The sequence below is a fragment of the Phoenix dactylifera genome, unplaced genomic scaffold (assembly GCF_009389715.1).
Source record: "Phoenix dactylifera cultivar Barhee BC4 unplaced genomic scaffold, palm_55x_up_171113_PBpolish2nd_filt_p 000046F, whole genome shotgun sequence".
Lineage (NCBI taxonomy): Eukaryota > Viridiplantae > Streptophyta > Magnoliopsida > Arecales > Arecaceae > Phoenix > Phoenix dactylifera.
This window is the reverse complement of record NW_024067669.1, coordinates 371,592-441,046: the sequence shown is the minus strand read 5'-3', so window position 1 is coordinate 441,046 and position 69,455 is coordinate 371,592. Positions and strand designations below refer to the sequence as shown.

The 69,455-nt window shown below is 41.0% G+C and overlaps 6 protein-coding genes across 10 annotated transcripts; 4 read left to right on the top strand and 2 right to left on the bottom strand.

The window, feature by feature from the left end:
- Positions 1-13,665: 13,665 nt before the first annotated feature.
- LOC120104585 (cellulose synthase A catalytic subunit 5 [UDP-forming]-like) lies at positions 13,666-22,030 on the top strand. The gene is made up of 14 exons (XM_039115945.1): positions 13,666-13,793; positions 14,598-14,790; positions 14,902-15,137; positions 15,216-15,309; positions 15,448-15,631; positions 16,626-16,892; positions 16,985-17,330; positions 17,650-17,787; positions 19,328-19,453; positions 19,587-19,799; positions 19,915-20,194; positions 20,275-20,471; positions 20,559-20,909; positions 21,241-22,030. The coding sequence occupies exons 1-14, from the start codon at positions 13,707-13,709 to the stop codon at positions 21,823-21,825; spliced, it is 3,297 nt and encodes a 1,098-aa protein (XP_038971873.1). The 5' UTR covers positions 13,666-13,706; the 3' UTR covers positions 21,826-22,030.
- Positions 22,031-24,135: 2,105 nt separating this feature from the next.
- On the top strand, positions 24,136-28,711 carry LOC103710094 (protein YIPF6 homolog). The gene is made up of 3 exons (XM_008795709.4): positions 24,136-24,803; positions 27,955-28,029; positions 28,139-28,711. The coding sequence occupies exons 1-3, from the start codon at positions 24,312-24,314 to the stop codon at positions 28,397-28,399; spliced, it is 828 nt and encodes a 275-aa protein (XP_008793931.2). The 5' UTR covers positions 24,136-24,311; the 3' UTR covers positions 28,400-28,711.
- Positions 28,712-34,891: 6,180 nt separating this feature from the next.
- LOC103710092 (L10-interacting MYB domain-containing protein-like) lies at positions 34,892-43,469 on the bottom strand. 3 transcript variants are annotated; one of them, XM_008795707.4, is made up of 4 exons: positions 42,528-43,469; positions 36,164-36,521; positions 35,538-36,084; positions 34,892-35,239 (listed from the first exon to the last, which is right to left on the bottom strand). In XM_008795707.4, exons 1-4 carry the CDS (start codon positions 42,533-42,535, stop codon positions 35,220-35,222), a joined length of 933 nt encoding a protein of 310 aa, XP_008793929.2. In that variant the 5' UTR covers positions 42,536-43,469; the 3' UTR covers positions 34,892-35,219. The 3 variants fall into 3 exon arrangements, with proteins under 3 accessions (XP_008793929.2, XP_008793930.2, XP_008793928.2); XM_008795708.4 differs by having other exon boundaries at positions 34,892-35,233; positions 42,528-43,466; XM_008795706.4 differs by lacking the exon at positions 34,892-35,239 and having other exon boundaries at positions 35,284-36,084; positions 42,528-43,462.
- Positions 43,470-44,079: 610 nt separating this feature from the next.
- Positions 44,080-49,336, top strand: LOC103710091 (60S ribosomal protein L3-2). The gene is made up of 6 exons (XM_008795705.3): positions 44,080-44,233; positions 44,970-45,074; positions 45,709-45,819; positions 46,167-46,471; positions 48,250-48,659; positions 48,857-49,336. The coding sequence occupies exons 2-6, from the start codon at positions 44,990-44,992 to the stop codon at positions 49,113-49,115; spliced, it is 1,170 nt and encodes a 389-aa protein (XP_008793927.2). The 5' UTR covers positions 44,080-44,233; positions 44,970-44,989; the 3' UTR covers positions 49,116-49,336.
- A 783-nt stretch (positions 49,337-50,119) lies between these two features.
- On the top strand, positions 50,120-64,064 carry LOC103710090 (polypyrimidine tract-binding protein homolog 3-like). The gene is made up of 16 exons (XM_008795704.4): positions 50,120-51,238; positions 51,502-51,574; positions 51,675-51,746; positions 51,843-51,919; positions 55,424-55,508; positions 57,274-57,406; positions 57,626-57,690; positions 57,783-57,832; positions 57,927-57,968; positions 61,239-61,290; positions 61,486-61,537; positions 61,625-61,638; positions 61,808-61,915; positions 62,014-62,157; positions 63,229-63,646; positions 63,743-64,064. Exons 2-15 carry the CDS (start codon positions 51,518-51,520, stop codon positions 63,616-63,618), a joined length of 1,341 nt encoding a protein of 446 aa, XP_008793926.1. The 5' UTR covers positions 50,120-51,238; positions 51,502-51,517; the 3' UTR covers positions 63,619-63,646; positions 63,743-64,064.
- LOC103710089 (ethylene-responsive transcription factor ERF115-like) lies at positions 63,963-69,094 on the bottom strand. Of its 3 annotated transcripts, XM_026805816.2 has the most exons (3): positions 68,530-69,094; positions 66,598-67,293; positions 63,963-64,616 (listed from the first exon to the last, which is right to left on the bottom strand). In XM_026805816.2, exons 1-2 carry the CDS (start codon positions 68,942-68,944, stop codon positions 66,599-66,601), a joined length of 1,110 nt encoding a protein of 369 aa, XP_026661617.2. In that variant the 5' UTR covers positions 68,945-69,094; the 3' UTR covers positions 63,963-64,616; position 66,598. The 3 variants fall into 3 exon arrangements, with proteins under 3 accessions (XP_026661617.2, XP_008793924.2, XP_008793923.2); XM_008795702.4 differs by having other exon boundaries at positions 63,963-67,287; XM_008795701.4 differs by lacking the exon at positions 63,963-64,616 and having other exon boundaries at positions 66,489-67,293.
- Between the last annotated feature and the right edge of the window lie 361 nt (positions 69,095-69,455).

Sequence of the window (69,455 nt, the reverse complement as noted above, 5' to 3'; positions counted from 1 at the left end):
CGATATTAATATTTCTTCAAGTATGGTTCGCTGTAATATCGATATTTTCGATACCTCTAGGATCAATTAACCTTGTCTGAGCTATCTATAGAGGCGGCTGGTTAATTGATCGCTAATCCTAAAACCAACGGGCAGAACATGTATACATTCAAATTTGGTACCATCTTATTGGAGGAAAAATGGATTGACCCGAAGCACGTGGATGCATCGCCGGCACGTGATGACGGGTGCCACGACAACAACCTTCAAGGCGCCCGACCTTAGGGCTCACAGTTGTGCGGCCTTGATCGACCTTAGGTCCGAAGAAGATTCAGTCAAAGAATGAAGCAAATCTCTCCACTTCACCGGGAATCAAGCTCCTCTCCTTCTCTCCCAGGATCTAATCCTGCGATCTCCGCCTGAGCGACTGTCAACAATTAAATGCGCACGATCTCCACGGACCTCCAGCTTACTCAAAATCTCAGGCCATCCATGGCAACTAGTTGACTCACTCAACTCCGTCCAGTCACCCACAGCAACTCATTAATTAACACAATCACGCCTAATCATGACGGTAACTCATTAATTTGCCCAGTCACATTACAGGTAACCCTGTATCCCTCCTATAAAAGGAAAACTTCTTCCTCTTTAAGGGAGACTCTCAGACTTTGCATGCAACCTCTCTCTCTTTCTCCACGAAAGCCCCTCTCTGACTTAAGCATCGGAGGGCCGGCGTCGGAAATCCCGGCCACCGGCTTTTTGCAGGTCTCCCGGAGGACGCAGCCCGCCGACGCGCCACCCACTGGAGCTCCTCCTTCTCAGCCAGTGGTCACCCATGGGTCCAATTTCCAGCAACAGTTGGCGCTAGAGGAAGGGCCCGAGTCATGGCCATGAAGCTAAGGAGCAAAGGAGCTTCTAAGGCCTCCCGCCACCACGCACCAAGTCCTGGACGCTTAGTCCAGAACTCGCCACCAAGGCCTCCGACGGATCCAGTCCCTCAAGTCCAATCGGAGCAGTTCAATATCCTGGTGCAACAAGTTCAAGCCTTGGCTGCCACCGTGGCAGTTCCTCAGGGTGGAGAACTCAACAGGAAGGTCGAGAAGCTTGAGCGGTAGATTGAGGCGCTCCACAGCCAGAAGGCAAAACGCGAGGGTGACTTTGAGTTCTCCACCAATTCACCCTTCTCCCACCAGATCGAGGATGAACCGGTCCCACCAAGGTTCAAAATGCCTCAGGTAGAGCCCTACAATGGGACTACTGACCTCCTTGACCACCTGGAAAGCTATCGGGCCCTCATGGCACTGCAAGGGTCCTCGGAGGCCGTGCTCTGCAAGACCTTCTCTGCAATACTCTGAGGAACAGCTCGGCTTTGGTTATCCGGACTGAAACCAAGCACCGTGTCATCCTTCGAGCAGCTCGGCAGACAGTTCGCCACCAACTTTGCTGCCAGCCAACGCCAGCGGCGAACATCAGACTTCCTCCTCGATATCAAGCAAAAGGAGGAAGAGTCCCTCAAAGACTACCTCGACCGCTTCACCGCTGCAACTTGGGAGGTCCACGAGCTCGATCAGTCGATAGCTATGTCAGCGTTAAAGACAGGAGCTCGGTCCTACATGTTCCTCTTCTCCATTGAAAAGAATGTCCCCACCGACTTCACCGAGATGCTAGCCCGAGCTCGGAAGTATGCGAAGGCTGAGGAAGCCATCGCCTCCAGGCAGGGCACGATCGAGCTAGCCTCGAAAAAGCAGAAGAGGCGTCGCGAGCAGCGCGGCCGCCCAAGAAGTTGGTCTCCCCGTCTAGAGAAAAACCTGCCTCGATTGAGGAGTCCGCCTCGACAGCGGGCGCAGCCTCGACCGAGATCCCCACCTCGACAGTGGATGCCCCTGGGAAGGTACAAGAACTACACTCTACTCAATACGCCCCGGGCAGAGATCCTCATTGAGATAGAAGGCTGAGACTATCTTCAACCTCCACCCCCGATGCGGGAGTCAGAACTCCGACGCCACTTCAGAAAGTACTGCTGCTTCCGCCGAGACCACAACCACGACACAGATGAGTATTTTCGACTCCGGAATGAGATCGAGGCACTCATTCGCCCTCGGTCTACAACGCCATCCTTGGATGACCAGGGCTCAACGCTCTTCGAGTCGTGGTCTCGACGTATCACCTGCTCATGTGGTTCCCTACCGAGCAAGAAGTAGGCGAGGTTCGTGGGGACCAGATGACAGCCAAACAATGCTATATGGCGACCCTCAAAGCAAAGCAACCGGCCAAAGTACCGAGCTGAGTAGAATAATCAATTGAGGCGCCAGCCCAAGCATCGGACCAGGTCCTGCCCATTGAAACCTTGGAAGTGCGAGACGAGCCTCAAAGAGAACGGGTAGAACCTGGTGAGCTCCTCATCCAAATTCCCTTGAGAAGAGACTGCCTAGAGCTAACCATGCAGATTGGCTCCGGCCTAAGTTCTTGCGAACGGGATCGCCTGATCAAGTTCCTCCAGTCCAACATGGATGTCTTCACCTGGTCGCCTACGGATATGCCGGGAATAGATCCCGAGGTCATGGTTCACCGACTTCAGGTGAAACCGACCTGCAAGCCCGTAAGGCAGAAGAAGCAGAGTTCCGCGCCGGAACGACAACGAGCAATGGACAAACTCCTCGAGGCCGGCTTCATCCGAGAGGTCTCCTACCCCGACTGGCTTACCAATGTAGTCCTCGTGAAAAAAAAAACTAATGGAAAATGGTGCATGTGCGTGGACTACACCGACCTGAACAAAGCCAGTCCAAAAAACAGCTTTTCCCTCCCTAGGATCGACCAGCTCGTCGACTCTACCTCGGGACACCAGCTGCTGACCTTCATTGACGCCTTCTCGAGGTACAATCAGATCCGAATGGCGCCTGAGGACGAGGAGAAGACAGCCTTCCATCACCGACAATGGTCTCTACTGCTACAAAGTAATACTATTCGGGTTGAAGAACGCCGGAGCGACATATCAAAGGCTGGTCAGCCATATCTTTAAAGACCAAATAGGCCGATATATGGAGGTCTATGTAGACAACATGCTGGTGAAGAGCCAGACGGCGGAGCATCACATCTCCGATCTCAATGAAGCATTCTCCACCCTCAGAAAGTACCAAATGAAGTTCAACCCCACCAAGTGCGCCTTCGGAGTTACCTCGGGCAAGTTTCTCGATTTCGTGGTAACCTAGCGCGGAATCGAAGCGAACCCCAAGAAGATCCGAGCACTACAGGAGATGGTGCCACCAAAAACAGTCAAGAAGGTACAACGGCTCACCGGACGAGTTGCGGCCCTGGAAAGGTTCGTCTCGAAGTCGGCAGAACGGTGCCTCCCATTCTTCAAGATTCTCAAGCGGCCGAAGAACTTCTTATGGTCGGAGGAATGCTAACAAGCCTTTAAAGAGCTCAGACGCTATCTCGTCTCCCCTTCATTACTCATGAAGCCTCAGTAGGGCGAGCTCCTTTATCTATACCTGGTCGTCTCCCCGGTAGCGATGAACTCGGTTCTAGTCCGAGAAGAGGACAAGTCTCAAAGGCCAGTATATTACACCAGCCGGGTCTTGAGGGATGCCGAGACTCGATACTCCAAGCTGGAAAAGACGATCTATGCACTGGTCACCTCAGCTCGAAGGCTCCGACCCTACTTCCAGGCCCACACTGTGGCCATATTGACCGACCAGCCTATAAACCAAGTTCTGCAACGGTCGGATCGTGCGGGAAGGATTGCAAAGTAGGTGGTCGAGCTCGGAGAGTTCGACCTTGAATATCGCCTGAGACCGGCAGTCAAGGCCCAAGTGCTCGCTGATTTTATTGTAGAATGCACTCTGCCAGACGATCCCGAGCCCGAGCTCACACCAACAGAAGAGACCCCGGGGCAGCCATGGGTTCTACATGTAGACGGCTCCTCGACCTCGGGGGGTAGCGGAGCGAGCCTCATCCTTACCAGCCCAGACGGGGTAGTTGCAGAGCAGGCCCTACGCTTCGAATTTTCCGCCTCGAACAATGAGGCAGAGTATGAGGCGCTTATCGCCGAGCTAAAACTGGCAAAGAAGCTGAAGGTCGGAAACTTAAAGGTCTTCAGCGACTTCCCAACTGATCGTGAGCCAGATTTCGGAAGATTTTGAAGCAAGAAAGCTGTCAATGCAGAACTACCTCCAAAAGGTGCGGGACATTACCTCCTCACTGAGCACCCTCGACATTCAGCATATCCCCAGAGCGGAGAACACGAGGGCGGACCAATTATCAAAACTAGCGACTTCCTGCATGAGCGAGCTTCCGAAGACCACAGTGCTCGAGTACCTCCAAGCACCTAGCACCGAGGAGCCTAAACCAGCTCTCTGTATCGAGATCAAGCCGAGCTGGATGGACGCGTTCGTCACTTACCTGCAGAGCGAAGTCCTCCCCAATGACGAGCTCGAAGCCCGCCGGATTAAGCGTCAAGCTTCCCAATACCTCATGTACGAAGGCAAGCTCTACCGCAGGTCATGCACTTCTCCTCTTCTCAGATGTCTCTGCCCCTCAGAGGCGAATTATGCCATACGAGAGGTTCCCGAAGGAATCTGCGGGAACCACTTAGGAGGTCGGGCCCTAGCCCACAAGATTCTGCGCCAAGGATATTACTGGCTCACGCTCCAAAAAGATGTATTGGACTTTGTCCAAAAGTACGAACGGTGTCAGCGGAACGCCAACATTCAGCGCCGACCCTCGGTTCCACTGACCTCGATCAGCGCCCCCTGGCCATTTGCCCAATGGGAGATCGACATCTTGGGACCATTTTTTCAAGCCACCGGACAGAGAAAGTTCCTTATTGTCTCCATCGACTACTTCACCAAGTGGGTTGAAGCTGAACCGGTGGTCCGGATATCTGAGCCAAAGATACGAAACTTTATCTGGAAGTCGATAATCTGCAGATTTGGACTTCCCCACATCCTCATATCCGACAACGACCGCCAGTTCGACAATGCTCACTTCAGAGAGTTCTGCTCCGAGCTCGGCATCGACCATCGTTTCACCTCGGTCGCTCATCCACAGACGAATGGAGAAACCGAGGTGACGAACCGCACCATCCTCCAAGGACTCAAAGCTAGACTCGACCGAGCCAAAGGGCAATGGGTCGAAGATCTTTATAATGTCCTCTGGGCCTACAGGACTACATTTTGACTCTCCACTGGCGAGACTCCCTTTAATTTGGCCTACGGAACGGAAGCCGTCATCTTCTTGGAAATCGGGCTTCCATCGCTAAGGGTGGAGAACTATGATGAAGCCTCCAACTTATCTCAACTCGGAAACAATTTGGATCTCGTCGAGGAAACAAGGGAGGTTGCCCGAGTCCGCATGGCAAGATACCAGCGGAAAGCAGCACAGTACTACAACTCCAGGGTGAAGGTCAAACTCTTCAAGGTGGGGGATCTCGTCCTGAGGAAAACTGAAGCTTCTCAACCTACCGAATAAGAAAAGCTTGCCCCAAATTAGAGGGGGCCATACCGAGTTGCTCGAGTCCAGCGGTCCGGAGTACAAGTTGGAGTCCCTTGAGGGAACCCCCATTTTTCGAAGTTGGAACTCTGAAAATCTCCGAATGTATTATCAGTAGAGCCTCCAGGGGTCTCCGATGTTTGAGAATATAACTAACACTTCTCCTCATGTTAATCTACTTACGGCTCTTCTTTAATTATTCAATACTTCTCCTGATATTAATCCACTTGTGAACTTTAGTATGCCCGGCCAAGTCCGGATGCCCCAATTAAGCTCGGGACGCTTCGTCGCGACAATTCCAAGTTCGGTCCTCATCTCCGACAAGTCCTCGACTATGCTCGGCATGCCCCACTGAGTCAACTGCAGGCCCAAGCCCCCTCGACCTCATGCATGATCCCCCGACTAAGGTCGGGATGCCTTGCTGCATCGACCGCGAGCCAAATCTTCCTCGACCTTAGGAAGCATTGTAGAGTCGACCGTGAGCCCAGGCTCCCTCGACCTCGCACATGATCCCCGACTAAGGTCGGAAAGCCCCACTGCATCGACCGCGAGCCAAGTCTCCCTCAACCTCGGAAAGCATCGCAGAGTCAACCGCGAGCCCCCGGCTCCCTCGACCTCGCGCATGATCCCTCGACTAAGGTCGGGATGCCCCGCTGCGTCGACCGCGAGCCAAGTCTCCCTCGACCTTAGGAAGCATCGTAGAGTCGACCGCGAGCCCAGGCTTCCTCGACCTCGCGCATGATCCCCCGACTAAGGTCGGGATGCTCCGCTGCATCGACCGCGAGCTAAGTCTCCCTCGACCTCGGGATGCCCCGCTGAGTTGACCGCGAGCCAAGTCTCCCTCGATCTCGGGAAGCACTGCTGGGCGCTGCTGAGTCAACCGCGAGCCAAATCTCCCTCGACCTCAGGGCAACATCTCCATGACTTTTCGACGACATTCAGCGCCCCCCGACTCCTCCTACGACAATGCACCTCGATTTGATTAGAGGCACCTTGCTGAGTCGACCACAGGCCGCTGAAGTCGACCTCGGAGCAGAGTCGCTTAGCTCGGCTCAGACAGCTCGACCTGAGACACTTAGCTCCAGCTACACGAGAGGTATACCCTACTCGGCACATACATCTCTCTATATTTACTTGGTTATATTACAGAACGATCAACGGACGAGGCCCACCTCCTATGTGTATCCCCGATAAAGCCTCGACCAGGCTCGGGATGCCCCACTGAATCGACCGTGAGTTGAGTCTCCCTCGACCTCGGGAAGCATCGCAGAGTCGCCCACGTCAAGCTCCCTCGACCTCACGCACGATCCCCCGACCAAGTTCGGGATGCCCCGACCAAGCTCTGAATGCTCCACACCGCCAATCTCCAGCTCGATCTCCACCAACTTCAAATTCTCCAAACAAAGGCCCAGCCTAAAGACTTAGCGAATTCTACCAGAAACTGAGCCTAAAGATTTAGCGTATTCAACCGGAAGTTGAGTCTAAAAACTTAGCGGGATTTCCCGGAGTCTGAGCCCAAGGCTTTAACAAGATTTTTCCGAAAACCGAGCTCGAAGACTTGGTGAAATTTGCCAAACAAGAGTTAAATTCAAGCAGCAAAGATAACATTTTATTGACTGCACAAATAAAAACAAATACGCAATAGAATTTGAAAAAGAAGATTTTTCATTGATCAAAAGCCCGAAGGCTAAGTACAAAGTTAGATCTCGAGGCCGACCCATCTGGCCGTACAGTGGCTACAGAAGCCAACCTCATTTACAAAAAGGAGGAGAAAAAAACTTAGTCCTAAGGAGCAGCAGTAGCTTCGACGCCGACCTTGAGGTTGTCCACGACGATCACCTCGGAATTTTCAGCGAGAGTCGCCTCTGGGTCCTCCACTGGTCCGCGCGCGTCCACAGTGGCCTCAGCCGGGACTTCGTTAGCAACCTCGAAAGCAGCCTCGGGCACTCCTTCAGGGGCGTCTTCAGTAACTTTTCCAAGGAGAACTTCCCGAGTTGTCTGCTCGGCCGCCTCAGCCTCAGCCTCGACGGTCTCCCGTTCGGCCTCAGGGCTCGTAGGCGCGCCGCTGGTCGCACCGTCGTCCGCCGGACTCCCGGGCTCGCCCTCGTCCTCGGCGATCCCCATGCCGGGCTGAAGACCACTGAGATCGAACTGGGGCAGATCCGCTGCATCTGCCTTCAGAAGTCCTCGAAACCGCGGATGAGCCCGTCCACGGCCTCCTCTTCCATTAAGTCACGAAACTCTTCCGACTCATGGAAGAGTTGCACCGCATTTTGGGCTTGCTCCAAAGCCCTCTTCTCTCGAGCCTCAAGTTGCTCGATCTTCAGCAGGGGGACCCCCGCCTCGTACCGATGGCTGGCGATCGAGGAGTGGGCTTCGACCAGACGCGCCTCCGTGGCGCGCAGCTCCGACCTGGCCAAGGCATGCGAGGCCTTCTCTTCCTCGAGCTGCTCAACCGCCGATCGCCGCTCGGCCTCGGCAGCCTCCATCCTCGTGATGGCCTCCCTCCGCAAGGCCTCGGCTTTGCCGAGCCTCCTCTCAACCTCTTGCGCCCTTTGGCTCCTCCGAGCCTTAACCTGATAATCGGCCGCCACGGAGATCAACATGTCGACCTCGTAAAGATGCTGTTAAAAAAAAAGAAAAAAAAAGAGAGGAAGAAAGGAGTAAGCAAAGGTCGAGAGTCCAAAAGAATATGAAAGTTAAGGCAAGAAGATAACTTACCCGGATGGCGGAGCAGTAGGTTTGATCGACAAAGCTACCAAAGTTAGAAGCCGCGAACTCGGCCGGTGAACCGGAAGCAGCGCGCAACGGAACACTTGGCGCGCGATTTGGGCGTCATGGAGGGCCGAGTCGTTCTCGTAGACCACCCACTCCGGGCAGAAGGGCCTCCTCTCCAGACGGGCCTTGGCCCTCGAAGAGCTCGGGAGGTTGGATCTCGCCGAGCTCGGCAGAGATAAGCTCGGGACCCTGAGACCGCTGCCTGGCTCGGGGCCCGAGCGCCGCAGACGAATGACCTGGCGAATCAGCCGCTGGAAAACGGGGTCGGGGCAAGCAGGAGTCATGGAGCTCGAGCCCGCGCGCTCGATGGAGGGAACCTCCTTCCGGACAAAGTCAGAAGCCCCGGCCTCAGGGCCCCTCACCTCGGTAGGAGCAGAAGTCGAGGCCGACCTAGCCTTCTTCCTAGGCTCGTGTGGAGCCCCACCGGCCTCGGCTGCCCTCCTCTTGTACCGGGCAAAAGGAGATGTATTGCTGGTCACCATCCTTGAAATGTCTGAAAAGGAAAAAGCGCCCAAGTGTCAGGTCGTCACCAAAGAATGATAATAAAAAGAAGAAGAAAACAAGTAAGACGAAAGACAACAAAATAGAGGAGCAGTGCAACCGTACTTCCTCTGGGGGCGCGCCAAGCTCAGGCCGACGTTCACCAAAGCCTCCTTGCTCAGAAGGTCGTTTAGAAGAATATTCTCTTCAAGGCCATAAAGAGCATCGAGAGTCTTCTGCTCGCTCTCTGAAAATCTAGGGAGCTTGTTGACGGCCTTGAGCCGGGGCTGCCCCCATCTCGGGTCGAATCCCCACGTGCGCTCAGAGAAAAGAAAGAAAAATTTCTCCTTCCACCCACGAATAGAGGAAGGAACACCTTTGAAGAATGGCCTACCGTCCCAAAGGGCGAGGTAGAGCCATTCCCCGTCCGCCGGGTTGGACTTCAACATGAAGCACCGGCGAAAGACGTTTACCGAGGTCGGTATCCCGTGCGCAACGCAAAGGGATAAGAAACCGACGATGGTCCTCCGAGAGTTCGGAGCGAGCTGCACTGGGACGAGCTGGTACGCCACCAGGAGCTCGTTCACAAACCCGTGTAGGGGGAATTGCAGGCCGGCCTAGAGTGTCTCTACGTACACCCAGATCCGACCTGGAGGAGGTCTCGTCACCCGATCCTCCGACCCTGCGGGCTCAAGGCGAAACCCGCGTTGAGGAAAAAAACCGGGCGTGGATCAACTCCAACTCTTCCTCGGCCAATCTGGACACGACTTCGTCCGGACCGTGATCCATCTCCGAGAGAAAGACAAAGAAGGAGAAAAGAAAAAAGGGAGCAAAAAAACAAAAACCCTCCGAGCAAACGTGGGTAGAAGACCTACTGCAGATTTCGCTGGGAACGTCAACGGCCGAAAGCAAAGGATCAAGACGGTCACCGGAAATTGCCTTGGAGCACCGCCGGGAAAAACTGAGCAACAATCGGAAGAGAAAGAGAGAAGAAAATGGAAGGGGAAAGCAACAACAGCGGTGGTGAAATAAGAGCTTTTAGGGCCAGACCGGAGTTTATATAGACCCCCCGACGGCCCAGATTGACAGAGCCAGATCCCGCCTTCCGTCTAGATGATGCCACGTGTCGACCCTGAAAACCAAAGCGACGTATCAACCTGGATTGACGCTTTAAAAACGGAATCGAAGCGGCATTCCGTCGGATCCCGGAGCCTCATCATGAGCCGCGGCTCAAAACCGCCTCGAAAAGCAAAAGGGTGTCGCCTTATGCCCTCGAGCCCTCATTAAAGACGCCCCGAAGCGCGCGGAACGGCGGAGCAATTTAAAGCTATCTGGTCCCACCAGCATGATAAAGACAATTACTTCTTTCGCACGAGCTCGCGAGCGTTTCGGACTCGGAAGTCGGGAGGTAGTGTTGGAGGAAAAATGGATTGCCTCGAAGCACGTGGATGCATCGCCGGCACGTGATGACGGCCGCCACGGCAGCAACCCTCAAGGCGCCCGACCTCAGGGCTCACAGCTGTGCGGCCTTGATCGACCTTAAGTCCGAAGAAGATTCAGTCAAAGAATGAAGTAGATTTCTCCACTCTACCGGGAATCAAGCTCCTCTCCTTCTCTCCTAGGATCTAATCCCGCGATCTCCACCTGAGCGACTGTCAACAATTAAATGCGCACGATCTCCACGGACCTCCAGCTTACTTAAAATCTCAGGCCATCCACAACAACTAGTTAACTCACTCAACTCCATCCAGTCACCCACGACAACTCATTAATTCACACGATCACACCCAATCATGACGATAACTCATTAATTCGCCCAGTCACATCACAGGTAACCCTATATCCCTCTTATAAAAGGGGAACTTCTTCCTCTTTAAGGGGACTCTCAGACTTTGCATGCAACCTCTCTCTCTTTCTCTACGGAAGCTCCCCTCTGACTTAAGCATCGGAGGGTCGGCGCCGGCCACCGGCTTTTTGCAGGTCCTCCGGAGGACGCAGCCCGCCGACGCGTCACCCGCCGGAGCTCCTCCTTCTCAGCCGGTGGTCTCCCCCGGGTCCAATTTCCAGCAGCACATCTTGACCTATTTGACTGTATTTTTACTATTTGAACTCCTAGACATTTTAAAAATATTAATCACCTTGGATAGAGAGAGAAAAAATAGAAAATGATAAAAATTGAAATGATATGTTTGAATTGATATTCAAATAAATGTAACGGTATCTTAGCCGTTGTGTGCGTTGTTTTATAGCTGACGTTAGGAGGAGAGTTAGTCAATGAAAGGTTTGATTTTTTTAAAACGTCCCTTTTAAAATATACGTTAGAATGGCAACCTCTTCTTGTCGGATGGTTTGTTTCTTGTGAGCTTTCTTAAACAAAGCTATCTCAGTGAGAAAAGAGAGCTCATCCCGGATTGGTTGACTTCCAAGAATAATATACTTAACCCAAAAGCTACCAACATATTGGATTTCATAATGAGCTTATAATTTTGTTCATGTCCCAAATTAGAACATATCATGATGGAGCTAGTATATTTTTTCAACACCCAAATTTTGATGCCTTATTTGCCATTTTAAATAGCATACAAATTTTCATAATTATGATGCAACAACATTTTGTTTACAATAAAGAAATTAAGGAAGGCAGGACATCTATCAACTTGTATAACTATGAGATGTCCTTAATTTGGACTCGTTGATTTTTTCGTGCAAATCTTGGAATGCCAGGACTTGGCATCCGCATGCCATTGCAAGGAAGCGTGGGACCAGCGGCTGATGCAAGCAATCATTACCTAATTAAGACTGTTAAGTATATATATTTTGTAAGATAAACACTCATTCATAAAATAACCATTCTGTACCAACCATGTACAAATCCCCTAGAAATTTATTTGATTTGGATGATGCCAGATTAATCTGATAATTTTTAAAAATTGTTTATCTACAAAAATAATTACCAGGGAAAATAAATTTTATTGCATTTGGTTAGTAAAAAAATTACTACTTAAAAGGATAATAAGAAAAAATTATTATGTTTGTTTGAAAATAATCTTGTAAAAAATATTACCAAATTTTCAATAATGCCTTAGATAAACAATTCAAATAATAATTTTTTTATACTCAGTCCATATGTATATATGACCCACTTGTCTAAAGATGGTTAATATTGGCCATTTCGAATATTAAAATATATTTATATAAGTTAATAAATATCTTTAAAGTAATACGTATATTAAAAAATAAATTTCTTATAATAAATAAAATTTAATATTAAATATTTTGAAATATATTTACATGAGATTCATCAAAAAATGATTAGCAAGTTTTATGTTTCGAGTTGAGACTGTTGTGGAGTTGACAATAGTGAAAAGAAATAGTTGTGGGCTTCAATAAAAAAAAAAAGGGAGCATTTCGTTGAGCAATAACAATTACATATTGTCGCCACTGGATAATTAAGCGTAAGAATAAAATACCATCTTTTTGGCATATTTATTTTACCTTCGCTCAATAAAATAGATGTGGGATCCATCATTTATTTTGGTATTTCCATCGTTCTTTTTTTATACCAAAAATAATAATCTATATATAGAATTTATTTTTTCATGCTAGAATAGTTGGCTGCAACCTCGTAACAAGGGTCCAAATTTTTATTCTTAGGTCGCTGGACATGCTATTGTGTACCCAGGACAAGGGATATATCATTGGACAACAAAGGGCAGAGAGATCTCCCATGGTGGTCCTATTATCAGTACCATGCATTGCATGTTGCTAGGTTTATTGGGCTTGCAATGGAGCAGAGTTGTTAATCAAGGGATCTCACTATACTTCATCCTTGTGCATGACAACTAGCAAATAAGAAGATCCAACTATTTTTCATATAAGAAAGAACTGAGATTTCAAAAGTTTTAGCCACCGATTGACCGGCACAATCCCTTCGACTCACTTATACATAAAAGCATCTTAAGCAGAGAAATAGCAATAGAAGATTGCAGCACCTAAAATGCTTCTAATTTTTATTGAGAGTACTGGTCAAATTGATAGAAAATCTTTTCTTATAACAATATAAATTAAAAAAGAATAAATATGGTAAAATGTAATGAAAATTTTTATTCTTATCCTGCTTTATCAAATTCACTAGTTTGTTATCATGGGGTAATCGGATTGGTATCAAAATCATGCAAACCATCCAACATGACATTCTTTGATGGTCATGTATACAATGGATGTGCTAAATATATATACATCCTGTTCAATCCCTTACACATCCAAAGTATGATAATAATAATAAAAAAAACACTTATTGTCTTAATTACAACCCGATCATAAAATTACTATGATTAGTCTAGAACCTATTTCCAATGAACACATACTTTACAATTTTTTTTTTTTAATGCACATCTTAACATGGTAATTGAAAACAGTAATCCTCCTACGGGGAGAGAGATGTAATTTCCGAAAAGCAACCATCAACAAATAAAACATGTGAAGATAACATTTGGTAATTTTTCTCTGCTTTCTCTCTCCTACACTGCCCAGATCCCTTTCACCGTACTCATATCCACAAGAAGAAAAAAAAAAGAAAAAGAGAAGACTGAGGCAACTTCAAAAATCAAAAAAAAAAAAAAAACTACTTTCTCTGTTACTCTGCCTTCGAGAAGGAAAGGAACGGGCTGAGAGATACTCTGGGCCCCGCGGCCCACGGCCACTCTTTACCAGGCCCCACCTCCCCCTTGCTCGAAGTCGGGTAGATTCTCTCTACTGCTCTCGGCTTGTCGGATCTCCCTTGACGCGTTGAAATACTGATCTCTTTTCCTCTCTCTCTCTCTCCTTGCTCCGGTTTTTTACTGTCCTGTTTCTTTACCGCGTCTGTTTCTTTAAATTGGTTGGCGCTGCCCTCCCCGCTCCACGAGCTCGGTTTCCAGAAGCTACTCTACTTGGAGCCCGGGCGGAGGAGGAAGGTGTTTGATCGGCCGAGGCGGGTGATGGATACGGGAGGGTGGCTTGTCGCGGGCTCTCGGAACCGGAACGAGTTCGTGGTCATCAATGCAGATGATTTCGGTCGCGTAAGTGTGATCAAAATCTCATCTTTGTTCGATTTAAGTACGGGTTTCTGTTGATTTGGGGGATGAATATTTGGTATTGAATGGACTGGAAGTGTCGGAAATTTGTGGGTTTTTTTGCGCGAATTTCTGTTAAAAATCTCATCTTTTGTATGTTTCTCATGTTTTCTGTTCTTCTTCTCTTATGTTCGAGGTGCGCATTTCTGCATTTCGACTCCACTAGTTGATTCTGGGGAGTCTGCAATGGAGAAATTCACCTGCTTTCCCCCCTTTCTTTTTGATTTCATAGGGAACACTTATATTTCGAATATTCCTGCGACTGTTTTTTCACCTTAAGTTTTCTGTTAATATTTTCAGTGCCTCTTCTAACCGTTCATCTTAGTACTGGTGATAAGAAGGATGAATATAAGTACTATTAGTAGTTTTTAACCTTTTTGTTCCTTATCTTAGTACTTCAGTAGTATTTTTTCTGAAATGATAGTATTCCAGTACTATGAGTATAAGTTTCTTGCTACTTCTTATAACGAGTTACATTAGTTTTTAAACCTTGGGGATCCTTATCTTAGTACTCCAGTAGTTTGACTATAAGTTCCTGCTACTTCTTACAGCGGGTTATGCTTTTATATGCTTTCGCACTTATGTTCTCTCTACTTTTTTTTTTTAACAAAAAAGTTGAGTAGATTATGCAGTCGATCATACTAATGCAAATTTTAAGTTAGCAGCTGTTATTTCTTTATCCTACCAATTCTTCTGGTTTTCGCAACCTGTGCCTCATGGATCATTACTGCCTATTCTGGAACTTTGCAGGCCAAGTCTGTCCAAGATTCCAATGGGCAGAACTGCCAGATATGTGGAGATGATATCGAGATATTAGAGGAAGAAAAGGAGCCCTTTGTCGCCTGCAATGAGTGTGCCTTCCCTGTGTGCAGGACTTGCTATGAGTATGAGAGACGTGAGGGCAGTCAGTCCTGTCCCCAGTGCAAGACCCGATACAAGCGCCGCAAAGGTTTAATCTTTTTGCTCTCAATGAACCTCCTGAACTGATTATGAAACTTTATCGAATTTGTTTAGGGTGCATTGGCTGGTAAATTATCCTATCAAGTTGATACTTCTGCAGGTAGTGCAAGAGTAGAGGGTGACGAGGAAGAAGATGGTGATGATGATATTGAGAAAGAATTCAGTTTTGGTAATTTTGATACAAAGGAAACACCGAGCGTATCTTTGTCAAAGCTTCACAGCCAGCTTAGGATTGGACAGGGCTCTTTCACTGGGTCAGGGATTGGCACCTCCAGTGTCCACAATCCTAGTTTCTATACTGACACCAATATCCCACTTCTAACATATGGTGAAGAGGTAAGTTCTAAAATGCAAATTTAGAAATTCTATTAACTTCTATTTTCTGTAGGCAGTAACTGTAATTGATCTTTTTAGGCTGGTGGAATTTCTTCTGATCACCATGCTTTTGTTATTCATCCATATGTGACACAAATTCATTCAAGGCCTACTGCAGGATCATCTGTCTCTAGTAAGTTGATTGGTTATGGTTGGATACTTTCTGTATCTCTTGCTGTGGATTTTGGTAACCTGTTGGCTTGGTTAGATTTCTCTGGTTTCTCTTACCAAGTTTAACAAAGTGATACTTCCTTGCTTAATACTTTTGCAGCGCAATCTAGGCCTATAAACCCTGATAAAGACATAGCAGTGTATGGCTATGGAACTGTCGCATGGAAGGATAGAATTGATGACTGGAAGAAAAAGCAGCTTACTAAACTGCAAAGGCCTCAGCTTGAAGGTGGGGATGGTGGTGGCCTTGATGGAGATGGGCTAGATAACCCTGATTTGCCAAAGTAAGCTAACATCTTGCTCACCTTTATACTATATTATTTAGATTTATATGCTAGGAAAAGGACTAATTTTCTCCTTTATATGTATTATGTTTGAAAAGTTCTCTCCATTCATCAATACATTTTCTTTCATGCCACATATTTCTATGTTTCCACACTAACATTTTTTGATTATTTACTAGAATGATGCCAAATTATGGATTTACTACCGTGGACGAGTTTATTTTAATTTCAGCTTGCAATTTTTGGATGACTTATCATTCAATGAATGAATGAAGAACTCATTTGATCTCCTGATATTAATCAAATCAGAATCTTTCTTCGTATATAAAGAAAACATTTTCAATCTTACTTAATTCTTTATACTTCTAGTTCTTAGTATCGACTGATTGATGTAAGCGCCCAACAGAAAGAGAAAATCATTGGGAAGAAGTCTTAGAAGGCATGAAAGAGCTAAATTAGATATGTTCTTTTGTTACATATGTTGATAAAACACTTTCCTAAGTTTCCATTTTTCCAGATACAACAGTGACGGTAAGAAAAAACCAATTGACAGGATTAGTTTAGTTCAATTGAAAGTTCGTATTTTACTCCACGAGAAATTGAACAAAAAGCTGCCGAATTGGCCTATTTCTTGCGCATACCAATTGAAGTATTTTGAAATGAACTGAAGAAAAAATTGAAAAAGCTCAAAGACCTAGAATTCCAGTTTCTCCACCGCTCCACGGTTTCGAAGCTTCGGCTTGACCGCCTGCTCAATCAAAACCGGGGCTTTCTGCAGTCAGTTCCCATTCACCTATGTATATTGTTTTTGTTCTTTGTCCTCAAAAATCATCATGGTTTGTAATTGTCATTGTGGGCATAAAAGACCCTTGCTCTAAACTGAGACCTGATAACTTTAATTCAGCATATGTTCTTCTGATATCATTTATCAGTTATTAGATTGTCTACTTTTGTCATATTTTATTTATCCAGTGCTACTTATTTATGTTTCTAGGTCGGATGAAAGCAGACAACCATTGTCAAGGAAGCTACCCATTGCTTCCAGCAAGATAAACCCATACAGGATTATAATTTTGCTGAGGCTTGTCATACTTGGCTTCTTTTTCCATTATAGACTTCGGCATCCAGTTCCAGATGCTTATGGATTGTGGCTGACATCAGTTATATGTGAAATATGGTTCGCAATTTCATGGATTTTGGATCAATTCCCGAAATGGTATCCTGTAGAACGAGAGACATATTTGGATCGCCTATCGCTGAGGTATCATATATTTCATTCAACTGCATGTTGTCATGTGTTTTATTCATTATATAGTGCTGTATTATCATCTTTGTTTGTAACTCTGTACTCAGGTATGAGAAAGAAGGAAAACCATCTGAGTTAGCAGATATTGACATATTTGTAAGCACAGTTGATCCTATGAAAGAACCTCCACTTATCACTGCAAATACAGTTTTATCCATTCTGGCTGTGGATTATCCTGTTGATAAAGTTTCGTGCTACGTCTCGGATGATGGTGCTGCCATGCTTACCTTTGAAGCACTTTCTGAAACTTCTGAATTTGCCAGGAGATGGGTCCCATTCTGCAAAAAGTTCAACATTGAGCCTCGTGCTCCTGAATGGTACTTTGCTCGGAAAATTGACTATCTAAAAGATAAAGTTCATCCAGATTTCGTGAGGGAGCGGCGTGCAATGAAGGTTTGTAATTACAAAAACACTTGGTCGTTATTTTGCTTTTTCTAACACTGAATAATTGCAGCTTGTCATATATTTTAAATGCAATCTGACTGAATATACCTGGTTGTAAGCTTTCATCCCTTTTGTACAAATGTAATTGTTACTATTTATCACAGCTTTCCCTTTTATACAAATATAATTGTTACTGAGTGTTTTATTATATTAACACTGTTTGCTAGCCAAATTCACACACTAGCTATTCATATATGCTCTACATTATTCATTAATACCTTATATGCTGATGTGCAAGTTAACCAATCTCTTTGTTTTGTGCATGCAGAGAGAATATGAGGAATTTAAGGTTCGTATCAATGTATTAGTGGCCATGGCACAAAAAGTTCCTGAAGAAGGCTGGATAATGCAGGATGGAACTCCATGGCCTGGAAACAGTGTACGGGACCATCCAGGAATTATCCAGGTAATTCTTTACTGTTGTTGATTCTTATTAACTTGAATAATCTTCTTCTGATACTGTGGAGAAGCTGTCAATCTTCCTGATAATTAGATCCTAAAGGGATCACGGTTTAATGATCTGTCCTTCAGAGAAGAAGTTAAGTCGCAGATGTGAAAGAAAAGTAAGGATAGTACAATATACTTTGAAGAAACTGGTGGATAAAATAGATTGCTTTCTTGTTCATTGCTTGTGAATTCCCAAATATTGCTAGAAGTCTAGAGCCATTTCTGACCTTCCATTATCATGCTTAGATGCAGACTTGTGAATGGTCTGATCAGGTGATTTCTGTGAAGGCAGAATGGTTATATTTCGAGTTTGTAATTGTGATTTACAGATTAAATGAACAATACTGAACATGCAAAACCCATTATTCATTGTCAGGAACTTGTGGTGGTATATGAGCCCTTAAATAACCTCAAATCATTGAGGCATACATTGATAACTATCACTATGCCTGTCTGTTTGAGGTGGCTTGTCGATTCCCTTTGAGGACCTGTTTCTAGTCTACAAATTTTGGCTGCTTTACTCATCTAGCTTTTGTTAGATATGAGCTTGCCATTCAGTTGGCTTTTTTATTACTTTAGCATCAACCTGTGTGAGGTTGAATTGTTGATAAAAGTTACTCTTTTATAACATATGCCTTTACTATGTTTACATTTCTCCACTTAAATACTCTCAACTTGTTTCATAAAATGTTTTTGAGCACCAACATATGTTGGCCTTGGTAATTACTGGAATTCATTTTTCATTACATTTTTTTTCTCCTTTTGAATTCATCTGCATATTTCAATGTTATGATACTCTAACAGTTCATATCGACCGCTGTGGCCCTACTCTAATTTTATTGGAATTGCTTAAACTGGATAATGAAAAGCTAATCCTGACAGCAGACTACCATCCAAAATCTGATCAGTACTGAAGATGGAGATGACTTGGGGAAACAGACTTGATTACTTTTGGGGCTTTGCTTACTACATCAATTGAGCATCTACCACAGTGTTTTTTAGTTACATGCAATCCCTGGTCTGCCTAAATTGATTTCATTGAACTGATTTCTTACTACACTTGGTTACCTTGGTGCGGCGTCTATCTGACATCACTCTGATATGGGCATCTAATATTTAGGTTTATATTTGCTCCATGTTGTAATTGGTCATAGATGGACCTGCTGGGTCCATTGCTTCTTTTCTAAGATGTTTTATATTTGTGAGTGTGTGTGTGTGTATTGTGACAATATTCGGACAACTCAGTAAGAGGCACCTGCTTCAACATTCATAAGTATGAAACTTAGGAAAGCAAATGATACATAAACACCCTGAATTGTTCATGTTAATAAGAGTTGTTTAGATCAATATCTTGGTAAGGTCATACAGTAACATAATTCGGTTCATCAACTGCATACATTTCTGAACTCTAACCTGATGAAAAACTTTTATATGATATGGTAAATATCATTCTCCTATATCATTTTAATCTTTGATATCTTGATGGGATGCTGTAACAGGTCTTTCTAGGTCATAATGGTGTGCTTGATGAGGCGGGAAATGAGCTCCCGTGTTTGGTCTATGTCTCTCGTGAGAAAAGACCAGGATATAATCACCACAAAAAAGCTGGTGCCATGAATGCTTTGGTAATACAAGTTGTTTCACAAAAAATTTCTGCTTAGTTTTGTTTATATTATTACGGAAGATCAAACTTTTTGAATGTCATCTTCTACTTTTTTTTCAAATTTTCATTTTATTAATCTGTTAATATAATTCTAGGTGCGAGTGTCCGCTGTTCTCTCAAATGCCCCTTACATTTTGAATGTTGACTGTGACCATTATATAAACAATAGCAAGGCCCTGCGAGAAGCCATGTGCTTTATGATGGATCCCATATCAGGAAAGAAAGTTTGCTACGTGCAATTTCCTCAGAGATTTGATGGAATTGATAGGCATGACAGATATTCAAATCGAAATGTTGTGTTTTTTGATGTATGTATTTGTGTTTCTGGACTTGCCAGATAATATTCTGTTGGATTTTTAATTTATTGTCTATCTACGCTCTGTCAAGTTAAATAATCGATCTTGTTTCTCCTCTGGAAATCAGATCAACATGAAAGGCCTTGATGGGATCCAGGGACCAATCTATGTTGGGACAGGATGCGTTTTCAGAAGGCAAGCTCTATATGGATTTGATGCTCCTATTAAGGAGAAGCCCCCAGGAAAAACCTGCAATTGTTGGCCGAAATGGTGCTGCTGTTGCTGTGGATCTAAAAGGAAGAATAGGAGAGGGAAACAAAAGCAGGAGAGGAAGAAGACAAAGACAGAGCATAGAGAGTCATCTACTCAAGTACATGCACTTGAGATAAGTAAAGAGGAAGCTAAAGGCGAGTTGAATACTTGGCTTGCTTACTGAATTTGCGCCATCCATCCCTAGCAGTCATTAAACCTATTATAATTTATACAGGACAAGAAAGCGAGAACTCAGCCTTGGTGCCTCGGGAAAAGCTTGAGAAAAGATTTGGGCAATCATCTGTGTTCATAGCTTCCACACTTGGGGAAAATGGTGGAATTGCAGAGGGTGTCAGTTTTGCTTCGTGTCTAAGTGAGGCCTTGCATGTAATTAGCTGTGGTTATGAAGATAAAACTGAATGGGGAAAGGAGGTATACATGGCATATCCTGAGTGCCAATGCCTGTCTGATTGCACATAATTAGTTGCCTACTTCTAATTCTTTTCTGTGTTTGTGCAGGTTGGCTGGATATATGGATCTGTTACAGAGGATATTCTTACAGGTTTCAAGATGCATTGCCATGGCTGGCGCTCTGTTTACTGCATTCCTAAGAGAGCAGCATTTAAAGGGTCTGGTCCAATTAACCTCTCCGACCGTCTTCATCAAGTCTTGCAGTGGGCCCTTGGATCCGTTGAGATTTTTCTGAGCAAGCACTGCCCTATATGGTATGGCTATAGAGGTGGTTTGAAGTGGTTGGCGCGGTTTTCCTATGTAAACTCAGTTGTCTATCCTTGGACATCGATTCCCTTGGTCGCGTACTGTACCTTGCCAGCAATCTGTCTTCTCACCGGGAAGTTTATTGTACCCGAGGTGCCATTCCAAAACCAATATTTCTTCAACATTTTTCCTTTTAGAAACACTATCAAGTCATGGCCCCTTTTTGGTAGCTACGGTCCGATGATTCTTCCCACATGTTCTGGAATTTTTCTTGGATGTCTGCGATAATTTTATCGTACATTTACTTGACGTGTTCGAGTGCCAAGCTGGCAAGAACAGTTAAAAGACGTTTTGGAGCAACAACCGGCCGGGGCAATATACAAGACAATACCGGACATGCCGGTCTTGATTTGATCCTCTTCAACATTTCTTGCTATACTCCTCCACACTAACTGAAACTTGTGCATGGCTCCTTTGTTTACAGATCAGCATCTATGCCAGCTTAGTATTCATAGCTCTCTTTGTCTCCATTGCTGCAACTGGTATCCTTGAGATGCAATGGGGAAAAGCGAGTGTTGACGACTGGTGGAGGAACGAGCAATTCTGGGTGATCGGTGGCGTCTCATCACATCTCTTCGCTCTCTTCCGGGGTCTCCTAAAGGTTCTAGCCGGAGTTGACACCAACTTCACTGTCACATCCAAAGGAGGAGATGACGAAGAATTTGCAGAGCTTTATCTCTTCAAGTGGACCTCCTTACTGATCCCTCCCTTGACGCTGCTTATACTCAATTGCATCGGGGTTGTGGCTGGGATCTCCAACGCTATTACCCGTGGGTATGAATCATGGGGTCCACTCTTTGGTAGACTCTTCTTTGCCATCTGGGTCATCATGCATCTGTATCCATTCCTGAGAGGAATCACTGGGAAGCAGGATAGACTGCCCACCATCATCATTGTTTGGTCTACGTTACTTGCTTCGATTTGTTCGCTGCTATGGGTTCGGGTGAACCCATTCACCAGTAAATATGATGGGCCTGTATTAGAAGTTTGCGGGCTAGATTGTGATTGAAACCTGTGTATGTGTGGGAATTTTAGATGTTTTTTTTTTTTGTAGCTGGGAGTTGCAGAAGGGTGCTCTACTTTCAGCTGTGTTGAAAAATTCCATCTTTCCATGGTGACGGAGAGAGGTGGAAAGCGTAAAGGAAAGAGAAAAGAAACAGAAAAAAAGGTTGCATGCCTCTGTAGATGGAAGCTGACGCATTGTTTTTGTTGTTGATAATGCTTTATTTATTGATTCATTATTGATACTGTACACCTTCTTTTGGTTGTTTTGAGGGGATGACAAGCTTAGGTGCGCAATCTTTTAGTTTTTATACTCGATATAATTGATCTTGACCTATATTTATTCTGCAGCAAGTATCGGCTTCACTGTTGGATGATGCCCGTCTTCTGGAAAGCTTGGATGCGGTAAGGATTTTGTTTTTCACGTTTCTAGTAAACTTCTAAGCTGAATCACCTCCAAGAGCCTATCAGCTGTGCCAGGAGCAGTTGCTATATATACTACAGTGGCAGGAATCCTTCGGGTGCACGGAAGCTAATACTAGCTGCTGCATGGTGTTGGAGTATTTCAAAATTATAAAATTTTAAAAAAAAAATAGATTGCGTGATTAAGTTGGAAAAAAATTATAAATACAAATAAATTGTGTAATTAATACAAAATGATAATTTGTACCTCATTTTATTATTTACTATCAAAGTAAATTTTAATAATACAACTAGATAACATTATAAAAATAATAATAAGTTACATTACATATATTTGGAACTAATTTATTTTATTATAAATGGAAAAAAAAAGAAAAATTGGGCTTGAACTTAATTAAAATTAAGCTGCCTACGTATCCTCTTGGGGTTTAGAGGAATCAAAGCCCTCGTAGTTCACTTACCTTCATGGTTGAGCAATTAACCCCCTTATCTCAATGATCAATCACTATCATTGCTTGACAAATATGTCGGATTTTGGAGCCCTTCCTTTTGATTGTGGATTTGATGGCGGAACTGTAGAATAACTTTCTTGAGTAGCTGCATTTGGATGCAATTCTTGTGGAGATTGAGTTAAATCAAACTCATCAATAGAGGGGGGTCGGTAATTTGGATCGAAAGTATTGGACATATTACAGCACTCAACATTAAAGGGAAGATCTGATTCGAAAATTGATGGAGGAATGTAATTTGGATCCCAAAAATTTGGGTTTGGAACATATTTTTCCTTGCCTTTATTTGAGCAGGAGGAAGACATTTTTGATAATTGGATTGGAAAAAATAAAAATATGACAAAATTATGTGGAATGTAATTATTTTTTTCTCAAAATTTGATGAAATTTTGAGAGAAAAATAATTAAGTTATGAAATGTGTAGAGAATTGGAATAGATTAAATAATTGAGAGAGTGAAAATTTGAGAGAGAGAGATTGGAAGATTGAGTGGTGTGGTGAAAAAATTGATTTGGAGAGGTATATATAGTGTTGGGGGTAATTTTCGTTTCCCAAAATGCCCTCAAACTAGCTATTTTTTAGTTGTTAGGAAGGGTAAAATTGTCTTTTGGATGAAAAAGTAAAAAAAAAAATTTTAAGAAATTCAAACGGTCATTTCCATATGGCCGTTGGCCATTTGGAAATTCAAATGGTCATCATGACCGGGTCATGTGACCGTTTGAATTCAAATGGTCTTTTCATTTTTTTTTTTTTTTTGGTGTTCGAACCGGAACCGAACCGCCGGTTCCGGTTCGGTTCCATCAAACCTGCAACCTTAACCGAACCGTATTCCTTAAGGTTCCGGTTCAGTTAAGAACCGTGAGACACGGTTCCGGTTCCGGTTCTTTCCGATTCGGTTCCGATCCAGTTCTTCGGTTAGAACCGGACCATGGTCAGGTCTAGCTCAACTGCTTTGGCTTGTGCATGCAAAAGAAGTGCTATATATATATATATATTCCACCTACTCAATAAAATCGATAAAAGTATGTTTAAATTAGTTTAGCCCTTTCTCAAGAGGGACAAACGGAAAAAAAATGAAGTGCATTGTGATCATAGCTCACTAATTATCTGCACATCAATCTATGTTCCTGTATTCTCTTGCAGTGCTATGTAAACAATGCTCCATGAAAGAGTAGATGAGATGGTTCTCAATGGACAAACTCGAGTGCCAATTACGAGTCCCTTGGAGACATTTCTTCATTACATGCTGTGGCCCAATAAGTTTTTGGGTCTTACCCAAACCCAAATCAACCCAAACCTGACGGTCCAAACGAGCGAGACAAACAGACGAACACTTCGATACAAATCCACCACACCATGTGTTTTCTGCCCCGATCTTGACTTGAGTTACCTCCTAGCCTGTTTCACGCTTGGGAACAAGCAGCTACTGTAGAACCCAAGAAAAGAAAGCGCCCAGCCCCGGCGTCTTTCTCTCTAAGCCCCAATCCCTCTCCCCTTGTGCTCTCGTCTCGTCCTCGCCGGATCCGGCGGTTGCGCCACGATCGCCGCCGCGGACTGCGAAGATGTCCCACGGCGACACCATCCCCCTCCACCCCTCCTCCCAGTCCGACATAGACGAGATAGAGAATCTCATCAACGCCGGCCCCGCCACCGTCCTTCCCGCCCACCCTCCCAGCCCCCAACGGGCCTCCATCCCGGTCTCCTCCTCCCCCTTCATCCCCTCCAACCTCCCCCCTCCTCCCCCCTCGGCGCCAGCAGCCGCCTTCCAGAAGGCCCCCACTTCCACGCCGCCGAGCGTCCCCGCCGCCGAGAGCTCCCGCCGCGGCATCGCTGCCGACGGCTTCGGGTCGCCGCCCAACACGCTGACGGAGCCCGTCTGGGACACCGTCCGGCGGGATCTGTCGCGGATCGTGAGCAATCTGAAGCTGGTCGTCTTCCCCAACCCTTTCCGGGAGGATCCGGGCAAGGCGCTCCGGGATTGGGACCTCTGGGGCCCCTTTTTTTTCATCGTCTTCCTTGGACTCACTCTTTCTTGGTCGGCGTCTGTGAAGAAGGTTAGATCTCGGATCCATCTTCTCGATTGTTTCGTCCTATGGTGCTTGTCTGCTTAGATCTTCTTCTTGAAACATATAGGACGCCTAAGTAATGAGTTAGATTCGATGCCAGTAGAAATCTGTGGGACTTTAGTTCCTTATAGATCTATAGCTAATGGAAGGAACTTTGGCAGGGGGAATCATGGAAGAAGATTTAGGTTCAAACTAGTACTGATGGGATCACAATTGAATAATAGCGCAGTTATTTTTGTCCTTGAAAAGATAAGACTAACATATTTTGGAAGTTAACTGATGGCTGGAAGTCAACTAATTGTTGTTCGAGGGGAAACAATAAATTATCCATATTGAATAGGTGTTGCGAGATGGACCAAGTGAAAGAACTATGAACAAATACTTGATCAATCATTTCATCTTCCAAGGGATAAAGGGTATCTCTCTTTTTAATGATGCTACATCAATGTTGCTTAGATTAGGTGAAACTTTGGTTTACATTTTAATTTAGGGATTTTGCAAGGAATGCCACTTTTCTTTCTCACAAAGTAGGTCCCCCTTATTTGCCTTCCCTTCCCTCATCACTATTTTGAGAATATTTGGCATTTGCCTTGACCTATATTATGTGTGCATTTGTGCATCTATGAGCTATAGTGTGTATTTATTTGGGAATAGAGGCATAGTGGTCTGATAAATCCCAAAATCGACCATTTTGCACAAAAAAAAAAGGTACATAGAATAAAGATGATGATTTTTTTTTTCAAAATTGAGACAGCAAATTTCTGCAAAATCTAATTATTAATATGATTTTTTTTACAAATATAATTAAAACATTAACTTTTTGGGCTGTGATTTTACTCTGATTCATATATATTACATATTATTTTTGAGTGCCTTGAAGTGACACATTTCTTGGATATTGTTTTGCTCAATGAGATATGGCTTTAAAGTGCCCTGGGAAGATTATGGATGCGTAGTCCACCTTTTTTGTGCTTTCAGTAGTTGTAAATATGATTTTAGGAGTCAAGATTAGCCGAATCAGTGGCTTAGGTTAGATATAGGTTTCTCAGGATTCAGGTTAATATCGTCTATATACTAGGATCAGTTCATCCATCAAACTTTTGATTAGGGATTAATAAAATTTTTATATGTAGTATGTTTGGTTTCTTTCCTTTTCCGTTATGGATTTTATGTTAGATCTAGCTTTCCTCGAGCTTGAGGAATCACCCATTAGATGGAAGATTCTATCAAATCATCCCCCCTCTCTTTTCTAAAATGTGATCTTGTATTCATATCCAATTATTCATACTTTTTTAAAATCCAATCATAAAGGATTCATCTAGATTACATTGTTAGCAAGGTTAACCGATAAGAATTTTCGTTAGATGATTATCTTAAAAAAGGCTTGGATCTAATTATAATTTTGCTATTGCATTTGCCATTTCATAATTATATGGCATTCCTCCTAAAGTGAGAAAGACATGAATCTTGCAGAAATTGGTTAGTTGTATGGTAAACATATTCTTGTGATTCTTAAAGATACCTACTTGATGCTACCAAACTTCATTGTGGAGCCTGATATCAGGATTTCAAGAGTAGTTATGGAGTAGTGTATTTGGCAGAATTGATGATCAAACAAAGAAAGGGGATTTATTGTCCTCAACATGCGTTGCGATAAATCTTGGAATTCACAGTGGGATAGGAAATATTAGAACAAAGAAAGGGGATTTATTGTCCTCAATGTGCATTATGATAAATCTTGGAATTTGAGAGGGCTAGAAAGTATTTTAGGAGAATGTTATTTGACAAATGATCAGGTTTAGAGTCAAGAGAAAATAACATAAAACTTGTCATTGTGATTGAGACAAAATGACTCTATGTAAGATTTATTATGAACTGGATCAGTTAGAAAAGGGCGAGAAGGAAAAAGTTAAATATCGATGGATATGCTGGATTTTGCATGAATGTATGGATCAACATGCCAGGAATGTTTTTATAGCTAACTAGTTTCTCAAAAAAATTCTTTTTAGGGTGTCTTTTGGTGACTGGATAAAATTTGACAGGACTAGCTGTACATTATCATCAAACCCAAAGATAGTATTCTGTGTACTACTGAATAAATTAATCTTTCAACTTCACGGATTTATTTCTTGTGCTGGGTTTTGACTCAATATTCTTTAGCTTGCCATATTTGACGTATTTACATGTTTTCTACATCATTAACCATGCAGCAGTTCCTCTCGTTTAGTTTCTTGCTCCATATTCTTGATATACATCCTAATTCATAGGAAAGTGCTATGGTGTTCATTTTTTTTATGATTTCTAAATATTACATATCTTTTGTATCAAGTGCCTTTCCATGCGCAATCTCGCATTCTTTCTTGTCTCAGCTTCATGCGCATAGGGAAAATCAAATTGCACTTGAATGGCAGATCATCTGTGGCTGCTCTTTTGTTTATTTTATACCCCTCACTATGTAAAATAATTTATTCTTTCTCAGGAAACTTATATCCTTAATAATTAAAAAAATGTCGAGGGTAGCCAGACATTTGGATAAAGTAGCTGATTCAATTTTTCAAGTAGTGGATAAGTAGGCTGCCAAACTCATTTGGACTATCTTGCCTCTCAAGAGGGTGATATGGAGGCTCTAGATTTTTCCTGTGCATGTGAAGGTTGCATAGGGTTTGGGCATTCTCAGTTAGTGGTTTCATCAATGAGGCTTTATCACGATCATCTTAGAAGAAATAGTAAGTAATTTTTGGCATCAAAAAATGAATCTGTTCTCAATTCTTGGACTGTTTTGGGCTTTTCTTTTGATGAAACTATCATCCTTATTTTTCTCATTTGTGCTACTGTTTGCATTCTTCTTTTTGGCTTTTTAGGCTTATGGATCAGCAACTTCTTCCTTAGTACTTTTCCATTCCTGTTATTGTTACATTCCCCTTGGCCAATTGGAAGTTACTATACTATGTCTAAGAAAATGAAACTATATGATTGCCGTTCTGGATTTAGCTATCGGTAATGCACATTTTCACAGGATTAAACGTTAAAACTCCTGGGTTTTGAAGGTTTGATCGCTTTCTTTGAACAAGTTGTTATATGATTTGATAATTTCATTCAATGACTTTTGTGTAAAAATCCTTTTCTTTTATTGCTGCAGTCTGAAGTGTTTGCTGTTGCATTTGCGGTACTTGCAGCTGGTGCCATTATTCTCACTTTAAATGTTCTACTTCTGGTAAGCAGCTTTATCATAGTCAACTCATTTATACTATTGTGCAGCCTAATTTTTTATGGAACCTCTTCATATTTTTCTTTTCCTTTTTTTTTTTTTGTTGTGATTACAGGGTGGGCACATTATATTCTTCCAGAGTCTGAGTCTTCTTGGATACTGCCTTTTTCCTCTGGATCTTGGAGCTCTAATTTGCATGCTGAAGGACAATGTCATAATCAAGATAATTGTAGTGTCAATAACATTAGCATGGAGCTCATGGGCAGCATATCCATTCATGAGTGCAGCTGTTAATCCGAAGCGGAAGGCCTTAGCCCTGTATCCTGTTTTCCTCATGTACATCTCTGTTGGCTTTTTAATCATTGCAATAGATTAAGGAAGCAATGGGTAGTCTCTTTGTGATTTTACAGTTTGTGGGTTATCAACCTCTGTTTCTTTGAATTGCCAAGACATATAGAAGTTTACTTACATATTTACCTGTCGCAGGCTTCTTCTGTCTCATCTTATAGTTTGACTTTGTTGTTTAGAGACTCATACAGTACATTTGTCTTAAAGTTGTAAAACGTTGGTTGCTGCTAGCTTCATATCTTAGAAGGTTCCATATTGTATGGAGCGGGCCTAACACCTGACCACCAGAATCAAGACGGCTGTAAGTTTTCACCTATGAAATGAGATTGAAAGGTGTCTTTGAAACTGAAATGCAATAATGTTTTTTCTTTGGAAAATATATGATCTTCTCTTTCCAGATTTGTTCTATCACTTGTCCGCGCATGTCCATGGTAATGTTTTCTAGTTGTATGAATGTCAGTTTTTTGCATGTGCGGTTATTATACTGTCCATCAATTTATCTGCCTCAACATCCTATTGCTTATGATGTCAAATCTGTCATATGCTTGATACCTCGAACATGCTGGCTCTTCGGAGTGGGCTAGGAACATTTGGGGCTCCTATTTCGTTACTATAGCGCTCTAAGTTACTCTTGTTTTTTGGAAGCCCTCACCTTCTGGTCACCTCAAGATGAATTTTGACGGTAGCACCTTGGCGAGTAGAGACAGGAGAGTTATCGGGGTTGTAATCCAGGATCACAATTCTAGGTTGATTGTGGCAGGTGGGAGGTGCACCTAGGATATGACCGCTATTGGAGCGGAGCTCAGAGTAGTGTGGGAGGGAGTCACTTATGCGAGGAGGATTTTAGGGGCAGATTGTATCATTCTGGAGGGAGACTCGACTATGGTGAATAAGTGGATCCAAGACGTTGGGCGATAGAGCGATGGTCACCCCTTACTTAGTGATATCTAAAGCTTAGTGGCTGATTGCAGCTCGTTTCAGGTGGCTTATATATTTAGAGAGGCGAACACGATAGTAGACTGAGTTGCCTCCTTCGCTGTCACCACTTGAAGGAGGTTTTGTGGGCAAAGACAAATTCTGCTTTTTTACCTTTACGTATTTTTATTTTCTCTAACACTATTGGTAGAACTCATGCACGGTTGACGTGAGCTACCATAATACTAAAAAAATAAAAATAATAATAATAAAAAAGCATGCTTGCTCTATAACAAACTTTTCTTCCCCAGCTGCAGTACCAGCTCTCGTATACTTCCCCATTTTCCGTTCTCAATGATGCAAACTTTCTAAATGCTTCGTAGCTTCCTTTCAGGTGATATTAGGCCGTAGGATAAATCCTTTCTAGGTCTATGCATGTTTTATAATTTAAAGAGCAAACAAAGGATACTTCTATTCCATATTAGTTGGTGTAAATTCGTCTGTCTTCTCAACCATGCTTCGAGAGTAAAAAACGGAATTAATGCGACAATTTCTTTTTTCTTTTTCTTTTTTATTTTGGTTTTTGGGTGGGTTGGCTGGGGGTTTAGGTGTCATGAAGCCTCTACCCGCAATATAGAGTAAAATTAATTGTATTGTTACAGAATCAGCTTCCAAGGCAAAATCAACGTGCAAAGTATAAGCTTGTTGAAATAATTTGGCGAATGTGCAACTGATAGCAGAGGCAATTTGGTGAGCTGGTTTCAATACTTTTTGAATGTTGAATACTGCCTCCTTGATTAGGAATTTGCTTTGCTGCTTCTCAAAAGTTATCGTGTCTTGCACTCTCTCCTTTTTCTTTCAATATTTTTTCTCATTGTATATGATTACACATAACCAAATTATGTAAAATATATTTTCCGCTAACTTGATAGAATTAGTTACAAGCATGTCAACCATATTTTCTCATCACAACAGATTGTAATTTGCCTGGTTTTGAATTGCAAGGTAGATCTTTAAATCGACAACCCAGGACAGTTCGCCATATCATCTCTTTTAAGGATATGAATAAAATCTAGATGGTTTTCTTGTCCCTTGCTTGCTCTTACGTTACCTCTTCCAAGTCTTGCTGCTTTACTACTTTTGCGTGCATGACGCTGGAGCCAGTGGTTGGTTGGTAAGAAGCGTGACAGATGTACCAATTGCCCTTGCTATTGACCCATGACCGTTCGCACAGGAAGAATCTGAACGGAGACTTGATTTTCTATTCTTTTTTGTTGAATCAGCTAGCTATCAATTATTTGACCCAGACTGGAAGAGTCCGGCGATTGCAAGTTTTCCCAAGAAGCATCAAGGATCATAATTTTGGTATCTGATCTCATGAAAAAGCTCGAAATATACGGTCATTTTCTCATTTGACTCGGTTAGCCTCTTTGATTACAATGGTCAATGGTCGACATTGGAAGAAGCTGCTCGTTAATCTCTCTCTGCAACGGAAAATAGGAATGCTGCAGTGCTATGACCACAGCTGAAACAACCCCAAAGCGGGTGCTTTTTGGTTGCAATTGCATAGCTTTGTGAAAGAAACCTTGCAACTGGTTAAGCTTAACCATGACCGTCCCAGGTGGCCACTTAAGCTTGCAGATGGCTGCGAGTGGGAATTGAATTTTTAAACTGCAAATCCATCATGAAAATAATAATAAAAAAAAGAAGAATACAAGACCGCTATATATCAAGAAGAACACAATTAAATTGATTAACTGCAAGCTAGCTCTTGACTCAACAATATGCTTCAAGATAAAATGGCATCAAGAGGCCGCAAAGACTATTAGAATGATGTCAAACCAGTCATACTGAATTATTTTTTTCGATCATCATTGCATGAGAGAGAATGATTTATTTTCTCATAATCTTCCTCCTTTCTTGTTTCCCTATCAATTCAACCTTGCTCGCTCTCTGATATCTTTTTCTTTTTCTTTTGTTTTTTAAAGACTTTCCAGCCCCACCCAAAACTCGAACAAGGGATGAAGCATCTCAGATAGCAAGGAAGCTTCCCACACCATGCTCAACGGATAACAAGTTGATCTCAAGCATGTCAAGTGAGATCACGCACACAATTAAACCTTAAACGTGTCAAAAGTGTCAAGAATACCTAAATAAGATTCTAGCCCATGACTTCGTTTAAGGAAGGAGATGTTCCAACTTTCCGGACAAAGCCTACTACATGACATGATTCTATTTTCAAGTTCTCATTGACCTCGAAACTTCGCTTCAGGTAACAATAACACAATGAACGTTAAACAAAGAGATCTATTTTCCTAAAAAAGCACAAAAGGATCTGATATAATCTCCTGTCCCACAGCTTGGCCGGTGATTCAAAAACGAGTCAAAAAGTAGGAATTCTGGGACACCCGTCTTTCTACAGAAGGCAGGCAGGAGCATCCCCGAAGCATCACCGAAGAGATAACATTGAAGCAGATGCGGTTCTGCTCCTGCCGGTCGGAAACCCTTTTGATACGACCAACATTGAAAGCGTCAAAACCCCCGCCAGGCGTCGACATCCTCGGACAATTGCAAAGTACGGGCCTTGAAATTGAAATGGAAAAGCGAAAGCGAGAAAGGTAAGAAGAGGCGGCCGCGGGTGGTGTCTTCGGCACGAAAGAACGATTGACCTTCCTTCGAGCGAACACCCTTGGATCTGGTCGCTTTGAGATATTTGCGACAGGAATTTGGAGCGCTTTGAGAGCTGAAGTGATCCAACGGTGGATTCGCGCGAAAGAAGGTGGATCCTTCTTTTCTTTCGCTCGAAAGGTACAACCCAGTCCGCGGGGTCGTCTTCCTGCCACCTTCATCGCGTCCACTTACCATTCCCTCTCTCTCTCTCTCTCTTTCTCTGTGCGCGCGCGCGCGCGTGTGCAAGCGTGCTCTACCACGCCAAACTCTCCTTTATTTAAACATTAAAGGCATCAAGCTTTCCCTCCCTCCCTCGAACTTGGACATCCAGAAGTAGCCTTACATTCCTTTATGTAAGTAGATGTATAGGAATGATGAAGGAGGGGTTGGCGGAGCCGGACATGGAAGCAGCGCAGCAGCTGGTTCAGCTGAGCGGGGGAGAGGAAGAACATGGCGATAGCCGCAAGAAGAAGAAGGAGAAGAAGAAGAAGAAGAAAGAGCAGGAAGAGGAGGGTAGAGCTCAGATCTCAGGAAGAGGAAAGGAGGAAGAGGTGGACGAGGAGGAGGAAGAGCATCGGCTGAGGAAAAGGCCGCGCTTTCGGTCCTTGGCATCTATTTACAAAGTGAGCAAACCCATAAGCAACGGTCATCGTGGGAGCAGGAAGAAGCGCCTGCAAAGAGGAAAGGAAAAAGGATTAGGAGATTAGAGAGGAGGAGCAGGTAAGGATATGATAGTTTTAGTTATGTTGTAGTTAATCTTTTGATCACGAGGATGATGAAAATAGTTGACGGAAAAGCAAACTTAATTTGTAGCTTCTTGTGGGGCTGATATAGTTGTTGGCTCTGTATCCGAACCAAGTTGGACTGTTGGAGAGTCGAGAAATTTTTAAATTTTTACTCGGCAAAAACTGCAATAGCTGATGCTTCAATATGTTTTTCAGATAAAGCACAATACAAGGAGGTCATGTTTTCATTGATGGTGCATTACAAACACTATTGCATAGCCAATTGCCACAAGCAATATCGAGTATCCCAACAGAATTTAATATCGGATTTAAGTAGATCACAATATTTGTTAGTCGGTAAGACCATCACTCTGCACTGTTGATGACCAGCAAATTGAGAGAGAGAGAGAGATCAGCATAAAAATTGTTTAGCAACAAACAACATAATAACTCCTCAATCGGCCATGTGAAAATAAATAGTTGGCTGCATAGCTACGAATCTTTCAATTGATTGCAAGTTATCAATGATCAGGCTTGAAGGTTGCTTCATCGTGGTGGGAGCAATTTCAAATCTTGCGATTTAGGAAGAATATAGAAGTTACATGGTTGAAGCAAGGAAATCAAAGAATCCACTGCTAGAACAGCATGCAACCACTACTCATGTCCTCTTTGAATGTTTAAGCCTCGTAAAAATTGACTAAGAAAGAAAGAAATTTTGTAAGCAACCAAGAAGGTTCCTGATGTATTTGGTGACAACACATGAATCAAAGCCAACAAGAACAGAAACGTCAACCAGCCAAACCACTCGGAGGAATAGATATTTTCTCCGATCCTGCTCGAGCAGTGAAAGCTGTCTATTTCTCATTAGTAAATTATTCTCTGCAGGTATGGAATAAACATTGATGAAAAAGGTTGATCACAGCAGATATGGCTTCAAGACAGGTCTCTGTGTTGCTGGCTCTCTAACGAACCAAGGCAGAAAGCAGGCTAGGAACAGAACTCCCTTAAGAGCGTCTCACCCTGAATTTGTATTAATAACATTCTCTGAACTTCGAGAAATTCCCAGATCATTCATGAATTTTGATTGGCCAATTGATTCTCCAAATTATTTTCGGGGAACAAGTTAATCAAGAATTATTGTATGATTCATAAACTTCATGATCTATCGACAAAATCAAGGAGCACGTACAGACTATAAATAATGATGCTATTTGTTGAAGCCTTTCCTATTATTTATTGCTGTTTCTCTCTTCTGCTTGTCTTTAAATGAATTAACGTTTACAGATATATCAAGATATATCACTATTATTTACATTCTTTATGCTCTATTTTTTTTTGGATATCTAAATTCTTTCTTTCCAAACTTGTTCCCTCCTTTTGTATTTTTTCCCAGCTGCTGAAGATCCCAAACACCAAACAATTTTCAGATGTATGTTAAATCCTGATCCCTACATTCATGACACTGCCAAAGTCACCACCTTAAGACTTTTCTCCATCATCAGAGACAGCATACCCAAGGGGGAAGGCTGAAGAGATTGTGTCATCCTGAAATTATAATATTTCTAGTTGACAACCTTATAGTCTTCTTTTCATCCTTTTCTCTTTAGATGTACCATACCCCTATTAAGAGTAAAGAGATTGTACCCTCCTCCCAATTCTTAATTTTTCTGGTGACTTACAGGACGAGCTTCAAGATATCAAAAGTAGTTCTGTGGAATAAAATTGAAATCGGCAGCTTTTTGCTTCCCTGTGGGTCCACCTAAGTGTCAAAATCATACCATGAGTGTTTTGACCATAGATGTTGTCAGAAATCCATGCACATATGGCAGGGTTGAACTCATGCAAGGACATTGTAAACCCTTTCCACAGTAAAAAGAGAGCACTATGATTATTCTACACTAATGAAGCTTACGTTTGGATCAATTTGTTTGAAAAATGCTAATAAACGCAGGCATACATTAATGGACTTGAATAACAGTAGCTGACCAAGAACAGAGAGCCCTCCAAGGAGTAACAGAACATCTCGAAGTCGATCAAAATAAGAAAGGCGCAACTGGACAAGGCTAGCATCTCAACAAAAACCATCTCAACAGCCTAGTAATCTAACCAGAGAGGACATGCAATGATTGTTGGTGGATGGGCAAAAAGGTTGCAGTGAAGATTTTTGACTCCATTTGGTAATCATTTGTAATGAAATGGTACTCAATGAATGAAATTAAAGTCCAAAAAGTGCTAGCTTTACTGCAGAATAGGAATTTCAAATTAGTGTCAATAAATATCAAAAGACAACAACTACATACAATGGCACAACATTGCCGAGCCATAAGTGTTGTTTAGCCCTTCAACGAAATGACCGAACTAGCTCAAAATCAAGAACAGTCCAGTTTTGCTCAACCTTTCCGTAGAAGTCGTGCTAATCTCACCATACTCAAGTGGTTGGAGTGTTCATGTCCACGACATGCATGTCTTGCCCTCTTCTTCATTCATTTGAAAATCATGTTTCCAGATCTCAACTAACTAGGAAACCATGTCATGAACTTATCCTTGACCTTCTGTTTCTTGGATTTCCATGCATCATCAAAATTCAAAAAAAGAAACAATATCAGAAAAAACAACTCGCTGAGAGAAACATTATCACATTTACATGAAATTGAGCTTTAACATGAAAAGGTTAGCATGTCTTTACACAACTACCCTCTTAACATATGTAAAGGTTAGCATGTCTTTACACAATTACCCTCTTCACAAATGTAAACTGGTGTTAGTTCCGAGAAGAAAATTAACATCAAGCAATAAAAGATCACTGAAGATTAATATCTTTGGTCGCTGCCCTCAACCACATTATCCTCCTAATACCTGTGGTCTTCAAGAATATGTGTTGATTATACTCCTCCTTGAAGATAAATAGGGCCTTCACGTATAACTCATTATCGATGTCTTTCATGAGATTGAGCTCTTCCAGGCATTCATCAAGTAGACTCAACTTTTCATCTTTTGCCTCTTCAGCCGATATTCGTCTCTTTGAGGCTTCTGCGATTTCCCGCAGGGCTAATAACGCATCATCTGATTGCCGTCGAGACTTTCTACTATTTCCTCTTAAGATATTTAAAGGTGCAGCTCGACGGATGTAAAAATTTTCTGCTTCAGGAACATCCTGTGGCACCTCTGCATGTATGTCAGCAGATGTAGCCATAGGATCGTTAGATGTTTGTGGGGTATCCGCAAAAGAGTTCAATGTCCCATCACCTTCACCTAAATTGCCATTTGTGTCATTTCTTTCACCATAATGAATCCTAGAAGAGGACGCACCGTTGCTTTTTGATGCTGACGATCCAAAAGTAACCTCCAGTTCATTAATAAAAGGTGTTTGCCTCGTCCGGTATAGCTTTGCTTCAGGATTTTTCTGCGCAACATAATAATATAAATAATTCAATCTGGTTATCAGATAAAATATTTCAACTTCAAAAGGTTTAGAATCACACCCTAACATATTCATCCCATTCAGCATCATCTGCAGTCACCATTTGCATTTTATGATCCCAACTAAAACCTGCATGGTTCTTTATAGCACTAACTATCCGATATTCCCGTTTATAAAACCTCAGACGATTTTTCAAATGATCAACATCATAACGCAGCCTCGTACGTTCATTGAACCTATCCACCATGTCAAACCAGGCATCCCTTGTAAAGCCCGCACCCACTCTAGCACCAGCAAGAGTTTGCTCTACCATCAAATCAATAAGCACTCGATCATGCTCTCTTGTCCAATACACTCGTGCTTGGTTTGCCGTTGCAACTTCCTTTCTTTTCAATTTTGTGCCGCTCTTGCTATCCATTCTATAGATACAAGTAAATTAAGGGAATCAGCAATACCAAACTTAGACACAAGAATTGCAAATGAACAAATTAAAAGAAAAGGCAGCAGCATCCTAATCCTTGTAGTGAATGGATGGTGTAAAGAAGGTCCACAGTATTGAAGAATCTAAAGTCAAGGCATGAATATATCGATTACCATACACAACATTTAGAATGAAATGACCTTTGTAATAGATACAGAGGAAAAAAGATAACAAAAATGAGGTGTACAAAAATACAGTAAAAGAGAACATAGAAAATATGTCTAATCAAAAGCATGGAGACATAAAATTTGGAGAGAGAGCTCTTCATTTGACATTGTTTAGAAAATGAGACCGTCTTGGCCCGGAATGACTAATAAATATATGAAACCAGTTAAAAATGAAATGCTAAGGAAAGCTATGACCAATTGCCATCAAAATTTGCAAGCAGGGATTGCAAGCAAAATTACAGTTATGTAAACCTGAAAATCAAATCATAAAACCATCAGAATGGACACTATTATCTTTCCTATAATGTTTCTTTCATGGCTTCAAGGATAATTGCATGATGCTAATAAATTTTCATACAACCCACATCTGGTCTAAAGCATGCTGATACAAGCAAGGGGATGCCTCAAAATATGACCATAGGGGTGCAACTTGGTTTGGGCTCAACTTGAACCCTCCCGACCAACCCACTCATTCTATATGGTTGGGTTGAATTTTATAAACTTGGGTCGGGCTTGGGCTCAAAAATGAAGAAATACGATCTCAAGCAGTGTTGTGTTAGAGCTGACCCTCAATCCAACCGGAACCCGATCCTAACTCAACCCGACCCGATATATAAATAAATAAATAAATCATATTTATGTTGCATATATGTTACTTATATGTTTATTAATTATCGTTAAGCTTATTAAATTGTTTAACTGTATCATTGAAATTTACGGATGATTAGGCCACAATTCACAAATATTAATTCAATCAAAATGTCCTAGACCTTTCCCTTATCTTAAAATTCCCATTCAACCAGATTTAATTCAATTAACATGGTACAACTTAACTCAACCTTACTAACCCGACTCGACCAAGCTAGCCCGACCCAACCTGAATTAAGCTTTATAATAGGATGGGTTTTTTGCATGAATATCCTTCTAAATATCGGATTTTGCATGAATACCCTTCCAAAATTGATATTTGCATGTATACCTTCGTAAAATATTTGTTTTGCTATTATACCCTTTTTTATTCTTATTTTTACATAGGTACCCATGCCCTCTAACGCCGTTAAAAAATTAACGGTTTTAAATTAAAATGACTAAAATATCCTTAACGAGTAGGCGTGTAAATAGAAATTTTTATAAAGATATACAAGTAAATAGAAACTTTACCATGCTTTTGGATAAGAATTTGGGCAAATCTAATTAATCATATCATAATTATGGGGTGCTGGGCGACCCATGACTCGAAAGACTTGCAATTTACCTCCGGTCCGAATAGTTGAGTGTTCCCTCTCTCCCTTCAAAAGTTAAAAGAAACAAAAACCAAAAAACAGAAGGAAAAAAAAAAGCCAGCTACCGAGACACCAGAGGTATCAACAGTGTAATAGATCGAGGGAGAATCCTGACGGGCCGAGGTTCCTTTGGATTCTGTGAACCTATGGTTGTTGCTATCCTTCCACACTTCAACCCTACTCCCCTTAGGGCTTTTCCTCCTCATGGACTGGCATTTCCCATCCCTTTAGAGAATAATAAGGCCATGGGAGCAAGCTAACAAGCTCCTAAGAAACCCATATCTCCTTCCTGTCTGCCTTGAAAACCCGCCATAAATTCACTTAAAAACGACCAATAGTACCACCACCCACACACAGAAAAAAGAAGAGACTCTCTTGCTTGTTATCACAAAGCAAACTCATTTCTCTGAGCTTTTGCTGGATTTTCAGTGGCTTTGTGCAGCCTTTATCCTGATTTTGTTTCTCTTTTTCTGTTTCCATTACCACCAACTCAGTGCTGTTAAAGCCACCTACTTAGCATCATTTCTGGTCCTTAGATAAGCCACCTTCTTTCCAACTCAAACCAGCAGTCCTCTCTCCCTCTTATGGGCCCAAGAGATTCTGAAGCAGAGCACAGCTGTGTGGAGCTCCTGTCTTCTTCTTCTTCTTCTTCTGGCACAAGAACAGCTGTGTGGAACGCCCGCGATCGGGGTCCCGATACGCGGGGGGCGGGGGGGAAGCCGGGCACCGGGGGGGGGGGGGGGTGCTGAAGCCGGGATGGGGAGGGGAGGGGAGGGGAGGGAAGAGGAAGGCACTGGGGGTGGGGTGGGGTTGGGGGGAGGGGAGGAAAGGAAAGAGTAAGGATAATAACGCCATTTCAAATTTTTATTTTATTTTTAATTAATATAAATATGATTTTTTTTAACATTGTTAGAACAACCGTTATATTAGGGGTATTTGTACAATAACAGAGTTTTACGAGGGTATACCTGCAAATATCAATTTTGGAAGGGTATTCACGCAAAATTCGATATTGAGAAGGGTATCCATGCAAAAAACCCTAATAGGATTGGGTTGGGCTGGGCTGGCTTAGGGAAATCCTAACTGAGATTAGTTTGTGTTGGATTAGGGTTTGCCCTTAACCCAACCCTCCCTACCTAAGTTGTAGCCCTCTATGACCATGCCGATAGTGAATAAAATTACAACCATAGAGCTCTAACTGGTTTTTAACTTGATGACTTAGAATTTCATGTCTCACAATTGTCTTGTCAAAACCATAGGACAAAACTCTGAATCTAGTGGATCAGTAAACTCAACCCAACTCAGCTAAGCTTGAATCCCAAACTAGTTGGGGTTGGCTACATGAATTATTTCCTCTATTCCGCATTGTTTAGGGTCTCACTTTCTAAAAGATATGGCAATATCAGGTTCTATCATACTGCTTCCTCCCATGTGATTTTCAGTCTACCTCTATCTTTCTTTCCTTCTACATACATCAAATCACTCCTTCATACCGGCGTATCCCTCAGCCTACATTGTACATATCCAAACCATCTAAGTCATTCATCTAGTGGACCAATAAAATGCCCAGAAACTATTTTCCTTTTTGTTGTTCATTCAGTTTTACTATCACCTTGTTCCATGACCCTGAAGGTCATAATTGCGCTCCAAAAGTCAAAAAGAAATAAAAACCATAAGGACTAGGGAACCTCAATAGGTAAAACTAACGTTGAAAGAAAAGTGCATAACCACATATATATCAGATATAGCATGATAATATTTTGACACAAATATCTATAATGGCTGCAAACAAATAAGGCTGTGAAATTGGATTTGAGGAAGATATATATTTGATTTAAAGATATGAATATGAATGTGGTCAAGGTAAACAACAGAGTTCTGGCCCATGGGATGCATTGTTCACAGCTGCATGGCTTAATAGATAGTTGTTTCATACATGGATTCTGATTTGCACACATAATCTATATTCATATCCAAAAGCAAATCTTATCAATTATCATGGATACTGATATCAAAACTAATTGAGTATATTCAGCTCCCTTTTCATCCATTATTCAAGTTAAAATGAAAGCACTGCCCGCCACACAAAGCCATTAACTAAACTGCCCGGAGGGAAGCAAAGAAAACTGAAGAGAAGAGGGACGAAAAAAGGGATCTGAGTGGGGATGGAACTTCTTTCCCCTCCTAACTTGTCTTGATATCCTAATTAAATTTGATGGAATCTGCAGAGTAGATCAGATTTACTTGGGGCAAAAAGAGGAACTGGTTCTGCAATATATTGAAATTGGAATGGTGAGACAGTTAATGGGAGCACTTATACTTGATAATCTGATTGAAGCAGGTGGGGCAAAGAGACACTAAATATCCCATCCAACGATAAGGTTTATTTTTTGAATTATTTTATTCTCCCAAGACAACAAGCATATCCCATTGATTCTTACACTTCAAATCAGCAGATAACAGTGGCATATAGAATAGAATGCTATGATTAGGTACCAGGGTTGACATTGACATCAAAAGAAGCCCAAAAAATTTGAGTAAGATAGCTCACAAAGATATGCAAATGATGCTCAAGTCGCATTTAGAGTTAAATATTTTAACTTGGATAACATAATGTCCAGCAAGAAAAAGTAAGTCACAATCATAATAAAAGCGGCAGTTATACATACAGGGATCTTAATTACTAACATGCCATTGATGATTTGAATAATCATGCAAGCGAAAGCATTACAGAGAAAAATGCTTTCCTTGTGCCACACAGTAAAAAAAAAATTAACCACTGAAGAAGTAGAGGAAAATCTCACAACCTACTGACAAAATGCAATAAAGTGAGCTCAGCAATCCATATTCATATTGATGATTGAAAAATGCTGCTCTAGCACAAGATCCTCATCATTCTAGCTTATATGTTAAAAAGTAGTGCTAGCTTACATGCATGAAAAGATGATAACCATCTACACAAGAGGTGTTCTTCACCCATTGACCTACTTTGCAGGAGCTCATTGGCACCTCAGGTGGATTCAAGAAAGGGGGCTAAAAGCTCATGCAAGCAGCATATACATGAGTTTTATCTACACCACTTGCAAACTATTCCAGGACTCAGTTGATCAATGAACAGCATTGATGAAGAGATTTTGTAAACAAAAAAGCAAGCAAAGTAACCACATGAAAATTATTATCCAAAATTTTTCATGCTAAATTTATTTTAAAAATTGTATTCATTCTCACAAATCAATGTACATGATCTAATGCCCAAGTTCATAATTCTTGTCATGTCATTTATGTCTAATTGTAGCATAGGGCCATGCTTATGACATCATGACCTCCAAAAACCACTCCATTTTGAAAAGTCTCAGTTGACTTCCCTCATAGTCTAAAACGTAACATGTGGTCAGATGTGAAAAGATTTTACTTTCAAAAAAGCATCATGCATGCAAACAAATATACAACCCGGTTATTTTCTTTTTAAAAAAAACACTTCCAATAATGGAGAATTTGGTATTGGATTAGGCTAAAGACTTGACTAACCAAGCAATTCAAAACTGCGATCTAGAATTTACATGTTAATTAACGAAAGCCAAAATAAAGCAATAGATGTTTAAGAGTTAAGGATTAGAAAATAAATTTTGTTATACATCAAATTAGATGTTGAAAGAAAGATGCTAGCAAGCAAGAGATTTCTGATCTCTATCTTATTGGTTATACTCCAAATGATATAGGTCCATGAAAATATTAGAAGGTCCACCTCTCAAAACACATCGCCTCACCATCCCTTCACTAAATTGTGGAACAAACCCCATGCAATCCAGACATGTCAGCAAGAGGACAAAGTTTTAGGTGTTATCAAAAGCTGGCTCCCTGAGCATTGTTCTAGAACCATTCCCTAGAGACGCATGCCGGACAGATATACATGCTTTAAGATGCAGAACCTCACTATTGCGGATACAGTGTATTAAAGGTGAACCAAATGCATGTATATCTTAATTACAGAGTTGTTAGCTATATTTAAATCAACCATCCTCCACCCCCGCCCCCACCAAAAAAAAAAAAAAGTGATCGAAATCCATGCTGGTCCGCTTCCAGTTAAACCTAATAGATTCAAAAAGTTTTATTTTGTTGTTAGCAAAAGAAGATGAACTATTTCTGGCTTTCTGCAAGACTCCCATTTTAGCTAATCAGAATCCCAATTTTCTCCATATTGAAGAACAGGCAGGATTTATTTAGATGTAAATGGCTAACAAAAAAAGAAGGTTTATTTCGAGAAACCTAAGAATAATATAAAATAAATTCTATTATTGAATGCTTCGAAAATGTCAGAAATCTCGTGCGGAAATGATCATTCATTGTATCCAAAGATGCTCCATAATCACAAGATCTTCATCATTCTTTTCATATTACTCAAGACAAAACAAAATCGAGAACCAAAGGGGAGAGAAAGATACCATAAAAAAAAGACAATTTCATCATGAAGCAAGGGGTGGGCAGAATCCTAACCTCGACATTTCTGGAAATCAAGAAGAAGAAAGGAGCAATCGAACGAATCGATCCAAATAGCTAGCAAAAACCCCGGCGCGAGAACTCCTTCGCTCCCTCTTCGAGCAGCATCTAGGGAAGTTAACACACGATAATCCTCGCAATCTGAACCCTAGACTTTATCCCCCATCTCGACCGTCCGCTGAGATTCCAACGATCGGATGGTATATATGGTCACACGTGGAGAGAATAAGGAACTATCTAAAGGAAATCACCTCTTAACTCTTGAGAATGCGAAGAAGATAAAATAAAATAAGGAAAGAGACAAATCGGAGACGTCCGCTGCTGATTGAACGGACACCGATCGATCTACCGTCGTTCCGGAGCGGCCGGCGATTTCGAGCTGTTTCGCCTAGCCCCCCTCCCCGCCGTGGACTCGGCGGCTCCGGCGAGGCCCTTCGTCCCTCCTCTCCTCGCCCCGGCGGGGACTGGGGAGTCTAAGCTATGTCATTTGCCCAGGGTTAGGCTCGATGGAGGGCGTGCTGTTATGTGAGCTTCTCCGGGAGGGGGAAGGGGTACAAGGGGCTTTGGGAGTTTCTAGATCTCTTAGACCTCGTCCCGGAAGCGTCGTGATCCGTGCACCGAACGGAACAGACGACGGTGGCGACATGGCATCGCAGACGGGAGCTGCGGTGCTTTGAGATTTGTGTAACAGATTTCGGCCTAGTTTGGAGACGGAATAAGGAGAAGGGATAAGGCATTTATCCCGCTCAATCGCCGCCACCGGGATAAATAATGCCCGACAGACCAAATTGCGGGGTGGAACCATCTGTTCTTGGCAATTCGGTCAACCACGGATAATCAGGAATCAATGGGTTCTTTCATAAATAAAAGGTCCGATCACAGAAAGCTTTGAGATCAGAACAGAAGAGATGATCTCATGCCAACCTTCTTCTCATGTTCACTTTTGAAGGCCCAATTAAGATGGTCTCCTATGTAATTTGCAAACACAATAAACTTTAAGGGCATCTTTGGTTGAAGAGAGCTGAGGTTTACAATGAGAAGAAAAATGAATGGCTTCTATTCTAGCTGTTTGACTGGATGGAGTTCTATTTTTATTTTGATTTTTAAAAAAAAATAGAAATCCACTGATCCCCTAAAATCTAATTTGAACTCCCATCTAGTATTTAAACTATTTTGATTTCGATTCCAATTTACGTCGCGGACCAAAAAAAAATAGTCAAATTTGATATGCTTTTGGCTTAGAGTTGAACCGTGCTCAAGTTAACTCAGCTCAACGAATTTTAATCCCAAACTAGTTCAAATCGCTTACATCATTTTTCTCTATTTCGTTTTTTTTAGGGTCACGCTTTCTGAACCTGAACCTGGGTTTGATGACCCAAACAAACTTAAAAATTTTCATCCCAACCTTGACTAACCCCATGTTCAACTTGCACTGCATACCTCAGGTTCTGCATTAACCAGGCAAGCCAGACCTACCGTGGGGTCAGCATGAAAATGTTGGGCCAGGGTCAGACCAATTACATTACAGCGCTAAAAAATTCCAAGGTGGGATTTTTTAGTCTTTTCAAAAGTGTCGAGATATATCCTTCTCCGCGCTCTCTCGCTCTCGCGTATATAAACCATTGCTAGGGTTTTGAGGAGCCGCCCGGAGACGAGAAGAGGAGGCCATCGCTGCCCCCACGTGGAGTCGGTGCGGCGCAGAGGTAATGATCCGGTCTTCCTTCCACTCTATTTCTTAGGGCTTCTCCGTTCCAGTTGTTCCTGTCAATTCGCGAAATCTCAACCTTGGAATTTGGATCCACTTAAGTGTCAGATTGGTGTCCCGTTTCTGAGAAGATTCTAGTGTTTCTTCGCAAAATGTGGTTTTGATTCTCCCTTTACGAACGGTTTAGGCTGTGACAAAGATGCCAATGCTGTTAACTCGTGGATCGAGTTTGATTCGTGTTGGATTAATTGTTCTCCTGTAAATATTTCGGTAAAAAACTTTTTACCTGCTTGCTTATGATCCGCGATTTTCATGTTGATTTTTCGGCAACTTTGTTTTTTTGGGTTAAATTCGTATCTTTGGATTTGTAATCTGGGCTCCTCGTGAACTGTTCATATATTTGATATAAAATACAATATCTGTCTACAAGAAATCCCCAGTTTTGTTATGTAGCAAGTAATTTATGAAAAGTTTTTCCTTCTATCAGTATGATTTTTTTTTTGATCTTATGATGACGATCCAAACACTGAAAGGAGCTAAATTTAATTTGCGATGTACTGAAACCAAATTCATGTGTTTGTTTTACTTCTTTATGTCAAACGATCACTTTTCTTCCCTTTGATAGATATTGATAGGCTCTGTGAATAAATGTATGCTCAGATAGTTAAAACTGGATTTCGGGTTGTGCTTATCCCCGGATTTTGTTTCTATAACTTTACCTATTGGTATTTCAGGGTGAAGGGAACTAAATAAGATGTCTCACCGGAAGTTTGAGCACCCTAGGCATGGGTCCCTTGGGTTTCTCCCAAGGAAGCGAGCTTCTCGCCACCGTGGGAAAGGTAAACTTTATTGCCATCAATTTTGCAGAATCATTCATATTCTGTTTTGTATTTTGTTTTTATGCCACCTATTTGTGTGTGTATGTTTTTCTTTTGTTCTCTCCATCTAACCAATACCAGGTTTTTCTTTTATTGTTCTCTTTGCTTTTGTTGAGTTTTCCCTCTTGTTTTATCTGATGGTTATTCTTTTTTCCTTTTAATTTTGAGCAACAAATTTGGTGCATGCATCTATAAATAAATGTCTTTTATAGTATGTTTTACTTTTTTTCCCCTGATGCTTTATCATTCCAAACATGTTATGTTGAACTATAATATTTTTAGTTTTCTCTTTTTCTCCTTTACAAGCTGATCTTTTGCTCATGTAAGTGTCACCGTTTGCCAGTATTTTTTAGACTTAATGCGAACTTTTGAAAATGTCAAATTGTTACATATGCAGTGTTTTTTTTGACATTGTTCTTATCATTGAAATGCTTTATATTGGCCTGTACTCTGCAAAGCCATGAAGTGAGGCTGTCTTTCCCCTTTTTTGATTGCATTTCATCCAACATTTCTTTGTCCCACTAAAAGTTTTTACGCTACCTCACTCATGAGTTTATGTACTAACATGATCAATACATGTAATTTCTTAATACAGTGAAGTCCTTCCCAAGGGACGACCCAACAAAACCGTGCAGGTTGACGGCCTTCCTTGGTTACAAGTCTGGAATGACTCACATTGTCCGTGAGGTTGAAAAACCAGGATCAAGTATGTACTCAATTTTTAGCTATTTTCTTCTTGTATATTATATGTTTGCAAATATTAATATGGTTAGCTTATGGATGCACTGCCTGTTCAGTAATCTTTCAAATGTATCTTTACAAATGGCTGATACATCTGTGTAGTGATAAGTCAAATATGTGCTTCCATTAGTTCTCTATGTGCTCAAAATGTTATGCTGTCATCATGTCAGCAGAAGTTATTATCATGAGGTAGCTTTGTTGATTTTTTTTTGTTTGTTAATGATTCAATGTGTCCTTATAAACTTGATGCTCGTTAACATTGTATGAAAGATTATTGGTGTTTTCTATACCATGTTTTCTTCTGACATGCAGAGCTTCACAAGAAGGAGACATGCGAGGCTGTAACTGTCATAGAAACTCCACCAATGGTTGTTGTTGGAGTTGTTGGTTACGTGAAGACACCACGTGGCCTTCGCACTCTTAATACAGTGTGGGCTCAGCATCTGAGTGAGGAACTGAGGAGGAGATTCTACAAGAACTGGTACAAGAGCAAGAAGAAGGCCTTTACAAAGTACTCCAAGAAATATGAATCTGAGGAGGGAAAGAAAGAGATTCAGATACAGCTAGAAAAGATGAAGAAATATGCATCTGTTGTTCGTGTACTGGCTCACACTCAGGTAAAGTTTGAGAACATGGTTTCAACTCATGCATACTGTCATTTTCTTCTATAAGCTTCCTGTTTTTTGGTTTGTTTTTAATATTTCTCGATCTGTCATAACTGAAGAAAATGTTTGGCTAAGGTAGTCCTGCATGGTTGCTTTCTGGTTGCGCGAGATAAAAATCTGTCATCAATTAAGTAGGTCATACATTCCTCAAACTGTTGTTGTAAGTCCTTTGGCAGGTACTTAAAATTGCCCTAGAAATTGGCTAGGTTTGATATAAGGTTAAGAACAAATGTTGAAACCCAAATTCTTATATATCTGTTTGTTGCTTGTTTAAAATTGACTTGTCCAAGAAACTGACTATGGTTTATATAAGGGACCAATGTTGAAACCCAAAGTCTTGTATATCTCAGTAGATCAATAAAACCCATTCTATATAAATACGTGAAGGACTGTATGCTTGGATCCATGCTACATTGCTTGTTGGAGCTCCATAAGCTATGTATGATGTAGTCATGGTTGATCATGGTGTTGGGAAAGGTTAGGAGTGCTGCCTGCTGATTTATGAATTAGACAATGTTGACAGGTTAGAGGGGTTTATTTGGATAGCCCCTTGGTTATAGAGATGTTGATTAACTTTTTGACTAGGAAGAGGTATAATTCTTTTTTATGGTCACTCTCTTCCTTTCATGAATTTGAGATTGGGCATAGGATAGGAATCACTTTTGGTTGGAATTTTGCACATATAATCCTTATTTAGTTTGCATCTAAACTTTTAGATCTGAAGCTAGATTTTTAATGCTAAAATCAAGTATCAAAGTTCACAAAATCAACAAAATTGGATTTCTACTTCTCAAAATCTAGTCCTCGTCATGATATCTTGATTTTTTTAAAATTGCTGATGAATGAGTGAAATTTCTCAGGTCGAAATTTTCAGTTCTGTAACTTGTTGGAGCATATAAATTATACTCTTTATATACCTTATTTTGCTAAAATTAACAAATCATTGTAATCTGCAGCTTAATAAGCATATATAAGATGATTACACTTGCTAAAGATTACTGCTTACTTGCCAGAATGATTGTGTATTTATCTGTCTTTGTGTGTGCACTGGCAAGTGCACACATTCTGTCTGATGGATATTCTAGCTGACAAGGTTCTGTCTCCATTAGTTGGCATGATTGACATGCATCACCCTGTATGAATCTTGATAATCCTCTCATTTGACTATAAGCGTTCGAGGGATGCAGTTGAGCTTTGTTAAATATTTTGAGCTGCACTAGCTGATCATGTTATTCAAGTCATTTCTGTTTTCTCTAAGGGACTGTTTGGATGGCTGGGCTTATATTTGTGGATTAGCGTCTGCCACTAAAGCTTTTGTTTGAGAAGAGACGAAGAAGCGAGGAAGTTTGAACGATTAGGGGAACCTCTGATCCACAAATCCCACATTGATCAAAATTGGGAGTGGTGGTTTGACTCAATCTCCTGATTACTCCTTCTCTCCATCTTTGTTCTTGACTCTAAACTCTTCCAGTGCACATTGTTCCCTGAATATTGAGTTTGCGAAATCTGAAACAGGCCCTAATTGCTTACTTTTTCTGGGAGGCTGTGTGTCTTTCATTTTTTCAACATTATTGATATCTAGTCATATGAATTTACTACTGAAATTTCATGTGTTCATCTTTCTGATTATTTGGTCTTTCTATGAGTCAATTTTTTTCAATGTATGACCTTTTAATCTTCCATTTCCATTTTTTCTAACGAATGATGCTTTCTGCTTGTCTATGTTTTAGATAAGGAAGATGAAGGGTCTGAAACAGAAAAAGGCTCACTTGATGGAGATTCAGGTGAACGGGGGGACTGTTGCACAGAAGGTGGACTATGCTTACAGCCTTTTTGAAAAGCAGTTCCCAGTCGATGCTGTGTTCCAGAAAGATGAGATGATTGATATCATTGGCGTAACCAAAGGTAAGGGCTATGAAGGTGTTGTAACTCGTTGGGGTGTCACCCGTCTTCCACGCAAAACTCACAGGGGACTTCGCAAGGTTGCCTGTATTGGTGCATGGCATCCCGCCAGGGTGTCCTTCACCGTTGCTCGTGCTGGGCAAAATGGATACCACCACCGCACTGAAATGAACAAGAAAGTCTACAGAATCGGGAAAGTTGGAAATGAGACACATACTGCCATTACTGAGTTTGACAGGTAATCTTCTCGTCTTTAGATACTCATTTTGGCATTACGAAGATCTAGCTGAGATATCAATTAAAATTATCCTCCCATGTGCTTTCACTGCTTCCAATGCAGTCTGTCAGCAAAACAACAGAGCGTGGTTTTACATTGGCAAGACATTTGATCATATCCCTCTCACATGATGCATTCGATATCTTTTGTTTAAACAGGACTGAGAAGGATGTTACCCCCATGGGTGGTTTTCCTCACTATGGTATAGTGAAAGATGACTATGTTATGATCAAGGGTTGTTGTGTTGGCCCAAAGAAGAGAGTTGTCACCCTTCGCCAGTCCCTGTTGAAACAGACTTCTCGTGTTGCTCTTGAGGAAATCAAACTCAAGTTCATCGATACCTCGTCCAAGTTTGGGCACGGACGATTCCAGACTACTCAAGAGAAGCAGAAGTTCTATGGTCGGCTGAAGGCTTGAGTTGTCTTTGCAAACATGGCAATAGATCATTTGATTAAATGTCTTCATTCAAGGCTCTGCTCTTGATTTTGGTCGGTTTACGTTTTCTTGAACATTCTAAAACTAGGAAATTCTGGACTTGTATGGTGATGAGCTACAATTTCACCCGTGTTTTTTCCTCTTATGTTGAGTTAAAGTTCGTTCGAGAAAATATGGAATTTGAAACAATTGGCTTTGCATCAGTCTCGTTTACATGGATTGAAATTTAGTTTACAGCTTATGGTGTCATTGATATCTCATTTTTTCGGTTTACCGTCTGCCGTTATTCTTTAAAATTGTTCCATTGTATGATTTGCAATATAAGTCTGGCTTGAGTTTCACGATGATATGAGAATCTTTCATCATTCTTTAGAGGATGATATTGGGACTTCAACTATTAAGGTGATGGTTAAAGAGGATTAAATCCTGTAAGTTGTTTCTACTTGCATGGTAGGAGTAGAATTTTACCAATTGTTATACAATTTGTCATTAGTGTCATTCTTTAATTTTTTTTTTGGGCCAAAATGATCCTTTGGCGTAAAATTTGATCTTAGTGGACGGGTCTGTGCAGCGCTTGGAAACCGGTCCTGACAGTTAATGGGTGCTGGGACATGGGCTGGCGGTTCAATCAACATTGTATGAGAATGACATGATATGAATCTATTTTGCTTTTGGAATAAACTATGTTTTATATGATGGAATTAATTATTTTCGTCTAGGTGGAAGTAGTAGTTTTAATTCAATCTGTTAAATGTTCATTTTTCCCTGAGAAGAAATGTTACTTTTGTTATGAAATCTTTATTAAGCCCTTAATAAACGAATTTACTTCTAACAAGCCATACGCATTTGTAACACTAATACTTTGAAATTGATGAGAGTGAACGGTCCGACATCATAAGACCGTAGGTCTCATTTTGAGATCCAAAAAATAAAGAAAGAAGACGAGAAAATCATAAGCAGTGAACGGTACAGCCAATCCAACCGCACCGTCAACCAGCCAAATCCTGGTCCCGATTCCATTCTGGTTTTGGCGCGCTTACAAAGTGGAAGCCAGGGAAGATCTCCCCGGAGGCGCGCGCTAACTGGAGCAAGCGTATCAATTCGTCGAACGGTTGGTGGGCTCCTTCCGAGCGTCCTCGTCCGTGATCGTCTCTTACTCCTGGTCGGTCGCGGCTGGCGGCGTCCAGATCGGGAGAAATCCGGTCGTGATCTCCCCGGAGGGTGGCGTCCGGAAGCGGAGCTCGCCCGTTGCCGGATTTGGCTGGCCGAAGCCGTCGTAGGGAAGAGATCTCACCAATCCCTCCCCTCTGCTGCGGGCCTGAAACAGAGGGAGAGATCTCCCCGTTCACGACCTGGTCACCGGCCGCCCCTCCGCCTTCTTCTTCGACCTCACCAGCGTCGCCACCCACACGCGGCCGCCCGCGGCTTTGTATTCTTCTAGGGGTCCGCCGCCGTCCCGTTCCACCTGCATCGCCGGCCGCCCGCGGCCTCCGAGCAGAGGTCTTTCCGGCACCCGCGGACTCTTCCGGAGCTGAGAACTTTCCGCTGAGGTGGCAAGAATGTTCGCGTGGCGGTATATTATTGGTCCAGTGCACTGCTGAGCTGGGACGCCTGGTGTAGGATATAGGTGGCCCAAGGTTCAATCCTGCTGGGATAACTTACGCCGCAGGCCCAAATAACATCAACACAACCACGCGGCTCTTTCAAATCTCGGACGTCAATGTTAGCCCCTTCAGACGGGCGATATCATCGAACGGCCATTATTTTCCCATCTGAAACCCCATGCGTAACGACTAATCAAGCCCTGGGGGAATCGTCGAATCGAGAAAGAAAGACCCTCGTTGTTCCGAGGAGCAGAGTAAGACTTCTAATCGGTTCGGTGGTCGCGAACTTAATAAGAAAGATCCAGAGCTAGGGTAGTTGCCGCTCCATCGCCCCATTTCGAGCCCAATCTTGTCCTCCGATCTTCCATTTCCACGATTTAAAAGCGAGCCGGATAGAGGAGAAAAACCCTAGCCAAAGTCCATTATCTAGATTCCGTATCGCTAGCTCGGTTCCCAAATCCTTGGAACCCTCGCAGATCCTCGGATCTCTCGTTTTGCAAGGTGAGGTCTCGCACTGCTGTTGGATCTGCTACTTTTTGGTGTTCTAATTCGGTATGAGGAACCGTAGCTTGCGTTTAGTGCAGTGGTGGTCATCTACGGTTTCTCGTGGTTCCGATTTTGAACTCTCTTTGCTGTTTTTGTTGTTTGTTCTCTGTCTTCGAATCGAAGGAATGGGTAGAAGTCTTTTTTTCACTATTTATGGTTTGTCTTTTGGAAAAAAATAGTGAAAGATATCGACATTTTGCTGCTATTTTTGTTTGCAGAAGAGATCGAGCAAGGATGACGGAGCCCTCCAAAGTCATTCACATCCGAAATGTTGGGCATGAAATTTCTGAGGTGTTTTTTTTTGGAAATTTTTTGAATGTATTCTTGCAACTGAAGCACGTAAGCTTCTCTCTTTTCGGTCAATTTGACATATTTATTCCTTTTTCTACAGAATGACCTTCTTCAGTTAGTGCAGCCATTTGGCCCTGTCAGTAAGCTTGTGATATTACGGGCTAAAAATCAGGTTTTACACTTTATTTTATGTATTTCACTGTTTCTCTTTTCGTGGTGATTTGTATGGATTACTCGTGAGTTAGCTGGTACCTTCCTATTGTCTCAGGCTCTTATCCAGATGCATGATTTGCCTTCCGCTGTTAATGTCCTGCAGTACTACACAAATGTTCAACCAAGTGTCAGGTATTGTTTTGGACATCGACCACCCGCCCGCCCGCACACCGCCCCCCGGCGCGGGCGGGCCCTGGTTCTCATTTGTTTTTATTGCCCTAAAGGGATGCTACGTTATGGTGGTCACGATAAGTTTTTTCCCCTTGTTTATTTATGTGTTTACGAGACTAATTAGCATGCATATGCAGTCTTAGGAACCACATTTTTAAACAGCAAGATTTAGATTGCTATATCGGTCCTCGGCTTAAAGAAAATCAATACAGCAAAGTCCAACAGATTTATATTCTTAAGAATGACATAAAGCTTCTTCCCAAAGTAGGTAAGAAAGTTGGAATATTATTCAAATTGATGCTACTTTGCATTCTAATGGACTCCCAGTTCCTGGTTGATCACAAATATTATTGATGAGATATCAGATAACAAAGCTGCTAGGACTTCTGTTGTAATTACTTGAAAAATATCATAAAGGGATTGTTCTGTGAAAAAAATGTCAAAAACAGAAGTAAATATATGAATTACCTCTTTACAAAGTTCTCTTGGATAAGCCTTTTCTCATTTTCCATGAAAATTTTATATCTCATAGATTTTTATTTGTATGGCAGCTAATACCACATATAGCGTACACTTTATTAACATTGTTTTAGTAACTTAGGAAGGCTATCATGTACCAAGACTTTCTTTTGACCCAAAATCCAACTAAAAACTTCGGGTGCCCGTCCAGACTACAAACAAAGCAGAAGTGAAGCTTTGCACGGCATCGTGTTCACATGACACATACCGATACACATTTGATCACTAACTTTTCAATGGATAAAGGATTTTCTGGTAGTGCTCTTGTTTGTATGTGGGTTGTCTTTCGAGGTTGTCACTGTGGCTTTTGAGATTTTTAATCCAACATTTTTCTTTTTAGATACTATAAACTACCCTTTTTTTGGTACTTAAATGTCTCATTCGTGTCAACAGATTATGCTTCAATTTGATTTGCTATCAATGAATCATAACCATAATGCTAACCGTCAGTCATTGTTCCAACTATTTGGAAGTGGCTTTATTAATTCTCATTTTCCAAGCACTCCTGTCCAGGGCTGCCTCTGATATTATTTCAAACTCTGCAATGTCCTTTTTACAATTTCCATTCATGTAACCTTTGGTTTTCCCTCCTCTTTAAACATGTTTGCATCCTTTAGCATACATTAAAACCCATCCTTACTGGAATCCTCTCAGATCCCTTTTTTTGACATGCCCATACCATCGAAATCTGATTATTCCTCCGTCCTCATCATTGTCCTTATGTTGTGCAACCTGTACTGTTTTTACTCATATTTCCCTCTATTCTACCTAGTTTTACTGCATAACCATCTCAAAATTCTCATTTCTGCTACATTTAACTTACTTTCATGGACCTTATTTATTGCCAAACTTTCTGAGGGATGCAAAATTTTCTTAGTAAAAAAATTGAGAACAAATTTTATTTTTCTTTTTGATTTGAAGCTGAGTGAGATCCTTGTAATTTGTTTTCCTCTCACACCACACTCACATGGTATTATTGGTGTAGTTCAACCTTTACATTTGGTTGTTGCTTTTGTTTCTTTACCTCAGTATGGTGCTAGTGTCATCAACTCAGTATTGACCACCGTCCTTGGGGAAGAGCCATTTTGTTGGTTATATGTTCTTCACTTGCTAATAGGTCTTTAGGAATTCCAAGTTATTTTTTTCATCAAGTGGTTGATTATATTTATGATTTTTGTTCTGGTACACTAATTAATAGCTTTTAAGATATGAATATCTACAGATTTGTATTATTATGTTAATTGATCTTAAGTAGAATGAGATAAATGATAAACGAATCCTATTCGTCTGGAAGATGTGAGAGAAGGGGCTTAAGTTGATGCTAAACTACTCTTGGGCTATAGTAACATGAGAGGAAGAACTACATGATTAACTTAAGTTCAATTATCCTCCTTTTACTGTGATTTTAATCATGCTTTATTATTGTTTGGTAGCTATTCCACACTTTGCAGCTGGTGTTTTTGGATTCCGCCCCCCTCCCTCTCTTTCTCTCTCTCTCTCTCTCTCTCTCTCTCTCTCTCTCTCTCTGTATGAACTGTGAACTTCCAAAGCCTATAACAGAGATGGCTAGATTAAATCATGGAGACAAATTTGGCAGTCATGATTGTTGGATTTCATTGATGAGGTGATCTGGTAATCTTGTTCTGGATTCTCTGTTATAAGCAGATTTGGCAAGGGGTAGTTAATCTTGGCTGGATTTGAAAATGAATTTGATCCCACTTGAAATTTAAATATTTTTTAAAGTTCTTTAGAATTTGATTATTCCTTGAAAAAGATTACCAGGTCTTGTTGAGTTGCAATGAAAATTTGATTGTTGGATTCTAGATATTGAGATTAATGAAATAATATGGTTTCCTGCACTAATGGCGCCAAGAAATTGGTAACAGTGGATTGCCTTTGACATGAGTGCATTGTTAGTATCTGTCACGTGTTGTTGTTGACATATAGTTTGGTTGCTATGAGCTCCATTGACACTCGAAGCCTGCCAGGCCTTAAATGACTCCCTTACATGGGTCTAGGTAGGTGCCTGGTGGATTTTGCTGTGATATTTTGGGAGAGAAAAGGGGCACTGTCAATAAATAGAAACTGTCTTTGCTGTATGATCCTTGAAAAATGGTGCTATATGAGTGACAATTTAAGTATGGTTTGAGCAAAAAAGTAGCTGTTATCAGCTATCTTTGTGGTCTCAAGTCAAGTAGGTCTGGTGGGAACATTTGATTCTCGGTATGCTATTGTGGTTCTTCCATTTCATTAAAGTAAGGCCACTTTTTTGGAATTTTTGACAATCGATTGAAATTTATTGATCACCTCTGTTTGTAAAAGTTCATGCAATTGTGTTCATGTTTTGAAAATATATTTATATGTGCTAGTTAACGAACTGATTCAATATCTTCCAAGATCAAGTTATATCTGCGCCTATGTGAATGTAGGCTTTATTTTTGGGTTAGACTTATGCATGCATCATTGTCCTTCCTAAAAGTGGAGCTCCTCAAACATTGTCTCTGACACAATGACTAGCTTTGGGAATATTCTCCCATCGCACATTGCATGTACTAAAGAACTCTTCTAGGTTCTTCTTATCCTCATTCGCAATGCATTAAATGTGAATCAGAAGTTCATATGTATGCTGTCAAGTGTAATTTTTTGGCTCAGTCTCTAGCCTGTTATGATGGTCATCATGTACATAAAATATTATAGGACTATGGCGCAGCTTGTGGTGGATGTTCGTTTGTGGTATCTAATGTCTAATATTTTGATCACTTGGTATCCTTTGTTTACTTCATTTTGGCTATAGATGATTAGAGTCCTATATTTAACTGAAATGGGTTAACTTAATCTCTCATATGCTAAAATCCCTGCCTACTCAATATTAGTTTTTATTTTTTAAATTTTATCAAGAATTTTTTTTACAAGTATCTGACCTGGGTTACAATGTTGCAAGTTCAGGGGAAGGAATGTTTACATCCAATTTTCTTCGCATCAGGAACTGACAACAGCAGACCAGACCTCTCAAGGACGGAAGAGTGATCAGGTTAGTGATTGAATAAGTGAATTAATTATAGTTGTATGTACAGATGTGATTTTCTGAATCCATTTCAAGAAGATTAAATTTCAAAAATAGGGCATTCTGTTTGTTATCTTGATGTTTATTGACTGTTTGAGATGGTTTGGACAGTTTGTTTGAGGTAACCAGTGACTTGTTATGTAAAACTGATTTCAACTATAGCCTGAGAATTATTATGCTCCTTCCTACATTCGTGTTCCTATATCTCCATTTTGGTATTTTGTAAATCAATCGGTAACTATGGACTCAGGACTTTCATGCAGCAAAAAAAGATGTTTGCTCGGCACTCATTTCTCCCCAACTTCTTTTGAGTCAATTATAGTGTGAATTCAATCATTTTTCAGCAAAACTGTCCAATTCTTCGTTATGATAATGAATTTACATAGGTGGATTATGTTGCTTCTTAAGTAGAAATCCACTCCTTTTAGGACACCTAACCAGTTTTTCTTATTTTGCATACTGATAGTACATGTATACTGGAGACTAGGTATTATGGTATGTAGACTAGCATGCTGATTTTGTAGGTAGAAAGCCTATGTCATGGCAGTCAAATCTCTCTTTCTTGGAACAGAGCTTCAGCACTATTTTGAATTGTAATTCATTGTTGGTGAAAGTAACTTTGGTGCTTTCCAACCCGCTCATAAGTGGTTGTGTTGAAAAATGTTGTCAAACATAACTGAACCATGTTTTGTCAATCAAGTCAATCCCATATATATTGGAAAAAGCATGCTAGTCAAGGGTAAAAGTAAGGAGAATGTAAGCACATATGCCTAGGCAGTTGTCTTCCTTCAAGGGAACTAACTTTCTTAAACGTGTGCTCTATGTTAAATGTTTCAAACATGCCTATGCAGTCCTCTACCTATCGCAGGGTAGAACTGGTGTCTGTGATCAGCAATTCATGCTAGATGCATTTGGCATTGAGATATTATTTGCTTTTAAAAGACTGAGAAAGTGTGTAGTTTTAATTATGTAATTGTGGATTTGATCATATTTGCCATTTTGGAAGATATCTTATTAAGTCAGCAAATAGTCACGAGACTTCGTACGAATTAGGTGGCCATTGCTGTATTAAGCATTTTGAGTATAGCACATTACATTTTGTGGTTTGAGAGAACTGCTAATAGTGAATCCTATTTGGTGACCTGCTACTGTTTCTATATATTTTAGAAACTTGAGATAATATAACTAGCAGAAAACCTGGGTTTAGAAACTCTACGTAATGCATGTCAGGTTGAATTATAATGTATTATGGGTAGCATCCCGGGATACTTATATTAACCATGAAAGTACTTACAGTACACCCCTATAATGAATGTATGTATCTATATATGTATGTATGCATATGTGTGTGTATGTGTGTCTGTGTATTTGTGTATGTGTATGTGTGCTTGGCCAACTGTGAGAGACATGAGTGGGCATTCCATGTGTTTCTATACTTGTGGTAATGATAATAATGATATAATCAAGTTACAGGGTTAATTGCATGTGTGGGAGAAGAGACATTTTAGCAAATTTTACTTGAGGACTTTTTAACAATTTATCTGTGTCGTATATTTTTCTTATTTTCCTTACCTATCTATTCACCTCCATACATACTTCTATATAGCTCAAATTTTAAGTAATTTATTCTCTCTACAGTTTCTTGTTCTTTCAACTATATATTCTTCTCTATTTATTCCTCTCTCTCTCTTTCTCTCTCTGTCTTTATGATGGTCTGCTATGGGGCACTCAGGATTCACAACCCAACCGAATCCTCTTAGTTACAATTCATCACATGCTCTATCCTATAACAGTGGAAGTTCTGCATCAAGTGTTTTCTCCTCATGGATTTGTGGAGAAGATCGTCACATTTCAGAAGTCAGCTGGTCAGCTTCTTCAAGTCTTCTCACTCTTCTCTTTTAAGTCTTTCTGGATTTTATAACTGGTTGGGTGGATTTTATATTATGCATTTGTTTGTATATTTGTTTAAAATATTTTTTTCTCAGTTTGATTGCTATGATTTATATTTCATGATACCTACTTTCTTTCATGCTATGAAGACCATGCAGTAGATATTTAGAATGTTCCTTTTCCTAATTGTGTAGGTTTTCAAGCCCTTATCCAGTATCAATCACGCCAGAGTGCTATGCAAGCAAGAAGTACACTGCAAGTATGACATTTATATTCTGTTTAGTTTCCATAGTTGCCTGGTGCCTTCGGATCAGGAAGCTGATATTAATGATGGTATGGTTATTTATGTAGGGCCGCAACATATATGATGGTTGTTGTCAGCTAGATATACAGTTTTCCAAGTATGTTCCTTCTAGACTGGCAATTATTTGGTTATTTCTTTGTTCCCCGTGTTGTAGATTTCTTACTGGTTTCTTTTTCCTGTTCAAAATCCAGTCTCAATGAGTTACAAGTTAACTACAACAACGAGCGGTCTAGGTATGTTGACAACTAGAATGCCATTTGATGTATCTGATATTAAGAAAAAATCTTGTATTTGTACTATATGATTTCCAGTTGCCCAGTTCGGGACTGACTATTTGGAGTAGTCTATTGTTAATGGTCAATCACATTAAAGGTGACCACATCTTTTTAGTGGACGAGAAAAATATCAAAAATTATGAGAAGATGCAAGCAAATCCTTTCTGAGATTGATAAAAGGTAAGAAAAAAACCAAAATTATTTTGAAAGTATAAGGGGAACGCTTTTTTTGAGGGCAAGAATAGAGGGTCTCTTTTGGTGAAACAATGTGTCCTGTTACCTATCACTCACGAACCTATAGGGGATTAAAGGCTTTGCAGTACAATATTGTCAAAATTACCTTTGCTATTCCTTATCCGAATTCTGAATTACATGGCATTGAGTATTCGGGCTTGCATGCTCCTTGAATTCCTCCATTATCAAGTTTAGTGTTAGTGGGATTTGGCTTAGATTTTAGATTTTTCATTGCCAACAAAGGTAACAGAAGCTTTAGTTGAGCAAGTATAATATACTAAATAGACTTGATGGTCCATGATCTCGTCCTGTATAAAGTGAATGGTGTTTTCATGTTAATATTGACTCCTTTTTCTGCAATGATATCAATCGTGAGGTTTCTTTCCAATGTAATTGTACAACATAAAAGACGAACCTTGTGGGGGAATCGTTCGGTTTCAGCAACAATCAGTAATCTTATTCACTTGATATGTGGTAAATTTAAAGAATTAGGTTTGCTATATGAATAATTTGATACCGTTTTATGATCTGCTTTCAGTGAACTATCTAAATTAAGGACGTCTTCGTTGCCTTATCTTTATATGAGATAAGGCTCTGGTTTGAAACTAGGATGCGTATTGATGTGGACTTAAACTCAAGCTCCTTGTGATGTACTTTAATGCAATTGAGGAGAATTTCTGACCAATTGCATTATCTCACTACCTTAACAGTAAAAGTTCTTTAGAAGCAAGAATGGAAAATAATCCACTGGCATTTCTTACTAACAAAACCTCTTCTATGATAGAAAACATGCAATTGACCTTACTCTTCTCATCTCATTGGGTTTCTTTCATGAGTTCCATACACCACCTCTCCAGCAGAAGTAATCCAATAATCACTGACTGATGCCTAATAATACTACTGCAACATTAAAAGCTTAGGCTAATCAACTCTTTGTGGTCAAACTAAAACGTTTTTTCCTGTCCTTTCAAACACTAAAGCTCATCAATTCCTCAAATCTTTTAGACCTAGCCATACACTTCCATATCACTTTGATGATTGGGTGTCTCCATCTTGCTCATTTCTTCATCCACCTACTGCCTATCCAATCCCCCTGCATTCATTTCCTGCTTGATATTCTGCAACTGCAAGCCACTTTTCATTCCAAATCCTCTGCGCTAGGCTTTTTGAAACTTGGGCATTCCCCCTTCTACAATCCAGGATGTGCCACCCCCCCTCCCCCACAAAAGAAACATATACAATGAGAAATATGTTAGAATGTTTCTTAGAAAAGCCGTGGCTTAGATCTAACTATGGCAAATAAATTAAAGGTGGATTGGCATGAAATTATCCAAATAGAAAAGAAAGCTCCATAATGCATGTACTCAGAATCCTGTTCAATATGAAAACTAAAGTTCTCATCAAATTAAGACTGTAAATAAGCCATATCAAAGGAAAATGTGAATTAAAGAGGATCTTACTCCAAATCCAATGAGATCACCGCCATGTCATATTTCTCTTGTAGTATTTATATATTTTCCATCTTTCATGGGTTATCATTCCTCTGTCGTGTAGATGATTCACTTCTCCATTTTCATACTGATTGAGGTCAGATCATCGTCCATGATTCTTTTTTCTGTTTCTCCTTTATCCATGCCATATTTGTTTCATATATTATTAATATTGCAGGATAACTGGTTGGATCCATTTTTTGTCAGAATAATCATTTATTTTTTTTCAAGAGTAGGTGTTTCAGTATTTGATATGATAATGGCGAAGAATAACTAATCTACTCTTACAGATATTGCCAAGAGACGAGCATAAAGGACTAATGGGTCAATATTGTAGCATAGATTAGTTAAATGCTGGGCATTATATAATTGGAATGGTCCCAAGTCTACAAGACTTGAATGGATTATCAATAAATTTAAAATATTTTCACTTTCAAAAAATATTCTTATTAATTATAGAGTTAAAATATTTTTATTAATTATAAATCTGTCGTTAAATGTGGTTCAAATGACATTTCAATTTTGTGAAACTGCTATCATGTTAAAAAGAATGCAAACTTTTTAAAATTTTTTAACTGTTACTATTATTTTGTTGTTATGAGCCATTACGTTATCATGAAATTATCACAAACATATAAGCAATCTAATATGAAGTTAATTTTAAAATATTTTTATAATAATTGATCATATTAAATTATGACAGTTTATAATGATTTTAGATCATTGTCATTATGTGACTGTAGCATAATTGTTTTAATCACATTGTCTCATTGTCTTTCCCGTTTTTGTATTTGCCCATTTATCCCACACCATCACCCCTCTCCCCACCGTGTCTGAAGCTGTAGTCGTGGCTCTGCCCTTGTACAATATCAAGTTGGTGATTGCCATTTAAAGAAAGGAGCAGTATCCTTAATTAACAAAATGATCTCGGTCCGCCTGGCCATATTTAACCTTCTTCAATCAAGTTAGAGCCATTCACCTTATGTCTGTGCATAAGCTGGAGGCTGAAATGCATCATGATCTCATGACCATCTGTTTCATTCGAGAACATTTTAACTAAATTTCAAAAAAAAAGGCATCCAATTAAATTAAGGTAGGAGGAAACTAATGTTGGGTGACCATCGATAAATATTTTCCAAAGCAAGGGGGCATTATTATATGTTTAAGGGTTTGTATGAAGTTGACCCTCCTGCAAATTCTTGGTGCAGCTAATGGAGGCTACTCCCTTTCTCCTGGTAAACTTTTTTTACAGAAAAACTCCATCACCAGGATTTCTTTGAGGTTGTCAAATTTAACTATATGATTGATTACTTTAATAACTAATTAACTATACTATACTGTATCAAAAAAAAAAAAAAACTATTTAAGGAAAAGCAATTGTTGTGTCTTGGTCTTCTTTTTATTCATTCTTGCATGTTTCTCTTTTTTTCCCTTCCATGTCCTTTTCGTTTATCTTAATACAGATTTTGCTATTTTGCTAAATGTGCCCGTTATCCTTGTTCAGAGATTTCACAAATCCATCTTTACCTACCGAACAGAGAGGTAGATCATCGCAAGTAAGTTGGATTTTCATTGGCTTTGGTTTTTTTTTTTTTTTTGCCCAGCACCCCCCCACCCACCCACCCACCCCCTGCGGTTTTTTTTTTGCTCTAGCAGTCAAATGCCGAAAGTGTACCTTTTTCGAAGCTAAAAATTTTCTTTTAATACTTTGTATCATTTATTGTCTCATTTCTTTGTTTTATTTGAGGCAGCCTGGGTATGGTGATGCAGGAGGTTTGTACGCACTTCAACCTGGAGCCAGAGGTGCCTATTCTAAGTTCCTCTCTTACTCAAGTCTTTATTCATCATCCATTCGCTGATATTTCTTTTTTTGGATTCTTTTTGTTTCAGTTGCATTTGCACAGGTGAGTATTTGTTGAGCCAAATCTGAGTCATTAGCAGGTTATGTTTATTTGTGATGCCATTTTCTTAATTAATTTGAGTAACATGCAATTTCATTTATATTTTCCTAATGGCTACAAAAAAACTTCTCACAATTATATTTGCATGCCATGTTATCATTGTTTTTATTAGATGAGCAATGCTGCGGCAATTGCAGCTGCATTTGGTGGCGGTTTGCCTCCTGGAATAAGTGGTACTAATGACAGGTGCACAATCTTGGTCACTAATTTGAATCCTGATGTAAGTCTAACTCTACCCATTCTATGATTTTCTCCTTTGCTCCTCTAGCACTCCTCACACAGGGCTGCTTAATCCTTCAATTTGTATTATGATTGTAGAAAATTGACGAGGATAAGCTTTTTAATCTGTTTTCAATATATGGCAACATCATAAGAATCAAGCTACTCCGCAATAAACCAGATCATGCACTTGTTCAGATGGGGGATGGGTTTCAGGCTGAATTGGCTGTACATTTCTTGAAGGTTTGCTTGTTCTTGACCTCTCTTGTACTTTAACTTTATTAGCTTTAATTGTTGAATCACCATTTGGTCTCCAAGATATGGATTGTTGGAAAATAAATTAGTTGCAACAATGTTAATTTTTCTTCAGTTGTATTCATCAAGTCATAATTGGAAAATATTCACTTGGTGCTTCCTAATTATTGGTGCTTCCTAATTATTGATTATGTCTTGATATGATCGGTGAATCTATATGGAAGATGAATCCTTGTTAGGAATTAATGGTGAACAATGGCAGAAGTCAACCATAGATGGAAAGGATTCTTGGCAATTGTTATTTTTGTTTTTCTATGAGTGCTTGAATAACTTAGTATTATGTGACATGACAATTTGGATTTATTTACCTACTGTTTACTGTGCTTCCAAAAACCTTGTCAGTTAATCCACAGAAAAAGCCTTTTCAATTTCTGATGTAACTGTGCACTGTCATGCTATAACCTGAACGCCCTTTATTCATCAGTTTTCAACTTTTCTACCTGCGCTGTCAAACAAAAGTATTTTCGTGATGAGTTCCATCTCTCTGTTGTCAGCAACTTCAACCTTCGTTTAATTTTCATATGTAGCGGCTAGTCTATATCTGCAAACCGTGCTGAAATAGATAAAAACAAGCCGCTACATTTTATCTCTTGTGCATACCATGAATGACCAGAAGATTTCTTATGTAGGCAAATGTAGAGCAAAATGATCTCCCAACATATTTTCGGATAGAATGCTGTCGGTGCACGTTTAATTACTGTTTCTTTGTGCCGGTAGACATCTTGGAACTGAAAAGCCTGTGCTTAGTGGTCCCATTATTGGTGACTACCCCGCTTATTGATTGGACAATCACTGCAAGTGGTTTGTGTAATAAATGCCACTGAGAATGGAATAAATACCTTTCCCTTCTCTCTCTTGATAATTGTGAAAACTGGAACTCTGATGCTTAGAGCTTACCTGCCTGTTTCCAGCTTGATCTGGTCCACATTCCATTACTTTGAATTTGGAGTACCTTGAATTGTCCTGTTTGATTTCATTTTTCTTCCCCTTTTATGTCAGGGTGCAATGTTGTTTGGGAAGAGAATGGAGGTGAACTTCTCGAAGTATCCAAACATCACGCCAGCCCCCGACACCCACGAATATGCTGGGTCCAGCCTTAATCGCTTCAACAATAATGCAGTTAAAAACTACCGATATTGCTGTGTTCCAACCAAAATGATCCATGTGTCAGCTCTCCCTCAGGACATCACAGAGGATGAAATTGTGACTCACCTGGAGGAGCATGGCCCAATTGTAAACAGCAAGCTTTTTGAGGTCAATGGGAAGAAGCAAGCCCTGGTTCTGTTTGAGAACGAGGAACAGGCTACTGAGGCTCTGGTATGCAAGCATGCAAGCACCGTTGACCGGTCGGTCATTCGTATTTCCTTCTCCCAGCTTCAGAGTATTTAGATTGACCTTTGGATGGTGGGAGATAATGGTGGGTGTGCTCCCTCTTTTTCTTGCACTTGGTACTTGCATACATTTTTTTTGGTGGGAAGAAGACTGGCACATTTTGGATTTGTGTTTTGTGTAGGCTTCTATGATAGTACGGAATGACCATGGCAACTATGGACATGTATGTCTCGGTTCTAGCCATCTTTGGCAGCAGAGGTGGTGATCGGCTTCCTTCGTCTAAAAGTTCCTTTTCGTAGTTAATTTTGCAGTGGTGGAGCTCATATATGGATATATTAGTAGTGGCATGTGTCCTTTATCATGGTTGCTTGTCCTCGACGCAGCCTTTCAAGTTCTTGTCATTTTTTTTTTGTCTTGTATAAAGCTCATTTGCGAACTAATCATGAAAACATGTTGGTCAAGTGTAAGCGTTGAGTAATGAAGGGATGTTGGTTTTTCGAGTACCTATATGTGACAGAAAGCTGTGGAATGAGTGATAGAAACTAGCATGTTGCTATTTTTTTAATAGTCATTCAGGATCCAAAGTCGCTGCTGCAGCTTGCACGGTCTGCAGGGGTGGAGATTTCAAAATGTAATGTGCCAATGGAAAGCAAAACCAGCAAGAGTGACTTTATAATGGTAACTTAAAAGGCAGGAGTGCAAAGTACATTAGAATTCATACTGTTCAGCTTAATGTCCGGGTTGCTGGTTTCTCCCGGGCTCGTTTAATCTTCGGTGCAAGGTCACGTTTTTCATGGAGCAGCAGAATGTATGTGCTGTGTGTGCTCTATGTTTGTATTCTCTGCGACAAGTCTGGGGGCTTCTTTCATCATGGAAAAAGAACCAGAAAGAATAATCTGTATGAATTCTCTCCAGCTTGGGGCTGGATTGGAGAAATCCAGTTTCGAATCATGGACCATCCGTGATTGGAGATGCGGCAGGTCCAGCAGGCAAGACGGTGCAGCTCGTTTTATATATGAAATGCTAATTGCTAGCAGTGTGAGTGGACACAGTTTCTGAAAACGAAAATGGCTTCACTAATATCTATTCTCAGTGATGAAATGGTAAATCGAAGTTAAACAGAATTATAATCCGACTGAAGTTTAATTTGATTTCTAGTTCTTCCATTCTTAACGAGAAACAGACAAGCATTAAGTGACCTCATTTTCTGAAACAACGTAGTAAGAGAGGCAATTTAGGATTTAAGGAATTAGAAATACAGGGAGGTCCTATCTTCCAATCATGGCCATCCATGATAAGCATGACCATCATGATTGGATGGATCGTCAGGCCCATCCAATCACAGCCATCTGTATTTGAGCCAGTACTTTGGGCTTCATCAATATATAATCTGAAGGAGGAGTGCTAAAGGTACTCGTGCGTGCATGCCTTTTTGGTTTACACGTGCTGAGGTTGTGCCATCTTGTATCTTTGGAATTCTCTTATTGATTCTGCTTCTACTAAATACTTGTGGAGAGCTTTTGGTGGTTGGACAACAAGCTCACGGGAAGAATCCAGCAGGTAACTAATACTAGTTAATAATTTTCCAAAAGCTTCCTTTCCCATGGTGGCTTTTATTGCCGGTAAAGACGCACGCATAAGTAGATAATCACGCAACTTTCTCATTTTATAATTTTTAGCCTAGGAACTATTAAAAATATTTTATTATATAGAAGCTAATATATAATTAAAACAAGTAAAATAATAGGTTTTCTTGGGCCTATCCCACATTTTATCTTTTTTTCCAACAATTGCTTGCTATAGTTTTGGGGTTGCATGAAAGGAAGCTTCATCTTCCTCTAAGCGAATTCATCGTGCAATGACCACTTCGAGATCTATGCGAACGGATGAATGAAAAAATTCGGAGTGCTTCAAGATCTATATAGGCTACAATGAAATAGTCGACGTCACGAAAAAAGATCAATCATTCTTTCGCATGAAAGATGCAACTCGAACATATCTACTCGTGAGTCATACGGTTGGACCGCTGAGGTCGATGATTTATCCGAATTTTTGATAAAATCGAGTTGACTCACCAAGGGCAAGAGTCAAGTTAACTTGGTCAACCTAGGCCGACTGGATCTCAAAATCTTAGGAAATAACATCTTTATCTAGTTTGATAAACTCCTTAATAATATCATAATTGATTTAAGGAGTATACATCTTGCTATCCTTTACCACACTATATTAATCTTCCAAAAACATATACTGATAATTAAATCAAACTGCTAGTAATAATAATGTTTTTCAAAGTTGAAATTAATCAATTTACTATGATATGTTATCATGGCACTCTCGTGTTGATGTTGGGCATTATAAAATATCTAGTAATTCCTCTCTGTTTTGCTAGGAAAAATAGGGGTCATCCCCCAAACATCTGTTTCATTCGAGCATATAATTACATTGTCAGAGCAGATTCCTCAATCCATGACCATTTGATATATATACATATATATACATATATATATATATATATATCTATGTATATATACTATTAAAATATGCATGGGGTGTTTAAAAAGAAAAAAGTTATTCCAACATCAATTAAGTTGTTGGATGTGTTTTAAAAGGCCTAAAATATTTATGTACAAAAGAATTATATATTTTAAAGATCTCCAGACCATGGATCAAGTCTTCCACGATATCAAGTTGTAATGAAACATCATAGTATTTCAATTTTGGGATGATTTTATGTGCAGTCTACCAATATGATTTTTTCAACTAATTGAATAGCCATTTTAGATATGCTTAAGCACCGAACGCAAGGGGTTCCAATATAATACTACCGAAACTAATCTATTTGGTATTTCTTTCCGAGTTAAGATTAGACATTAGACTTCTAGATTTATAATATCTTATGTTATTTTTTTTCCAAAACATAATTTTTGACTAAATATAATAAAAAAATAATATATGCTCCAAAGGGGATCTCTGGTGGAATTATACTCAAAGGAACAGAAGACCAAATTCTCGGGAAAAAAAAGAGAAAGAAAATACCCTACTCAGAAGTGGGCGGCGGTAGTTGGCTGGAATCGGCCGAATACGGCGTCAGAAGCGCCGAGCCACCGTCCCCAACAAAATTCTCTGACGCTGTTGCCTCCGAAGTATAGAACCGAGGAGGAGGAGGAGGAGGAGGAGGAGAAGCGGAAGCAAAAACAGAGGAAGATGTTTGCAAGGAACCAGAAGCTAAAGAACCATCCATCGTCGTGGAAGCCACTGCCCAAGGATAGTTGGAGTACATCGACCGATCCGAAAGGCTTGTCGGTGGAAGCGTCCGGTACTCCCCAAGCCCTTGCGGTAGCCACGAGTACTCCAAGTAGTCCCTCGATGCATCAGAGCTCAGAGTTGCCGGAGAATTCGAGTTTGCTGGAGCAGCAGAGGGAGGCGTCGAGGGGAGGCGGGCGTCCTCGGGGAAGTTGAGCTTGGCTCGGCTGCCTCGGAAGCGGAGGGCGGCCTCGTCGTAGGCCCGGGCAGCAGCCTCAGCTGTGTCGAAGGTGCCGAGCCACACACGAGCTGCCTTGTGGGGGTCGCGGATCTCGGCAGCCCACCTGCCCCATGGGCGCTGGCGGACTCCCCTGTATCGCCTCCTTGGTGCAGCCTCCCTCGCTGCTTCCGGGTAGGAGGAAGGGGAGGACTCTTCCATGGCTGGGGCTTGGATGCTGGTTTGGGGGCTCTGTTTGCTATGTTCTGTTGCTATAGAATAACGGAAGAACAAAGAAGGAAAAAAAGTGAAGTTAGGATCATGGTGTCGGTGAGAGAGGAGAAAATTAAATAATAGAAGGGGGTGGATGAATATATGGATAACTTAAGATAAAAATATAAATTACTACTCTTTGACTGGGTCAGGAGATCAAGGTTCTGAGAGAGAAGGTGTTATATAGGGGTATCGATCGAAGTTGTATAAAATGAAACAATGAAGATGATAAGATGTGTCGCCAAATGATTTAAGAAGCGTATTACTTCAGTTTCTGCATTCGTGCGAAGACGAAGTTAAAAGAAGATAAATCCTATGAAGAGCACATAAAGAGTTGGTGGAGTTTGAGACTATCCTGTCATCTTTGGGTTTGGTTGGGAGGGGAAGGAGAAGTTCTCTGTTGCCATGGAAGTCTTGCAACATAGAGAAATAGAAGGAAGATAATCGAGGAAGTTATTTGCTGCTGCATCTTAAAGACAGATAAAAAGAAAAAGGGAGACTAATCTATAATTATTTACATGCCACCTTGTTAAACATGCAACGGATAATGACAGCAAGAGAGACTCATGCATGCTAGAATAGAAGCTGAAAGAAGAAACTATAAGAGGTTATATGTTGCTGCATCCGGGAGTTTAAAAGCATAGAGACAGGGAGTATGAATTTGTTAGCTGTTCGTCATCTTGTTAACATGTAGGGATCAAACTCGAGCATGCAACAAATAATGCACTCAATACAAGATGGAAGAGACTGAACACGAAAACCTGGTAAGCGAGCTCTTGCATGCATATATAAAGTTGCCAGTAAGATGAGTTATTAGCGTGATCATGATGCTTTGAACATCAAAATATATGATAATTTTAGATAAATTCTCACATGACATGTGCAATAACGCTACTCAGTACTTAATAGTTAGAAAACCTGTACATCAAGTTCTGATCAACATTAATTCGAGATGCTGCCACAATAATGTCCGATACAAATTAAGGGAAATATAATTAGTATTTGTCTGTGTTCGTTCAAAGATAAAAGTAAGAACACCAGGACAAGGTGTTGCTTATTCTTGATATATATCAAACCCTTCAGAACTGTAGCAGTGGAGTTATTTTCTCTATTAAATCATCTGCATGTCGACAGTGAATTAATAAGAGAGCTCGAAGCGCATAAAAATCATAGGAAGAACAAAAGCGAGATCTAGCTAGAGAGCAATCAAAGCTGCAGAGAAACGAACAACTCACCTACAACATTTGGTGATGCCTCCCCCCTATGATAGCTGTCAAACTGACCATAACCATGATGATACCTCATCACCAACTCGGGGGGTAGCACCTCTCTCGTTCTTTTCTGCCCGCAGCCGCCGCCGCCACCCTGACCACCCCAAGAATGCGAAGATGACGAAGAAGAAGGCGAGCCAACCGAGCCCAAACAACCGGCCGGCACCACCTCCCAAGCCAAGCCCCCAGGCACCCGCTCCCCGGAGACGATACGGGTCGAGGCCGGGATCATAGTGGGCGTCTCCTGAGCCTGGCGGCGCCGCCCCGTCCTCGTCGATGACATCCTCGCCACCGCCCCGTCCTCTTCGACATCATCATGCCGTGCTGGGGCAGAGCTACCGCCTGATGCGTTTGCCAGTTCGAAGCACATCAAACTCATGCGTACCAGCTCCTCAAGGGAAGCCTTGGAATATTTGAAGGGAGTGGAATGTCTGTAGAGAAAGAAAGGTATCCGGATCAAAAAAAGTTAGTGCAAGTCAATTAAAACGTGCAGAGCCGCCATCCGTATAGATGTCTCCATGGCTAGAGCTTTAGGAGAGAGGGTGCATGTGTTGGAGTTAATCCCGATTCTAAAGCTAATTGTTTTTTGAATGAGTCATAGTTAGTGGAGTTTGTGTGTCCTGTTATTGTGGCTACTGATAGCCACGTTTCCATGTTTCCTTATTTTTAGTTTTTAGTTTGTAGTGGCTATAGTGGCTAGAGAATAGGAATTTTTTTTCTGCCTATTATAAATAGGTAATTGTTATTAGTTTAATGTATGAAAGTTATCTTTATTTTGTTTTCCAGCAATACAAAGTGTGTTTTCTCTTCCTCTGTTTTGTGGTTTTTTTTCTGCTTTTATCCCTTCTACTCCTTCAATTGGTATCAGAGCAGGTTCAATGAATGGTCCT

Excerpts from the sequence above, each read along its gene's own strand:
- LOC103710089 (XM_026805816.2), bottom strand. The coding sequence starts at position 68,944 with ATGAGTTTGATGTGCTTCGAACTGGCAAACGCATCAGGCGGTAGCTCT. Across the intron at positions 67,294-68,529 it reads GGCATCACCAAATGTTGTAG|CAACAGAACATAGCAAACAG; the intron begins GTGAGTTGTTCG and ends GTTATTCTATAG.
- LOC103710094 (XM_008795709.4), top strand. The coding sequence starts at position 24,312 with ATGTCCCACGGCGACACCATCCCCCTCCACCCCTCCTCCCAGTCCGAC. Across the intron at positions 24,804-27,954 it reads GGTCGGCGTCTGTGAAGAAG|TCTGAAGTGTTTGCTGTTGC; the intron begins GTTAGATCTCGG and ends TTATTGCTGCAG. Across the intron at positions 28,030-28,138 it reads CTTTAAATGTTCTACTTCTG|GGTGGGCACATTATATTCTT; the intron begins GTAAGCAGCTTT and ends TTGTGATTACAG.
- LOC120104585 (XM_039115945.1), top strand. The coding sequence starts at position 13,707 with ATGGATACGGGAGGGTGGCTTGTCGCGGGCTCTCGGAACCGGAACGAG. Across the intron at positions 20,472-20,558 it reads AAACTGAATGGGGAAAGGAG|GTTGGCTGGATATATGGATC; the intron begins GTATACATGGCA and ends GTGTTTGTGCAG. Across the intron at positions 20,910-21,240 it reads GGAAGTTTATTGTACCCGAG|ATCAGCATCTATGCCAGCTT; the intron begins GTGCCATTCCAA and ends CTTTGTTTACAG.
- LOC103710090 (XM_008795704.4), top strand. The coding sequence starts at position 51,518 with ATGACGGAGCCCTCCAAAGTCATTCACATCCGAAATGTTGGGCATGAA. Across the intron at positions 57,407-57,625 it reads CACATTTCAGAAGTCAGCTG|GTTTTCAAGCCCTTATCCAG; the intron begins GTCAGCTTCTTC and ends CTAATTGTGTAG. Across the intron at positions 57,691-57,782 it reads AAGCAAGAAGTACACTGCAA|GGCCGCAACATATATGATGG; the intron begins GTATGACATTTA and ends TTATTTATGTAG.
- LOC103710092 (XM_008795706.4), bottom strand. Across the intron at positions 36,085-36,163 it reads AATGGGATGAATATGTTAGG|AAAAATCCTGAAGCAAAGCT; the intron begins GTGTGATTCTAA and ends TATGTTGCGCAG.
- LOC103710091 (XM_008795705.3), top strand. The coding sequence starts at position 44,990 with ATGTCTCACCGGAAGTTTGAGCACCCTAGGCATGGGTCCCTTGGGTTT. Across the intron at positions 45,075-45,708 it reads TTCTCGCCACCGTGGGAAAG|TGAAGTCCTTCCCAAGGGAC; the intron begins GTAAACTTTATT and ends TTCTTAATACAG. Across the intron at positions 45,820-46,166 it reads GGTTGAAAAACCAGGATCAA|AGCTTCACAAGAAGGAGACA; the intron begins GTATGTACTCAA and ends TCTGACATGCAG.